This window comes from Vicia villosa, unplaced genomic scaffold (genome assembly GCF_029867415.1).
Source record: "Vicia villosa cultivar HV-30 ecotype Madison, WI unplaced genomic scaffold, Vvil1.0 ctg.000359F_1_1, whole genome shotgun sequence".
NCBI lineage: Eukaryota > Viridiplantae > Streptophyta > Magnoliopsida > Fabales > Fabaceae > Vicia > Vicia villosa.
This window is the reverse complement of record NW_026705162.1, coordinates 566,513-630,954: the sequence shown is the minus strand read 5'-3', so window position 1 is coordinate 630,954 and position 64,442 is coordinate 566,513. Positions and strand designations below refer to the sequence as shown.

General features: G+C 34.3%; 2 protein-coding genes and 1 long non-coding RNA gene across 4 annotated transcripts; 1 reads left to right on the top strand and 2 right to left on the bottom strand.

Annotated features, from left to right (window-relative positions):
* Positions 1-25,297: 25,297 nt before the first annotated feature.
* Positions 25,298-26,725, top strand: LOC131627349 (uncharacterized). The gene is made up of 3 exons (XR_009291434.1): positions 25,298-25,598; positions 26,064-26,169; positions 26,406-26,725. It is a non-coding gene; the product is annotated as an uncharacterized LOC131627349 (long non-coding RNA).
* An 809-nt stretch (positions 26,726-27,534) lies between these two features.
* Positions 27,535-31,997, bottom strand: LOC131627348 (palmitoyl-acyl carrier protein thioesterase, chloroplastic-like). 2 transcript variants are annotated; one of them, XR_009291433.1, is made up of 5 exons: positions 31,534-31,997; positions 28,825-29,525; positions 28,521-28,654; positions 27,848-28,073; positions 27,535-27,703 (listed from the first exon to the last, which is right to left on the bottom strand). XR_009291433.1 is itself a non-coding variant. In XM_058898193.1 (4 exons), the coding sequence occupies exons 2-4, from the start codon at positions 29,038-29,040 to the stop codon at positions 28,004-28,006; spliced, it is 420 nt and encodes a 139-aa protein (XP_058754176.1). In that variant the 5' UTR covers positions 29,041-29,525; positions 31,534-31,997; the 3' UTR covers positions 27,827-28,003. The 2 variants fall into 2 exon arrangements, 1 of the variants encoding a protein (XP_058754176.1); XM_058898193.1 differs by lacking the exon at positions 27,535-27,703 and having other exon boundaries at positions 27,827-28,073.
* LOC131627346 (uncharacterized) lies at positions 29,650-31,540 on the bottom strand. Its single transcript, XM_058898191.1, has 5 exons — positions 31,314-31,540; positions 30,776-31,063; positions 30,569-30,678; positions 30,071-30,401; positions 29,650-29,724 (listed from the first exon to the last, which is right to left on the bottom strand). Exons 1-5 carry the CDS (start codon positions 31,365-31,367, stop codon positions 29,650-29,652), a joined length of 858 nt encoding a protein of 285 aa, XP_058754174.1. The 5' UTR covers positions 31,368-31,540.
* Positions 31,998-64,442: the final 32,445 nt, after the last annotated feature.

The window sequence follows — 64,442 nt, the reverse complement described above, 5'->3', positions numbered from 1 at the left end:
GGAACCGGTCTAATAGAACTGGACGAATGGATCAATTGAAATACTACTCGGTTCGAGAATAGATAAATTTTTTATTTGATATCCAACAATAGAACCGAATCAAGTATCTAATAAAATTGGGAATTGATAATTTACCCTAACTCTATTTTCGGTCCGGTTCGGACCAAATACCCGATAAGTATCTGGAAATATTGGTTCGATTTCGGTCAAAAAATATCTATCACTATTTCGGTCAGGTTTCAATTTACCCAGTTACTATTTTGATCAAGTACTCAGAAGAGCAAATACCCAGACCAGGCTGGACCGCGAAAACAACCCTAGACACTACTACAAGACACAAAATTTAGAAATATTCTTTTCCCAATGCACAAGTAGTCAGATTCACCAACAGTTCCCGTTTGTTTTCTCTAGATCAAAAGAGAAGTTTTCAAGAAATTAACAATCAATTCACTTCAAGAAATACAAATGGGTTTGATCCATGCATAATCATTCATTCCATGTGAGGGAGACCTTACTATACGTTACTAGCTAGATGTTAAACTCAATAATAATTTTGTAGATGGAATCAATGGCTCAAATTGACAATAGCTCCGGCAAGAAGAATAAGATGGGACTTTATATTGGTTTGTAGCAGTAACAAGTTTATAATATTTCATCATTTTATAATATATACATATGTTGATAATGATTTGACACAGTCCATAATGTGGACAGGAGCAAGAAGTTGTTAAGGAGGTTCCATAATGTGGCCTCAATCAGTGAATTTAGAAGGGAAGACAAACGGACCAATTAAAAGTTTGATGATGTTTTGTGAGTCAAAATATGTCATTCATGTGGTTTGTGGTTGGTGTCCATTGAAATTTTATCTACATGACCGCAAATTGTGTGTTTGTTCTAAGTAGATGTTGGTTCTACAAGATTTGTCACTGTCATTGTATTTGCACACGTTAATTAAATTCCTATCATTCATTCCTTTGTAGCCTTTGTCATTAGAATAGTTGTATGTTCAACAAAATCACGGTTCAACCTGCACTATAGTTGGTTAAAATTGTCGACGACAAATACTTTACATGATAACAATAATATGTAAAAATATTCAGACTAATTAAGAGGAATTGGTTTTAGTGTGGTGGCAAGTTGATCAGTTATTAGAACAATACTTGAAACATATTAACGTAAAAAAACATAATGATTTTTTTTTTTGATATAAGAATGGGCCTAAGCCCAAAAGAAACAAACTACAAAAAGGAAACTCGAGAAGAAGAAACTCCCGAGATATCACTAGCTAACAAAGAAAATATAAAATCAGGACACGTTCTAAAGATGTGAGGTCCAGGATCATAAGGCGAGCTCCTTTTGGCCATAGCGTCAGCACATCTATTAGCCTCACGGAAGACATGGGTGAACTTCACGGTAACATCTCCCGCGATAAGAACTCTGATACTTCTAAGCAGTCCATGAACTGCTCCATTGTGTCTTCTCAGGCCATTGAGTTTCGCAACGATGTTCTTATTGTCTGATTGAAGCTCAATCCTACTGTACCCCTCTTCAATGGCATTTTTAATCCCTTCCAGCACTGCCCAAAGCTCGGCATCCTCACTACTACACATGCCAACATACTTAGAAAAACCTTTTACCCAACTACTGATTGTTTAGTTGGGAGGGAAAATTGATGTAAAATGTTTTTGGAAAATTTTATTTATAGCATTTTTTTTAACAGGTGTTAAACTCCTTGTAATGCACTATCATTGTGGTTCTCAAGGGTAAAAAAATGTCAACTTTTGTTGGGCGCCAAAATAATCCCATTCTATTTTATTATGAGATTTTCAAACCTTAATAAATTCTCTCACAAACAATTATCACCGACGTGACCGTACATGTTTTTTTTTAACTGAATTAAGAGCATCCTGCCATTGAGAACAAGCTAAGCATCCCAACTATGTTAGTAGTCAAAGAGACTTCCGTCCTATGACCATAGCTCATATATAATATAATAAAAAGAAGAAAAATATTTACATGAGGGGGACCAAACAAAACCCCCAAAAAATAAAGAAACGAAAAACCTGACTACGAAAATCGATACCAATGGAGACTCAACTTGTCTCTTATGAACTCATCCTTAATGAGAGAAGGAACTGTAACCCACCAAATTAAAGAAGTCAAGGTGTGACCAAAATCGGCAAACTTGTCCGCACAAACATTACCTTCTCTATGGATGTGAGACCAATTGACATTCACACCTAACATACTGTTACTCCACCTATTACAAAGATCCCAAGGAACGATGTCCGTGTTGGAACAAGATTTGTTCAGACTCTTAAAAGGTTTTGATGATAATAAAGTATTTAAAGAACAATAGAATTTTATTAATCTTCTTCATTAGCTTTAGTGTCTAATGAAGAAAAGTTCAAAGAATTTCTTCAGAAGGTCTAACCCTATGATCAAAAGTTTCTTGAAAGACTATGAAAGTTTCAGAAACAATGGGAGTAGTAGATTGTTTAGAAGTCGTATTCATCTTGAACCATATGTATATTGAAAAGATGAGGATTTATGATTTTGGATAAAAAGAATTTTAAGCTTTTATAGAACAATGTTAAAAGATCAATCAGTTTGCATGTCTCGGTTTCTGATCTTTAAAATTCTCAAGCCAATTACCAATTACACATGCCATACCAAATCATAATTAATCTTTGGAAACTGAATGTAATACGATATTATAGTAAGAAGTAAAGAATCTCTAAATCTTTTTTTTCTCTCCTCTTTTGTTAAAAAAGGATTTTAATTGTGTTAATTCCTGAACTTTAATTGTGTTAAAATTGACCATTTTCATTTTTTAATGAATTTATGCGTTTCAATATTTTTTTAAAAAGTTTTTGTAAGGGAGAAGTGCGTTTAAACGGTTTTTTTAGTTGGTATTTCTTTTGATACCTTCAGTTGGTATTTTTTCTTTTATCTTTTTGTTGATGACAAAGGGGGAGAAAATGACATGATATATTTCGGAAGAGTGCATGGAGTATTTAAGGAGAGATTGATGCATTTGGAATGCATCTGAACCTGAATTCCTAGAAGATTCTGAGTTATTTAAATTTGGAATGAATTTAATTGTCTTAAGCTTAATGATAAACTTAATTTACTAAGAAAGGATTTAAGGATAGCTTACAATTCTCACATATATGGACTGTTTAACTCAGGGGGAGCTTACAACCTCAGACCCTGATGTTAGACTGCCTTAATTAAGTTACAAAGATTAAATTAAATAGATAAGGAATTAATGAAAGCTTACAAACCTTACGTTGATGAACTATCAGAATTAAGGGGAGCTTACAAACCTCACTTTAATGGATTGTCTAACTTAGGGGGAGCTAAACCTCGAACTCCGATGTTAGACTGTGTTAATTAAATCATTAACCATTATTATTAAATACATGTGTTTGTCATCATCAAAGGGGGAGATTGTTGGAACAAGATTTCTTCAGATCCTTAAAAGGTTTTGATAATAACAAAATATTTAAATAAAAATAGGGTTTTACTAATGGTTGTTCAAGTGTGCAGGATCAAAAGACAATTAACCTTGATATAAATCAAGATAATTACTTAGAAGAATAATTAATGTGAGTACCTTGGCAATTTTAGTCAATATCATCCCATTCCCTTGGATTGGAAACACAAGCAACATCAATGTGGAATCAAGCAATCATGTGAATATCTCAAGCAATATCAAGTATCTCAAGCAACATCATATCAAACATTAGGATCATACAAGAGATATGGCATATGATATCATGATCAAAATCAAAGCATGTCAAGCACGAGTATCAAATTTAAATGTGAAATGACTAAGGTAGGAATAACATGTTATAAGTCAAGACCATTCAACAAGACAATACAAATCAAGTAATCATGGCAAAGATCAAGTATATACCTTAAGCATACAATATAAAATATCAATCATATGAACATGGTAATGTCATATGAACATGGTAATGTCAAAAGGAAACTCTAAAAAGAGCCGTCATACATGAACAAATCCTCAATCATATAAACATATCAAGTCAAACATAAGTAAACTAAGACAAGTTAACAAACTCACAAAAATATCATGGTGGAACTATGTGAGCCACTTGTGTAAATGTCAAGCAAGAAAGTATGAAAAATCATTTAAGCATTACGAATCTCATGACATCAATACAAGTCAATCAACATGGTTTTAGGGTTTGTGAAGAAATTAGGTTTTTTTGAACAATTATTAGCACAAAAAATGAACAAGAATTTAAAAATTTTTAACTTCATGTTCATGCATCCAAGATTCACACAAGTCACAACAAATAGGCATCAAAGTCATGGAGCAAAAGTATCAAGTATAAGTGATCAAAATCATTCAAGCTAGGTTAAGAAAGAAACATATTTTTATTGATGTTTTGAACTAAATAAACACATATAAAATGAGTAAAATAAATAATAAATTAAAATAAATATTTTTTTTTTGAAATTATCTCTTTGAAAATATGGATGGTGTTTGAATGGATAGAACCTCAAAAACTTGGAAGTTTTTAGAGATTAGAAGAAATGGAATTTTCAAGCTTTCATGGAATTTTTGAGATTTCGGGAGTGTTTGTTGCTTAATGTTTGTGTGTTAAATGATGAAGCTTGATCCTTTACTTATAGGGAACTTGTGAAATCTTCTGGATGAAGCAATGATCAAAAGCAAAAGCTTTGATTTGATCTTGACTGAAAATTTGATTAAAGGCATTATGGTTTCAATGTTGTAGCATGACTTTCTAGAATGGTTAGAAAGAATGAGGGAGCAATAAAGGGAGATTTAGCAGGTTTGGTATGGAGTTTTATAAGGTCATAACCCCTCTCCCAAGGCTCCATGCATGCTTTATGTTTAAAATGCTTCTTTTTCAAAATGGCAATGGCGACTTTTGATTAAAAAAATAGAATGAAACTTGAATAAAGCCTTAGAAATTCGGGTGATGCATCATGGACTTGTGTAAATAATCAATTATGTTGAGATTTATAAGCAACGTAAGATACAAAGCAAGATCACATAGTTGGCATAGCTGTTGGACATGAACAATAACATGAAATTGGGCTTTCAAACCACTATAACATGGCTACTTCATCTCTTTAAAACTTGGTGCTCAAGTAAGATAAGTTCATGCTCTTGGATTCTTTAAAAATATGAAATCATCCTCTATAACTTTCATGTTGAACACTTGAAGAGATTCAACTTGCATCTTGGAGAAAACTAGCCATCAAAATTGAAGAAAAAAGCTGTTTAACACTTAGAAAAGTTTCTAAGTATTTCACAACTTTGAGACACCAACTTGATCACTTCATAACTTCAATTTCTTATGAGTTTTTTATTCATTATTTCCAAAATATTGTAGTACGAAATGTCATATTTAAGTACATTCCTTGGGCATGAAAAATGGTTGCTTGAGGAAGGAGTTACAAGTTTGTAAAGTAAGCTAGATGAACATGGAAATTTTGTACTTGGAGAAATGTTCAAAATCCTAATTTCTCATATTTAATTCTTTTTCTTGATTAAACTTGATCAAACGAATCAAACAACCATATTTTCATGATTATTGACTTAAGAAGTCCATGGGTGACCAAAAATCTCAAAAGTCAAACTTTGGCCTTAAGTAGTTGACTTTTCATCAGATGAATTCCAAACCTTCCAATATCAATGGATCAAGCTTCTTTATCCATTTAGAACATATGAGTGGGCTATGAGGAAGCATATTAGAACTTTGAATCATGTTTCAAACTATTAGATCATGTCTTGGTCAATAAGTCAACATTCCACTGATTTGGGTCAAAACCCTAATTTTGTGCACCAGATGAATTAGAGGTTGGTGATCTTGAATTGATTCACACTTGAACTTGAATATTGGTGAGGGGAAATCACTTGATCATATTTAGAAGTTTGAATCATTTTGAAAGACACCACACTCTGGTTAAATCAATCACTTAAGCTCCTTGATCCAGCACCTACCTTGTGAAAGAAGTAAACAAACAACACATATCTTTTTGTATTTTGAGGTTAGTGATATGAAATGATGCATGAGGATATCTTGATGCTTTGATGAATGAGATGATGATGATGATGGCGATACACTCATCCTTTGAGAGATAAGTCTCTTCTTTTTAACGGGGAAAACTCAAATCACACGAAATACATGATTAAACTCTTTTGAATCCAGTGCAAATGAAGTGGGATCTTAGGGTCAAAAATTAGGGTATGACACATGTCATCAACCTAAATACAAAAATTAATATAACTGTATAATATTTTTAACAAAAATACCACTAGAGCCATCTAAAAAATGAGGTATTTCAATCCACAAGTCTTGGTCAAACCACTCGATTCTATTTTTCAATATATTTTTTATCATAGGTGTTACCTCAATACTATATTTTAATATTATTATTTTTAATTTTAACTAGTCTAGTCTTACTACACATCAAATACAACATCTTTATATTTGCGACACTCAGTTTATTCTCGTGCTTGTTCTTTACAGACCAACTTTTATCCCTTACAATATCGTTGGTCATACAATCGTCAAATAAAATTTCTCCTTCAATTTAAATGAATTTTCGTATCACATAAAACACCTGAGGCCTTCCAGTTGTAAAAAGGAAAATGATATATTGAGATTTTATGAGAAATTCGAAGGAGATACTATTTGAGAGAATTAAAATCTTTATTGTCTGAGATGATACTTTACAAAGTTTACATGGTCAACATGTAGCTTGTTTTTGTGTAACTGCTTTATGTCTGATATATTTTTGTGCAGTTTGCTCAGTGGTTATATTCCTCTTCATGTAAGTCCGATCCTAGGTTGTTTTGACCAAAATTCGCCAAAGGGGGAGATTGTTAGTACCATGGTTTTAGGATTGCCATAATTCTGCTATGTTGCTCCCGAAATATGTCCTGACAGATGTTGTGACATGTTATACCAAAACATTAGCACATACTATTTTTAAATATTTATAGATTTGATTTGATTCTGTGATAGTATATTTCACAGGTCAAGAAGATTTAATCTGAACAAATTTTGTATCTCCAGCTGTATATAAGTTTCCAAAATTGGATGTTAAGAAAATTTAGGAAACTTGGTGTTCCATGATTTAAGGAGATTTTATCTACACAATTGTGCATCAATCAGGTTATGGATCAAGAAATATCTGGATGTGGATTTCGAAGTTCATAGACTGCAGATGTGTATTTAAAGAGAAGATTCGACCTAATGTAATTTGAACTTTTCATAATTTGTAAATTAAGGGAAGCTTAGAGTTGCAGGTTTGAAAGTTTCTCGTGTAGTTGAGAGTCAGCCTTGTATCTTCTGATACTTGTGGTAGACATTTTGTTCTCACTCAGAAGCCTTTAGGTAATGATTTGAGTTTTTTTCTCACTCTTGAAGCTTTTAAGCAAAAGAGTTGAGCTTTTGTATTGGAAGTGTGATCTTCTGATTGAGTTGTTTCTTTATGTTGTCACTGGGATTGAGACTGGTACCTTATGCCATAACAACATCATTTTGGTTGTTTCCAACTCTTGGGATCTTATGCCCTGGTATCTGATGAAGGGTTTCTTATTACTATTGTGTTCCTTGAAAGGAAATCTAACCAGGTTTTGGGGAGATAGGCCAGAATGTCTAGAACACCTGTACTTACTTCAGCAAGTTTGTGATGCTCAAGAAATGGCTGGAATTGGAGTGTAGATCAATCAATGTCAAAGCATTCATGTATATGAGTCTGAATACCTTGGATCTGTGTGGAGCAAGATGTCCTACTTATCTCAAGAACAACTGTATAGGTTTTCTAATTCTTGGTTTAATCAGAAGGTGATCTGGTTATGTTCTTGCCAAGGATTTCACTAGTTGACTCGAAGATTGACTTCTAAAAATATTCCTGTATTGAAGATTTGTTTCTCGACATGATAACTGTTCATTCAAAGATTTGTGAATCTAGAATGAAAAAGGGTGTCAACCATGAAGACACGGGGTGACTAACTCTTATCTTATAGTTTAAGAGAAGGAAGGCTTGTCTACCATTTATATTCTGCAAGGTGAGGTAACTCTATTAACCTTCATACTTGATATTTTAAATCAAGATCGTAAGGATAATTCATCTCAGTTGAAGGAAGTTTCTCAGGTGGAAAAATAATTGGAAGTCTAATAAGAGGTGGAGTTTTTAAGCTATAACAAGCAATGAAGAAACTCAAGTGAAAAAAAGTTGTTTATATCAAAAGGCAAGTTGAGTCAATGATGTCAATCTAAATGTCTCAACATTGTGCTAAAATATCTGAAAAACTCATGCTCTATCAGGTACTTGCACTGAAGAGGTCTCTCTTGTGGAAAGTTGATTTTAATAGACTATTTTTGTTGACTTCCTCTAAAGTAAAAAACAACTATGGATAACCAAGCAGTGGTAAAAACTCAGGAGAGGTGTTATTTGCTTTATTTCTCACAACCTTCTTAGAACTTCAACTAAGATGTTTGGTCTTTTGACACTAACCGTATCAGACACTTGACTGTAGTAAAAGTGTTTCTGGTGGGATGTCTAGTCTCATTTTATCAATTGTAACTTATGTTGTTAATACTATAATGGAATATTATGGGCATTAGGCAACTAAAGAATACAAAATGGATTATCTAAAAGTTTTGGTAATGTTCTTTTTAACTTAAAGACTGATGAGTTTTGTGTTAAACATAAGTCAGTTGAGTGAGCAAGGTCTAAAGGTGTATCTCATCAAGGAAGAGTGGTTGATCTTTAATGAGATGTATGAAGTTCTTATGAGGATTTAAAAACAATTGCTATTTGTGGCCACCACAAGTATTTAATTATTTATTCTTTTACTTGGTGTTCAGGAAGATGAAGTCAAGATGTGACACCATAAAGTGCAACATCAGATAGTTGCAAAAGCTCTAGAACCTTTTGTATGGATCTGATTAGTCCAATGCAAGGTAGAAGACACATATATAATTTTCTTTTGTATCCTTAACAAAGTAAATCTATTATTTGAGAAGTCTTCAAAGGTTCTTATCTCTCCTTGAATGAGAATAAGATATGTTTCTGAGTTACCCTATTGAGAGAAGTACTTTTAGTGATGTTAACTTCAGGATCAAAATCATTGAGAAATGTACTAATTTTCAACCAGATGTTGGAACATCATCACAACAGTTTGTTACTTTAGTGTTTATGGAGATTCTAAAGGGCTAGAAGGCACTGAATATGAAAGCTATCAAGAAAGCTTTCTTAAGAGGGAGTTCATTATTTGGAATTTGTTTTGGTTTGTGATCATCAAGTGTTTCAGAGATGAAATATTAAATGATTGTGAGTCTTGAAGTCAAAAGCTATTGGCCAAGTCTGAAGAAGATTGTATTATTGGAGTATATTCTGGCCACTTGGATTAGAATTAATTGAATCCTGGTATATCTCTAAGATTAGGTACATTTTTGAAGAAAAATGAGTTTTACAATTGGGTTGGTTACTAAAAGAGTACAATGTCAAACTGGATATCATGACATTGTAGTGAAATTTGCTACTACTATCAAGGTACAAGGGTCTTGATCTGCTTACAAAACAAATTTTTTGGTTCTATCATCATCATATAAGGGGTCTTGCTACAGGAAAGTATTGGAATTCCTATGCTTGGTATGGCTGAGATGCTTTGGGAAGTATTATTATTCATAACTTGAGGTGCAAGTTATTTTTAGAAAATTAGGGGTAATTCTGAAATTGCTCTACCGAGGAAGTATGGTCATAACTGTTTGGACGATTGTGGCAACTATATTCCCTCACCTAGTGAGGTGTGCAATCTCTGAAGAATCATTTTCAATGGTATGAAGAATGTCATTTCAAATGTTGTAACATTTTCCAACAGTCAAAGCTTGGAAAAAGAGAAAGCTGAACAAGAACGTGTCTCTCTCTCCCATGGTGAGTGGTGCACTATTACTATAGTTGATCTTTTCTTTGACTGAATGTATTTACAAACAAGGTTTCGTTACAAACTAAGTAACTCCTATTGTATATAAAAGTCTTACTACCCCACCATCTTCACAAATTGCGTTTCAACATGAGTATGTCTTTCAAATTTGATGATGCAAAGCAAGTTTGTCTGCTAAGAACCAAGAGGGAAATGTGTTTTGGTTCAAAGAAGGGAGTGTCCAACACTGTTATGGATGTTGGAACATCTACAGGAACATCCATAACAAGGAAAACATTTATAACTAAGATGAAGTCCCTCAAGAAAAGCATGATCAAATACTTGATTCAGACTCAGATGCTGATAAAGATTGGTTCAATTTTATGGACTCAGAAGGTAGTATTGGATATCTAATACATGCTACTATCTGTTACAAAACAAATGTGTGTGTTTTTTGTGTTTGGTTAGTCATTTTTTTAAAAACTCTTTGTTTGTTCCTTTGGGTAAGTGTCCTTGGTCGTGTCGATTTCTTTATTGAGTCATTTTTTCCTTTTTATGTCCTCTAAATGTAGTTTGGTTTGCTTTTTGTGTGTATTCCTTTGTTCTTTTCTGTTTTCAGTTCATTTTTGTCAATTTTTGGCTAAAAAGAGGGAGAGAAGTGTTAGTGAGTGTGTTAGTAAGTTTGATACGCAACATTTTAGGGGAAGCATGACTGTTCATCATACGTGTCTTTATGAGTCTATCTTGTTTGCCTTCAAATTACTTCTGCTTCTGTGGTTATTTGCTGGATGTCCTCTTGAATGTTTTATCATCCTGTCAGTCAATTGTGTCTTGTGTGTCTTGTCGTCTGAGTTATGAGCATAACCGTGTCTTGTGCTCTGAGTTATGTATGCTGCTTCTGCTGCATGTTCTTTTAATGTGTTGAACTAGGATAGTTCAATACTGTGTTCAGACTAGCTCTCTCATGCTTCCAGTAAAGGTGTGTCTTCCTCTTGAGGGGGAGATTTGCCTCTATATGATGAGAATTGGTTATGTATTTCAGGGGGAGAGTCTTGCATCTTTTTCCTTATGTACAAAGTTTACATGATCAACATGTAGCTTATATTTGTGTAACTGATTTATCTCTGATATATTTTTGTGCAGTTTTCTCTGTGGTTATATTCCTCTGCCTGTAAGTTTGGTCCTTGGTTGTTTTAGCCAAAATTCACCAAAGGGGGAGATTGTTAGTACCATGGTTTAGGATTGGCACAATTCTGCTAAAACATGGTTTACTGCAAAGATGTTATGGAAAATGTTCTAACATGTTGCTCAGGAAAGATGTCCTGACAAATGTTGTAACATGTTATACTAGAACATTAACACATGCTGCTTTTAAATCTTGACAGATTTGATTTGATTCAATGATATTTATTTTGGATATATCTCAGTATATTTCACAAGTCAAGAAGATTTAATCTGAACAAGTTTTGTATCTCCAGCTGTATAGAAGTTGCCAAAATTGGATGTTAAGGCAATTTAGGAAACTTGATATTGTGTTCCAAAATTTAAGGAGATTTATCTACACAATTGTCCATCAATCAGCTTGTGGATCAAGAAATATCTAGATGCAGATTTTGAAGCCCATGGACTGCAAAGGTGTATTTAAAGAGAAGATCTGACCTAATGTAATTTGAACTTTTCGTAATTTGTAAATTAAGGGAAGCTTATAGTTGCATGTTTGAGAGTCTCTCGTGTAGTTGTGAGACACCCTTGTATCTTTTGATTCTTGTGGTAGACGTTTTGTTCTCACTCGAAAGCCTTTAGGTAATGAGTTAAGTTTTGTGCTCACTCTTGAAGCTTTTAAGCAAAAGAGTTGAGCTTTTGTATTGGAAGTGTGATCTTCTGGTAGAGTTGTTTCTTGATGTAGTCACTGGAATTGGGACTGTTAGATATCACTGAGGTGATTAAGGAGGCGGGATGGCGATTTCCCATATCTGGATGTTGATTTTTAGGTAGAAGTTGCAATGGGTAGTGATTAGGCGAGAATTTGTAAACCAAGACTGATTAGGCTTTGAACTAATACTACAAATAGTAGATTTCCTTCCTGGCTTGGTAGCCCCCAAAGTAGGTGATGTTTCACCGAACTAGGTTAGCAACTTCCTGTGTTATTTATCATTATGCAATTTTTATTTCAGTATCAAGTACAACTTGATGAATCTGTTCAGTCAGGAGACAAATGTTGTAACATATGTCCTGACATTGTTTTGATGTAAGGACATCGGTATTAACATTTTTTCCTGTACTAGAAATTTCAACTTCCTTAGTGTGTTCGTATAACTTTTATCTCTCAACCACTTTCTTTTTCCACAACACCTTTGAAATTCTCAAAACTAGTAAATATTTTTTACTTCTGATTCAATAAATAAACCGAAGTTTTCTCGAAAATTCATCAATTAAAAGACGAAAATAATTTTTTTCCCTAGTGAGCTTGGTTTGATTGGTCTAAATTCATCTGCATGTATATATAAACTCAAGAGGCTTCTTCAATCTTGATCTTGACTCCTTTGGAAATATCATCCTGGATTGTCTTTCGAGTAAGCCTCCTTTGCACAACTCATCTAGAGGGTTGAGTGATGGTGGACCTCTCACCATTTCAAAAAAAAATCTAAGTTAAGCCTCCAAAATTTAAGTGCCCAAATTGAAGATGTCAATTCCGCGATGCATCATTGTGAAGGTTGAGAAAACACTTAGAAGGGGGGGGGGGGGTTGAATAAGTGGTTCCTTTAAAAAAACTTGACGATGGAAAGATAGACTGAACACAGTTATTTTTATCCTTGTTCACCTTGTCAATAAGGCTACCTCCATTCCACCCTCAACAAGGTGATTTGCCTTTCTCAACGAGGACTTAATCCACTATAATCAGAACCTGATTACACGTGCACGACCAACTGTCGTGACTTACAATACAATGCACGATCCAAAACGCCGGTGATTAACAATCCTGCACAAACCAATTGTTTGTGACTAACCAACTTCTAATACTCAACTAGTCCTAGACTTCTTGAGACTTCTTGAAGGATAGAAAAACACTTAGAAAGGGGGGGTTTGAATAAGTGTAGTCTAAAAACTTGAATGATAAAAACAATATGCACAGTTATTTTTATCCTGGTTCGTTGTTAACTAAACTACTCCAGTCCACCCCCACAGAGTGATTTACCTCACCTGAGGATTTAATCCACTAATCGCAACAGATTACAATGGTTTTCCACTTAGTCCACGACTAAGTCTTCTAGAGTATCCTGATCACAACCTGATCACTCCAGGAACAAATGCTTAGACACAAGCTAAGACTTTCTTAGAGTATCCTGACCACCACGTGATCACTCTAATTACAACTGCTTAGACACATGCTAAGACTTCCTAGAGTATCCTGATCAACACTTTATCACTCTAGTTACTTACAAATTAATGTAATCAAATAAGAGTTTTACAATGCTTCTTAAAAGCTATAATCACAACAGTGATATTTCTCTTAACGTTTAAGCTTAATCTCACTAATATATTACAACAGCAATGTAGTGAGCTTTGATGAAGATGAAGTTTCTAAGCTTTGAATTTGAACAGCGTTTCAGCAAGTCTTTCAGAATAATTTCGTTCAGAATTGGTTCAGAGTTGTTAACCTTGCTTCTCATCAGAACTTCATATTTATAGGCGTTTGAGAAGATGACCGTTGGGCACATTTAATGCTTTGTGTGTTCCGTACAGCATTGCATTTAATGTTTCACGCTTTTGTCAACTACCTCGAGCCTTGTTCACGCTGTGTCTACTGACGTTGCCTTTAATAGCTTCCAACGTTCCTTTTGTCAGTCAGCGTAGCCTGCCACCTGTACTTTCTTCTGATCTGATGTTTGTGAATATAATATTTGAATATCATCAGAGTCAAACAGCTTGGTGCATAGCATCTTCTTGTCTTCTGACCTTGAAGTGCTTCTAAGCGTGATACCATCAGAACTTCAGTGCTTCTGCTTCTGATCTCAAGTTCTTCTGATGCTTCCATAGACCCATGTTCTGATTCTGCCTTGACCATCTTCTGATGTCTTGCCAGACCATGTTCTGATGTTGCATGTTGAACCTTCTGAGACAAAGCTTCTGAGCGCTGATTTGTGCATACTCTTTATATATTTCCTGAAAGGGAAATTGCAATGTATTAGAGTACCACATTATCACACACAAAATTCATATCCTCGTTATCATCAAAACTAGGAATATTGATGAGAACAAATCTTGTTCTAACAATCTCCCCCTTTTTGATGATGACAAAAACATATATAAATGATATGAATTTGCGATCAGAAAGAGCAGATGGCTAAAGACAAATTACACAGCTATAGCATAAGCATGTGAATATGTCTCCCCCTGAGATTAACAGTCTCCCCCTGAGATGAATAATCTCCCCCTGAAATAAATACTCGAAGAACTTTAATAATAAAAGACTTCCCTGATTATTTCGGTAGAGACGATCACATAAGCTTTTGTCTTCTGATAATTCATAGCTTCTGACTTCTGCTTCCATTGGACAGCTTCAGAACTTGAATTTCTTTAGATCCCTAGAACACTCACAGCTTCTGATTCCTGCTTCCATATAGGACAGCTTCAGAACTTGAATTTCTTTGATCTTCAGAACATTCACAGCTTCTGATTCCCGCTTCCATTTAGGACAGCTTCAGAACTTGAATTTCTTTGATCTTCAGAACATTCACAGCTTCTGATTCATGCTTCCATTTAGGACAGCTTCAGAACTTGAGTTTTCTGGATCTTTAGAACATTCACAGCTTCTGATTTCTGCTTCCCTCGGATAGCTTCAGAGCTTTGAATTTCTTCTTACATCACTTCATGCTAGATTGTATCAGAACATTGTTGAATGTACCAGAGCATCAACAGAGCATCTCTACATCCTGAAATGTTACAGAACAAAACTAAACGACAAAAGTCAGCATGAATGAGTTAGAACATAAAATGTGTATCAGAACACAAAATATGTATCAGAGCCATATAAGCCATATAGAATATATCAGATCCAATAGACAATGTATCAGAGCAAATAGACAATGATTTGGATCATATTCTATTATCAGAATTTATGATCATTCTTCCTTCTTGCTTCTGATTCTGAAGCTTCCTAGCACTCAGCTTGCTTCAAGAATCCAAGAGCTTGATTCATTTTGTTGTTTCTTATGTTGATCTTGAATCTTTGATTCCTGCAACAACACAACTTAAAAACATAGAACTTTGCAAGTTCTGTTAGTAAATGTGGAGCCTTTTTACTCGGTAACTGATAATATTAATCAGATCATTTATCATATATTTCTCCCCCTTTTTGTCAAAACATCAAAAAGCATAAAAGATTCAGATGTAAAGCAAGAGACAAAAGGAAAGAAACATAAATAACTTTTCATTGATTTCAACAAGAAGGATTACAAAGGAGGAATGCAGGAAAACAGATGCAACAAGGAAAGAAAACTACAAAGACTTGAAGCCTAAGACTCTATCCTACGCAAAGACTGCGCAAACAACTCAAGAACCCTCTGGTCTTCAGTTTGTTCAGCCATGAAGGCTTGAAAACTCTTCATGCCTGTCCAGACTAGAACCTCCACTGTAGGAGATATCCAAGAGACCAAAGAGGAAGTGAGGGACAGTTCATAGACAGGGAGCTAATGTTGCAAACGGGCTCCAGTGACTCAAGAAGGTCTTATTCCTTTGGATAAATGTTGATAACAGCATTGAAGAAGAGATCTGTCTTGAAAGAGACTTGGAGAGCCATCCCAAGATAAGCTTCACATCCTGTAACTGATTAACCCTTCTATCCGTTCTCATTGAGTTGAAAGGATTCATGATGAACGCTAGGTTGAAGATGAATGAACTAGGGTTTATGCCAAAGAAAAACTTTGTTGGGCAAGAGAGAAAAAGAAAGAGAAAGAGAGCCAAGACTTATTGAAAAAATGCAACGAAATGAAGGAATAAATAGAGGGAAAAAGAAGAGGGAAACGTTCGAGGAGTATAAAAAAGAAAAGAAGGACAATAAAAGAAATGATGAATGGCATTTAATGTTACGTGACGTGAGGAGAGATAATAATGACAAAAGACGAGATTTGCACAGTTACCTGAGTAGAAGTCCCCTCAACTGCACGCACGCTTGTCCAGAAATAGTGAACACGTGTTTACCATCTGGATAGCCAGTTACAGCTGTTTTGCTTTTAAAGAGATTCTGAATCAACTTAGACAATGAAACGTTAGTAATAAATGAATCACAATTTCTAATTGATTTCAATCAGAACTTCTTAAAAAATAATCCAATTTCATTTCAGAAGATACTCATACATAAGATCTTCTCATCTTCTCATTCTGGGCATAAATCCATACTGATATTCTTCAGAATGAACTTAAACCTATCTTCAGCAAGGGGTTTTGTAAAGATATCAGCCTATTGATGGTCTGTATCCAAAAAGTTTAAAGATATAACACCCTTCTGATCATAGTCCCTTATGAAATGATTTTTAATCTCAATATGTTTAGCTTTTGAATGTAAAATAGGATTCTTAGATAAACATATAGCAGAAGTATTATCACAGAAAATAGGAATGTTACTCTCATATATCTGATAATCTTCCAGCTGACTTCTCATCCAGAGCATTTGTGTGCTACAACCAGCAGCAGCAACATATTCTGCTTCTGTTGTTGAGAGGGCAATAGTAGCTTGCTTCTTGCTGTACCATGAGATCAGATGACTTCCAAGAAATTGACAACTTCCAGAAGTGCTCTTTCTTTCTATTCTATCTCCAGCATAGTCAGCATCACAGAATCCTACTAAGTTGTAATCTTTAGATCTTCTGTAAACTAAACCAACATTAGTAGTACCTTTCAGATACCTTAGAATTCTTTTAACTGCTGTTAAATGAGATTCTCTTGGATCTGATTGGAATCGAGCACACAAACAAACACTAAAGAGAATGTCAGGTCTAGAAGCAGTTAGATATAGAAGAGATCCAATCATACCTCTGTACAACTTCTGATCTACCTTCTTACTTACCTCATCCTTACACAGTACACAAGTTGGATGCATAGGAGTTTTGGCTTCTTTGCTTTCAGAAAGATTAAACTTCCTCAGAAGTTCTTTCACATACTTCGTTTGATGAACATAGGTTCCATCGGAAGTTTGGTTGATTTGAATCCCAAGGAAATACTTGAGTTCTCCCATCATGCTCATTTCGAATTCAGCCTGCATAGACTCAGCAAACTCCTTTCCAAGTGTAGCATTAGATGTTCCAAAGATAATATCATCAACATATATTTGACAAATTAAAATATCCTTTTTAAATGTTTTACAAAAGAGAGTAGTGTCCACTTTTCCTCTAGTGAAATCATTTTCCAGAAGGAAAGAACTCAAACGTTCATACCAAGCTCTGGGAGCTTGTTTCAATCCGTATAATGATTTCTTTAATTTGAAAACATGATTTGGAGACATGGAGTCTTCAAAACCAGGAGGTTGGTGAACATAAACTTCTTCATCTATATAACCATTTAAGAAGGCACTCTTGACATCCATCTGATAAAGAGTGATGTTGTGTTGAGTGGCAAAAGAAATTAATAAACGAATAGATTCTAACCTGGCCACTGGTGCAAAGGTTTCTGTATAATCAATCCCTTCTTGCTGACTATAACCCTGAGCAACCAGTCTGGCTTTGTTTCTTACCACTTCACCTTTCTCACTTAGCTTGTTTCTGAAAACCCACTTAGTACCGATGATGTTCAATCCTTTTGGTCTAGGAACCAAGTCCCATACATCATTCCTTGTAAACTGATTTAGTTCTTCTTGCATGGCAATTATCCAGTCTGGATCTTCTAGAGCTTGATCAACAGAAGTTGGCTCGATCAAAGAAACAAGACCTAATTGACATTCTGCATTGTTCTTAAGGAATGCCCTTGTTCTGATGGGATCATCTTTCTTTCCAAGGATCACATCTTCTGAATGAGCTGAGGCAAGTCTAGGTGATCTTCTGATAGTTGGTTCTTCAGAAATCCTAAGATTCTCTAAAGATGCAGCAACTTGATCTTCTGATCCATTGCTTCTGAGATTGTCAGCTTCTGCAGCTTTGCTTCTTGATTCTTCAACTTCTGATATATCAATATCAAAATCTGCAAAATTCTCAAACTCCTTTGGTTTTTCAAGACCAAGCTTATCATCAAACCTGATATTGATTGATTCTTCTACAATCAATGTTTCAGTATTGTATACTCTGTAGCCTTTAGAGCGTTCAGAATATCCAAGAAGGAAGCACTTTTGTGCTTTGGAATCAAACTTACCAAGATGATCTTTAGTATTCAGAATAAAACATACACATCCAAAAGGATGGAAATATGAAATGTTGGGCTTTCTGTTCTTCCACCATTCATAAGGAGTCTTATTTAGAATAGGTCTGATAGAGATTCTATTCTGAATGTAGCATGCAGTGTTAATTGCTTCTGCCCAGAAATGCTTAGCCATATTGGTTTCATTGATCATGGTTCTGGCCATTTCTTGTAGAATCCGATTCTTTCGCTCTACAACTCCATTTTGTTGTGGAGTTCTAGGATAAGAGAAATCATGGGCAATACCATTTTCTTTGAAGAACTCCTCAAAGAATCTGTTCTCAAATTCGCCACCATGATCACTTCTGACCTTTATGATCTTGCACTCCTTCTCAGATTGGATCTGAGTGCAGAATTCAAAGAACACTGAATGAGACTCATCCTTGTGTTTCAAGAACTTTACCCACGTCCAGCGGCTATAATCATCAACGATGACTAATCCATATTTCTTCCCTCTGACAGATGCTGTTTTGACTGGGCCAAACAGATCAATGTGCAAGAGTTCTAACGACCTTGAGGTAAAAACAACATTCTTAGACTTGAATGCAGGTCTGGAGAACTTGCCCTTCTGACATGCTTCACAAAGAGCATCTGATTTGTATTTCAGATTTGGGAGTCCCCTGACCAGATTTAGTTTGTTAATCTGAGAAATCTTTCTCAAACTAGCATGTCCTAATCTTCTGTGCCAGACCCATTGCTCTTCAGAAACAGACATAAGACAAGTCACCTTCTGATTCTTAAGATCCTGAAGATCTGTCTTATAAATGTTGTTCTTTCTCTTGCCTGTAAATAGGATTGAGCCATTCTTCTGACTTACAGCCTTGCAAGACTTTTGATTAAAGATTATGTCATAACCATTGTCACTTAATTGACTTATGGACAATAAGTTATGAGCTAATCCATCTACTAGAAGAACATTAGAAATAGAAGGAGAGTTACCAGACTTTATAGTTCCTGAGCCAATAATTTTGCCCTTCTGATCTCCTCCGAATTTCACTTCTCCAGCAGAGTTAAGCACCAGGTCTTGGATTATAGACCTTCTTCCTGTCATGTGTCGCGAGCATCCAGAGTCCAGGTACCATGACATGTTGTGCTTTTCCTTCTTTGCAGCCAAGGATATCTGCAACAGAAATTATCTTCTCCTTAGGTACCCACAATTTCTTGGGTCCTTTCTTGTTAGTTCTCCTCAAGTTCTGGTTGAACTTGGGTTTAGCAAAATATTTAACAGGAGGAACAGTATGATACTTCTTATTCTTAGTTCCATGATATTTCTTAGGTTGTGTCACATGCTTCTTGGTGTGTGTTATGTGAAAACTTTGAGCATGTGATGTGTGCTTAATATCATGGGAGTGGCCAAATTTAAATTGGTTATACAGAGGCTTGTATGATATTTTCATATCATCCACAAATTCAAGCTTGTATGGGATTTCACCCTCATAACCAATGCCAACTCTCTTGTTCCCAGACACAGCATATATCATAGAAGCTAGCTGACTTCTGCCAATACTTCTAGATAAGAACTTCCTGAAACTTAAATCATATTCTTTCAGAATATGATTCAGACTGGGAGTGGATTTTTCTGAATCAGAAGGAGATCCAACATTATTGGATAATTTTAAAACTTTTTCTTTTAATTCAGAATTTTCCAACTCAAGCTTCTTAGTTTCAAATTCAAATTGCTTTTTCAGCTTTTTGTATTTGATACTAAGATGAGCTTTTAATTCAAGAAGCTCTGTTAGACTGGAAACTAACTCTTCTCTAGATAGTTCAGAAAATACCTCTTCAGAATCTGATTCTGATGTAGATTCTGATCCATCATCTTCTGTCGCCATCAACGCAAAGTTTGCCTGCTCTCCTTCAGAGTCTCATCCTGATTCTGATTCAGAATCATCCCATGTTGCCATAAGACCTTTCTTCTTATGAAACTTCTTCTTGGGATTCTCCTTCTGAAGTTTCGGACACTCATTCTTGTAATGTCCAGGCTCATTGCACTCATAGCAGACAACCTTCTTCTTGTCAGATCTTCTGTCACCAGAAGATTCTCCACGTTCAAATCTCTTTGAACTTCTGAAGCCTCTGAACTTCCTTTGCTTGCTCTTCCAGAGTTGGTTCACCCTTCTGGAGATCATGGATAGTTCATCTTCTTCTTCAGATTCTGATTCTTCAGGATCTTCTTCTCTAGCCTGAAAAGCGTTAGTGCATTTTTTAATATTAGATTTTAATGCAATAGACTTACCTTTCTTCTGAGGCTCGTTTGCGTCCAGCTCAATTTCATGGCTTCTTAAGGCACTGATAAGCTCTTCCAGAGAAACTTCATTCAGATTCTTGGCAATCTTAAATGCAGTCACCATTGGACCCTATCTTCTAGGTAAGCTTCTGATGATCTTCTTTACATGATCAGCCTTGGTGTAGCCTTTGTCCAGAACTCTTAATCCAGCAGTCAGAGTTTGAAATCTTGAAAACATCTTCTCAATGTCTTCATCATCCTCCATCTTGAAGGCTTCATATTTCTGGATTAGAGCAAGAGCTTTAGTCTCCTTTACTTGAGCATTTCCTTCATGGGTCATTTTCAATGACTCATATATGTCATGGGTCGTTTCCCTGTTAGATATCTTCTCATACTCAGCATGAGAGATAGCATTCAGCAAAACAGTCCTGCATTTGTGATGATTTTTGAAATCTTTCTTTTGATCATCAGTCATTTCGCTTCTCGTGAGCCTTACACCAGTAGCTTTAACAGGATGTTTGTAACCATCCAACAAAAGATCCCATAGATCAGCATCTAGACCAAGAAAGTAACTTTCCAGTTTATCTTTCCAATATTCAAAGTTTTCACCATCGAATATTGGTGGTCTAGTATAACCATTGTTACCATTGTATTGCTCAGCAGAGCCAGATGTAGATGCAGTTGGATTTAATTGAGATTCACCAGCCATCTTTTACTGAAGCGTTTTTCTCTTCCTGAATCTTTTCTAAACACGGTTAAGTGCTTGCACCTTAGAACCGACGCTCTGATGCCAATTGAAGGATAGAAAAACACTTAGAAGGGGGGGGGGGGTTTGAATAAGTGTAGTCTAAAAACTTGAACGATAAAAACAATATGCACAGTTATTTTTATCCTGGTTCGTTGTTAACTAAACTACTCCAGTCCACCCCCACGGAGTGATTTACCTCACCTGAGGATTTAATCCACTAATCGCAACAGATTACAATGGTTTTCCACTTAGTCCGCGACTAAGTCTTCTAGAGTATCCTGATCACAACCTGATCACTCCAGGAACAAATGCTTAGACACAAGCTAAGACTTTCTTAGAGTATCCTGACCACCACGTGATCACTCTAATTACAACTGCTTAGACACATGCTAAGACTTCCTAGAGTATCCTGATCAACACTTGATCACTCTAGTTACTTACAAATTAATGTAATCAAATAAGAGTTTTACAATGCTTCTTAAAAGCTATAATCACAACAGTGATATTTCTCTTAACGTTTAAGCTTAATCTCACTAATATATTACAACAGCAATGTAGTGAGCTTTGATGAAGATGAAGTTTCTGAGCTTTGAATTTGAACAGCGTTTCAGCAAGTCTTTCAGAATAATTTCGTTCAGAATTGGTTCAGAGTTGTTAACCTTGCTTCTCATCAGAACTTCATATTTATAGGCGTTTGAGAAGATGACCGTTGGGCGCATTTAATGCTTTGCGTGTTCCGTACAGCATTGCATTTAATGTTTCACGCTTTTGTCAACTACCTCGAGCCTTGTTCACGCTGTGTCTACTGACGTTGCCTTTAATAGCTTCCAACGTTCCTTTTGTCAGTCAGCGTAGCCTGCCACCTGTACTTTCTTCTGATCTGATGTTTGTGAATATAATATTTGAATATCATCAGAGTCAAACAGCTTGGTGCATAGCATCTTCTTGTCTTCTGACCTTGAAGTGCTTCTGAGCGTGATACCATCAGAACTTCAGTGCTTCTGCTTCTGATCTCAAGTTCTTCTGATGCTTCCATAGACCCATGTTCTGATTCTGCCTTGACCATCTTCTGATGTCTTGCCAGACCATGTTCTGATGTTGCATGCTGAACCTTCTGAGACAAAGCTTCTGAGCGCTGATTTGTGCATACTCTTTATATATTTCCTGAAAGGGAAATTGCAATGTATTAGAGTACCACATTATCTCACACAAAATTCATATCCTTGTTATCATCAAAACTAGGAATATTGATCAGAACAAATCTTGTTCTAACACTTCTGACCCAACTGGTCTCTTAAGGACACAATTACCACGTAACTTCTGATGACAGTGTATAATGTTGCTTCTAAAAAGCTGTAATCACAACTGTGATATTTCACTAAGATTAAGTACAGAATAATGAACTCATAATATGGATATTTTTTTTTTGCTTCAGAGAGTTTTTCTTCACACTTGATGGTTTTTCAGAGTTGCAGCGTTCTTGTGTGTTCTTTCTTGTTTTCTTCTTTTTCACACGTTATGTTTTCTTCAAACGATCATGAGTATATATAGCTTCAGAATTTTTGAAAGTTATCTTCAAAGCTTGTATTCAACATTAAATGGTTTGCGTGTTGTCTTTGCTTTTGTTGTCTCCAAGGATTTGCATGTGGATAGCTTCTTCAATCAACCTTGGGAATTTCACTTTTGGAGTGTTGCAGCCGTTTTGCTAATGATTATGTCTTCAACGGTTTAATTTGAATCATTCTTCGTAATCTTCCGTTCAACCTTTGTTCTTCAACTTCTGTTGTGGATGTGTTCACGATGTTCTGGTTCAATATCAGAAGTTGCTTTCAATAGTATTAATTAAATCATTCCTTATGATCTTCTGTTCAGCCTAATTCTTCAACTTCTGTTGTAGGTATGATTGCAGCGTTCTGGTGCAGTATCAGAAGTTGCTTTAAAACTTGCGTTGCGTTTCTCTAGCTTCTCATAAGTGCCAAGTTCTGATTCCTGGTACTGGTACATCTTCTGAAATTAGAACCATATGATTAGAGTACCATGTTTGCTTTATACAAAATTTGTTTGCTTGTTATCATTAAAACACTAGAATATGATTAGAACCAAATTGTGTTCTAACAATCTCCCCCTTTTTGATGATGACAAAACATTTACGTTCTGAAAAAAATTTTGTATAAGGAAATTGATCTCCCCCTGAAAATAGATATTTAGAGAGAAATATGATGAATAACTTCCCTGAATAATTTTCTTCTTGACTTGATTCTTTAGAAGATTGATGGATGTGGCTATGTATACGCGCATCTTCACAGAAGTTTTAAATATATTCCTGCATTCCTTTTAACAACAGAAACTTCTGGAGCACAAGTTAAAGAGGTTTTATCTCCGAAAACACCAAAAAAAATTGGAATTTTGGTTAATTCGGATATGCATATCCGAAAAAACCTCAAAACCATCAAAAAAATGGTCAGAGGTTTTTTCGGATATGCATAAAGTATTCCAAAAAATTGAAAAATTTAGAATATTGATTAATTCAGATATCATAAAATTAATATAATTTATAAATTATGAATAATAATAATAATGATAATTATACTGTTGATATTTCTATTCTAATTCCAATTAGAAGTTAAAATATAAATTCATAAAAAATTTAATTATTTTTTGATAAATTTCATATTAATAATTACTAAAATTAAAACAAATACACAATAATTATGATTATATAAAAAATAAATACATTAATAATTATTCAACAAAAATTTAAAATAAAAGAGATTAAGTAAGAATAAAATTATTTACTACTTTATTCATATTTTAATATAAATTTTGAATTACATAGTTTTTCAAAATAATAAATAGAAATAAAAAATATAAAAATTATTTTAATAATTAATTATGATAAAAAATTATTTTTCACTTAGTTTAAAAAAAATACAAGAAGATTTTGTCTTAATTTTATTTAGTGAGTAAATTATATATTTAAATTTATATAATTTAAATTTTATTTATGAAATATAATAAGAATATTTTTCATTTTTATATAAGTTAGTAAAATAATTTTTAACTTTAAAATTGTTTTGAAAATTCTGTTTATAAAATAAATTTGTTTAACTATAAAATTATTTTTGAAAATTAGTTTATGAAATAATTTTTTTATGTATCATAAAAAATAATAAATAAATAGTAAATAAATATCTTTATTATTGTTATTATTATTAATTTTATATATAAAAATAAGGTGTTGATTTAAATATTTATTAGTCTAATATTATTATTAGATCTTGATTATAATAATATATATTTAATAATATATTTTAATTAACATAATTGATTATACTATTAATTGTATTGATTCACGTTGATTTTAATTTTATAATAATTATTGAGTTTTTTCGAATATGCATATCCGAAAATTCCAAAACCAAAAATTAAAATATTTCGGTATGCATATCTGAAAACACCCCTTTTCCAAAAAAAAATGTATTCGGAAGTGCCTCTCCGAGGAGACTTAGAGACTGTTTTTATGCATGTTTCTATGTTTTCAACTTTAAAAACAATTTATTAAGAAAAAGTCATGACTGTCTTTATGTTTCTAAAGGAAGATTTATTTAATAAGGCTATTTATTAGGAAAGGTTTTTTTCATTTCATATTACTTATGATTGGTTTGATGACGCCCTGTCCTCTTGTTTCTTTTTTTTTTATCATCAATGTCTTTGGGTATTACCAATAATTGTTTGGATGTTTTGGTATCAATATAGTTATGATATAGTTAGGATGTGAATAATGGCGCCGTCTAAGGTGCGCTACCTGCATAGGTCTCTCACATGAGAGACCATTTTTTTATTTTTTTTTTTGGTTTCAAATGAACAAGAGCTGTTAGATTAGCTGTCTACACTATCATTCACTGCACCATCACACACAATATCACCACCATTCCTTACACATTTATGGGCATTAACGTCACTATCTCTCCATCTCTCAGATCTTCCCTTGTTCTTCTTGATTTTCTGACACCATTGTTCTTCTTCATTTCTTTTTCTTTAGCCATTATTCTTCCTTTTCTTCTTCTTTTTAAACCATTTTCTTCTTCATTTTCTTTTGTCTTCCCTTCTAATTTCTTCTTCATTTCTTCCAGAAAACTTCTCTGTCGGTAGAAATGGCTCTGCTTCCGCTGTTACTGTGGCGGAAGAAGTTAAGGTTTCCAAAAGTTTTGTTGACCCTAGATGGGTTGCTGGGACATGGGACTTGATGCAGTTTAGGAAAAATGGTACCACCGATTGGGATGTTGTTATTGATACTGGTAATGTATTTTAGGCTAAAGTTTTGTTCTTTTATTGATTTTATCTGCAAATGCTTATTATGTGTTTGGTTTTGCTATGAAAAAAATTGATTTTTAATGAATTGATTTTGTAATATATTCAATTAAACTCAGATCCATTTTCTGCTTGATTGATGATTATGCTAGCTGAATTACAAGTGTTGGTAGGATTTCACATATGGAAGTAAACAAATTTCAATAACTGAGTTTTGTAGATACTAGATAATAGGATTTACGGTGTTTATTGTGTGTTCAGAAACATCATAAACTAATTTTAATTGACAATTTTCTATTCCGTATTCGAGATCTGGTTACAGATGCGTAGTTGGCATAAGGATTAGACTCATATGTTGTCATCTCATATTTTATTATTTATTTCTAAATAGTTTAAGCTTCAATTTATTGAAGAATCGTCTGACTTTCTGTTTTGGTCATTTCTACACCCAGAGTCGAGGAGGAGAAAATGGCTCGAGAATAACCCAGAATCATCCAGCAATAACAGTCTTGTAGTGTTTCACGCCTCTATCGTGCCTTGGTGGGCGTGGATAAAAAGGTTCCATCTCCCTGAAGTTGAACTACTTAATACTCAGTTCAGTTTTGTATTCTATAATAATATGTGGGAATTAAGGTGTTATCATTCACAGAAAATAGTAAAAATTTTGCTGCGCTGCTATTTGACAATATTTTGTTTTAAATTATGTATCATTAAACAGTACTGTTTTTTTTAACTCTGTCATAATGTAGCGATACAGCCTCAATTTTAGCTTTTTCTTCTTGGGTTTCATGTAGGTCGCACATCAATTATAGGATTCTTTATGACATATTTGGTCGATAGCTTGACAGGAGTGGGTCATGTTGATCAATTGAACAACTTCTTTTGCAAAACTCTTCTGTTTGTAGCAGTGGGAGGAGTACTTCTCATCCGAAAGAATGAGGATGTTGATACTTTTAAGAAGCTATTGGAGGAGACTATATTTTATGACAAGCAATGGCAAGCAACTTGGCAGAATGAGAACTCAAGCAATTCCAACAAATGATTAGTGGGATTGTTGTTATGTAATCTCTTAATATAGTGTGCTCTATTATCAATCTTGCTAGTGCAGAAAAAAAACATAAATATGATTTAGACATTGTATTTGAATTTCTTTTATGATCCTAATGCAGAATGAAAGAGTTTTTTGCATTCACAGTGCAAGATTTTTCGCAAGTTAATGTGAAATTGGGTTGTTAGTTTGAGTAACTTTCAATTGAGTGAGATACAACTAATTTGACAAAGATAACAAATGGTTTGAAGTTGAAATTATCGAATGAATCAATCCTAGAAAAGAGCATACAATCAGTTATACTTGTTTGAATCATCATCAATAATTTACCATTTGTTGAAGTAGTGATTGCAGTTGCAGAATTAGGATATGCCATGCATCTAATACAAAAGGAGTATTTTCCAATTTTCAACTAATCAAAATTTTGGTACCAATATGTCATTATCGTTTAACCGACTACAATATTTATCAGAAAATCGCAAAACTATGACAAAAATTCTCCTTTTGTAGCAGTAAGCAATGGTGTTTATGATATAACTAAACAAAAGGAACAACAACTATTGAATCACTTCTCAAGCTTCCCAATCCCTCAAAAGTGTTGCACAGGCTGACACGGTTCACTGCCCCAGTATAGGCTCCCATTCTTAGATTACATTCATGAATTTTGCACATTGCCTTAGCAGATAGAGACTATGGTGATTCCATGAGAACTAGCAGTTTAGCACTGTCCATATCCAATAGCATGCCAGTAATATTTGCTTCCAGGTTAGGTTGTTCAAGGTAGCTTAGTGAATATACTTTAAGAGTTCAAAAGCCCAATCTTAAATACCCAACAAAAGAGAATAGTGAATAACTATACCTTTATTTTCTTGACAAGCATGTATAGATGCTCACCCTCTCTTTCTGCTGCTATGGAGTAGCATTAGCAACCATGAGATAGAGCATTTCTGATACCTGTAAGCCTCTACCAGAGTTTGAACCACCAGATGAGAATCCATATTTTTTTTCCATCTCATGGGGGCATCTACTAGGTACACACTTCACCTGTATGGTTTTCTCCAATGAATACAAACTTGGGAAAACAGAACTATGTATAAAACAAATGTATATAAAGAGATTAAAGCACCAGTTCTGAAATTCGTATCCTAAGCATAAAACAAATCATACATTGTATGTTCAAAAAGAAACCTTTATCTACAACCAATTTTTCTCGTATCAGCCGAATGCAGGTCATCTCCGATAAAAGAAAAAGACGACGTGGAGAGAGTGAACCAGCAAGATTTCTATACATGACTATTGAGAAGCTTAAGAATCCATCTTTCTTCTAGTTCTTCCACGTCAAAATCATCGAAAATAGTTATTCACGGGAGTCGCAGGTACTGGTATCAGTTTTCCAACCACAACAATTGGCCAGCTGCGAGCATTAGGAGTAGAATGTTAGAACAAGATGCATTAAGCATTCAAGTGCATGTGATAATCAAATTACCTGATAAATCCTATAACAACACATATGAGCCACTACTTCCAATTAAGTTTGACTGTTTTAGTGAAATTTCCAAGAAATTCAATGATGACAATCTGAAAAAACTGCAAAAAAGTTTATGGTAGTTTCTATTATTTCGTAAATAAACTCAAAAAAACACAAAGGACTTGTAACAAGACTCGCCTGGATTACTATAATTAATCCCACTATCCCCAACTTTGAGGAACAAGATACATAAACCACAGAATAAATGCAGAAGGTTCAATATTGAACATGAGACATTTAGAGTTACCAATTTACCATTCCTTATAAAGATCAAAACAACTGACAGAAATCACATTACAAATGCAACAGATGAGGTGAGTCTGGGGGACTTACCACGTAGGATAACGATCAACAGCAACTTGCATCCGCGCAACTACCCATATCAAGTTCTTTTTGCACATTTCAGGTGTAGAACCAAAGCCATCACCAAGAAGCCCCACAATCTTAACATGATTAAGTGCAGTTTCCTATTGTCAAACAAAATTGAAATATATTATCCTATATTAAAAGTGACTGCAATTATCAGTACCGCGTGCGTGTGTGTGTGTGTAAGAATTTCAATTCTGCACATCAAGTAAATATAAGCCTGACCAACTTTTAATCTCCTAAGATTAAGAATAGAGATTCAGCCGCGTACCTGTAAATGATTCATTATCGTGTCTATAGACGCCGTTCGATCCGCACCAATTTCATACGACCTAATAGAAAAGTTTTCACTGAACACAAGACCATCCTGAACAATTTTGCCTATACCAAAGGGGTCAATAAGCATGTCAGACCGTCTTGGCTTCCAGTCAAGCATCATCCACTGTCTGAACATTAACAGCCCCGTCTTTACCGTTAATGACCTCATAGAATCTGAAATCGGTCATTAAGCATAAGGATCATGGCTTGAACAGGTTTAAGTGACTAACACAATAGAGGAAGTAATTTCCTTAGTAAACAGCTATAATTTTAGACCATGGATAAGGTAAGAATTACTTATCTTTTGGCGATATCGGCACGGTGATACTTGACTCATCATAATTGGTGTGAGTTCCTTTGCAATAACATATCTCCTTGCTTTCTTCTGATTGAAGACTGGATAGGCTTTCCATTTTATTCTCATGCCAAACCAACAGCGAATCTTGCCGGCTAGTATGAGACAGGAAGCTTTCATGGCTGTTTCCATTCACTTCCATTTTCGATTGTTTAGGAGAGAAAACTGTATGAGAAAATATGAATCAAAAAGTGATAGAAAAGGATCACATGAAAAGAACTACAAAGAATATAATCAGTTTGTTACTAGCTTCGTAACTTTCAGTTTCAGTATCAACGAACATGGAACTACTTGCAATCCTGTATGGATTGAATTTTAAATGCATCAAATTAAGATTAACAAAAATCTCTATCAAAGGAAAACTGTTAGCGGCCAATGCAGAAATTCTTTATAGGTAGAAAACAAGTCCATCATCTTGTACTTTCAATGGGAGGCCCCTTTCTTGAGTAAACTCATCGTATAGAATGTATCATCCTCTATCAAAGATTTTGCAGCATCCTAAGTGAAGAAAGAGAAACAAGAGAAAAGAATCAGGGAAAAACGAGAAACCGTTGGAAGTAGAAAATGAGAGAAGAGAGAAATTAATTTTTCCATAAAAATTCTAGATATTCCATGCAATACTAAAACAAGGACAGTTATAAATAAAAAATTGAACCGAACTGCACTGAAAAAGCCGAGCTGTGACTAATAGTTCATGAACTGAACCAGCCAAATATTCCATGCACAAGTTTATTGATAAATTTTAATAGAAAATGTTTGACGAAAAATAAGATATTTGGTAAATCTTGACAAGTGAATCCAATTTAAAATATTAAAGAAACCAAGACGAACAAGTTTATCTTACCAGAATTCTTCTTTCAAAGCCATATGTTCCCAGCATCCCCAATATGGTAAGTTTAAAATAGCCAAATTCTTGACTACCATTATCAGACAAGAGTTTGGACATGATAGCTGGAAGGTGAACATAACCTATCATTCCCTCAACAATCTCTTTAATGAATTGGGATAACAATTTTCTCAAGAGATCACCATTTTGGGACTGAGAAATCTTCCAATTGCTTTTATAGGTGTCTTTGTCCAGTTGTGAATCTGCTGATCCAGCAAGCACGCCAAAATAATTGTTTCTTTCATATGCTCTCTCTTCAACATATGAATCCATCAATGGGTCACAAAACCTGTATGAAAAACAAAGTATATTTGTAACATGAATATTATTATCAGCTATAAACCATACAAGTGTATTCGAAACATCATGATTATTATAAAACTCGTGTAATTAAGCTACAAATAAACAAATAAATAAGTGTGGAACAAAAACAATGCATGGTGATATTAAACTTACGAGTCAAGTAATTTAAACCAGTGTGCCTCTGACTCCTCAGGATTTAGACGAGGGGTGTTCCGCTGACATAGACCGATACAGGCATGCAATAAATCATACATGATATTCACCTATTGGATTTGTAGCCATTAAAAAGGTTAGGTTACAGAATACATGGAAAATATACTTGCACTGTACACCCATAAAAACAAACATGCATCTACAAACCTCTTTTGTTCTTAAAACAGTGTTGAATACTTCCATATGGGAAGAATCAAGCTTGGGATGGTTCAACACTACAGCTTCCATAGCAGCATCAAGCTCAACAAATTTATCATTCAGATCAGAAAGTGTAAGTGAAAGAGCACTACCAACATCACCAACCCTTTCCAATAAGAATGCGGCAGCATCTATAATGCCATATTCTTGGCACAGGCATAAACAATGTTCCACACGATAGCTATCAAACATTTCTAGAAACTTTAGAACTGAACCCCGTTCATACTGGCATAACAGCTGCAAAATCAAAACATTGGAACTGGCTTAAACTACAGAAATCAACTCAACTTAATTTTATTTTTCAAACACGAGAGGACAAGGAGCCAAAACGCATTAATAAAGCCCAATACTATAGAGACATAAATTGGCACATGACACATCCCAAGAACAGCAAGAAACACATTACACTACACCTTAACAATCAAATTAGTTCTAGATAGCATGAGAAATAAACTGCCCACACAAAGACAATAGTGCAAAAACTCACCTCTAGGTAAAGCTCAATAAGATCATCAGGCACATGACTAGGATTTTCACGCATATACTTGGGGAAATCGGATATATTTTCTAAGTAATCATGGATTCCTTGTGGGAGATCCTTATCCTGCTTTCCATTAGGGGGGTTTGTAACAAACAAAAATCTCTATCAAATCCAAACAAAACCTAACAAACAAAATCAAAGTCAAAGAAAAATCAACACCACGTACGATTAACACCAAGCTTGTAACTGAGTCCTCTCTTATTAGTAGACCTGATAACTTCAAGATTCTCAGAAAAGATCGTAAACCGAAAGTTCACCTAGTCAACCGTATCGTATCGCTTACCATATCGGTTCACGAGTGTTTTATTAATAACAATAGAAAAAAGAGGAAATGGAAGAACAACAAACAGAGAAAGCGATGTGAAAGCTCTTGCAGGTGTCAAATCCCCTCCAAGCAAGGTGAACACTCCATGGTGAATTGCATACCCAGGCGAATAAAGATGCAGGTGAATCGCAGAAAAAGTAGAGTAGAAGAATGGGGAAAAATCACAAATCGCAGATGGAGGTGAACAAATAAGAGGAATCTTTAAACTTGACAACTTTTTATGAACAAGGAAGAGGAATCGATGAACTTGTTGAAAGCGGGAGAATTTCACAGAGGGTGGATTGGGAGGGAAACGAAATGAATTGGGAGGGAAAAGAAATTTATGGAAACATGCTCACCGTATATTATCCAAAAATAAAAGTTTGAATAAAAATATAATAGTAATAGAATGGGATTTAGTATTAAAGATTAAGTATAAATATTACTAATAAAAAATGAGAATTTATTAATAAAGGTTGAGTTAAAAAATAATAAAAGGGGATTTATATCCTCGGTTTGATTTTAGCAAGGGAATTTTTTTTAAGTGAAAAATATAGTATCTTTTATATAGATATATTAGATTCTCTATACCAACCATTGGCTTGTAATTTCATACTATAAGCCTCTTTTTATAGTCACTAAAGGAGATCATTGGTATATGGCAAAAAAATTGTAGTGTGTGGACACATAGTTGAACATCATTTGTTGACTATCTTCCATGGTTCACAGATAATCGACTATCGTATGTGGACTGGTTAACACATAGTTGACCATCATCAGTTGAATCCCTGACATGGTTAGCACATAGTTCATCGTCATCAGTTCATCTGTAACACGCTTCACACATAGTTGACCATCATCAGATGAAGCCCTAACATGGTTAACACATAATTTACTATCAGCGGTTCTCTCCCTGACATGGTTAACACATAGTTTACAATCATCATTTCATCTGTAACATGCTACACACACAGTTTACCATCATCAGATGAATCCCTGACATGGTTAACACATAATTGACCATCATCAGTTCATCTGTAACACGCTTCCCACATAGTTGACCACCATCAGTTGACTCTCTGACATGGTTAGTTGACCTTCATCAATTCATCTGTAACATGCTTCACACATAGTTGACCATCATCAGTTGAATCCCTGACTTGGTTAACACATAGTTTACCATCATCAGTTAAATCCCTTACATGTTTAACACATAGTTTACCATCATTAATTGAATCCGTGACATGGTTAACACATAGTTTACCATCATCAGTTCATTTGTAACACGCTTCCCACATAGTTGACCATCATCAGTTGAATCCCTGACATGGTTAACACATAGTTGACCATCATCAGTTCATCTTTAACACGCTTCACACATAGTTTATCATCATCAGTTAATTCTCTGACATGGTTAACACATAGTTGACCATCATCAGTTCATCTGTAACACGCTTCACACATAGTTGACCAACATCATTTGAATCCCATACACGATTAACACATAGTTAACCATCATATGTTCATCTGTAACACGCTTGACACATAGTTGACCATCATTAGTTGAATCCTTGACATGGTTAACACATAGTCTAACGTCATCAGTTGACTCCCTGACATGGTCCACACATAGTCGACCATCATCAGTTGACTCCCTGACATGGTTAACACATATTTCACCATCATCAGTTCATCTGAAACATAGTTCGCACATAGTTGACCATCATCAGTTGACTCCCTGACATGGTTAACACATAGTTGACCATCATCAGTGGACTCATTGACATGGTTCACACATAGTTGAACATCATCATTTCATTTGTAACACGCTTCACACATAGTCGTACATCATTAGTTGACTCTCTGAGATAGTTCACACATAGTCGACCATCATTAATGCATCCCTGACATTGTTCACGCACATTCGTACATCATCGATTAACTCTTGACATGGTTCACACATAGTTAACCATCATGAGTTGACGATCTTCCATGGTTAACACATAGTTTGCCGTTTTCACATATAGTTGACCATCATTAGTTGTCTATCCTCCATAGTTCATACATAGTTGACCATCGTCAGTTGACTATCTTCTAAGTTTAACACATAGTCGACCATCTTTAATGAACCCTAACATAGTTCAAACATAGTCGACTATCATCAGTTGACTATCTTTCATGTTCTCACATAGTTGAAAATCTTCACTAAATCCATGAAATGGTTCACATATAGTTCGACATCATCAGTTGAATCCCTGACATGGTAGTAACATAGTTCGAGATCATCAGTTGAATCCCTGACATGTTTCACACATAGTTCGACATCATCAGTTGAATCCCTGACATGGATCACACATAGTTCGACATCATCAGTAGAATCTCTGACATGGTAGACACATAGTTCGAGATCATCAGTTGAATCCCTGACATGTTTCACACATAGTTGGACATCATCAGTTGAATCCCTGACATGGTAGTAACATAGTTCGAGATCATCAGTTGAATCCCTGACATGTTTCACACATAGTTCGACATCATCAGTTGAATCCCTGACATGGATCACACATAGTTCGACATCATCAGTAGAATCCCTGACATGGTAGACACATAGTTCGACATCATCAGTTGAATCCCTGACATGTTTCACACATAGTTGGACATCATCAGTTGAATCCCTGACATGGTTCACACATAGTTAGAGATCATCAGTTGAATCCCTAACATGGTTCACACATAGTTTACCATCATCAGTTGAATCCCTGACATGGTTCACACATAGTTTACCATCATCAGTTGAATCCCTGACATGGTAGACACATAGTTGGACATCATCAGTTGAATCCCTGTCATGTTTCACACATAGTTCGACATCCTGTCATGTTTCACACATAGTTCGACATCCTGACCTAGTTCGACAATTCATCTGTAACATAGTTTACCATTATCAGTTGACTCCCTGACATGGTTCACGCATATTTTACCATCATCAGTTCATCTGTAACATGGTTCACACATAGTTGACCATCATCAGTTGATTCCCTGAGATGGTCAACACATAATTCACCATCATCAGTCGACTCCTCGACATGGTTAACACATAATTTACCATTATCAATTCATCTCGACATGGTTCACTCATAGTTGGACATCATCAGTTGAATCCCTGACATGTTTTACACATAGTTCGACATCATCAGTTGAATCCTTAACATGGTAGACACATAATTCGACATCATCTGTTGAATCCCTGACATGGTTGACACATAGTTCGACATCATCAGTTGAATCCCTGACATGGTTGACACATAGTTCGACATCATCAGTTGAATCCCTAACATGTTCCACACATAGTTCGACATCATCAGTTGATTCCTTGACATGTTTCACACATAGTTGGACATCTTCAGTTGAATCCCTGACACCGTTCACACATACTTTACCATCATCAGTTGATTCCTTGACATGGTTCACACATAGTTGACATCATCAGTTGAATCCCTGACATGGTTCACACATAGTTCGACATCATAAGTTGAATCTTAGACATGTTTCACACATTGTTTGACATCATCAGTTGAATCCCTGACATGGTAGACACGTATTTCGACATCATCAGTTGAATCCCTGACATGGTTCACACATAGTTCGACATCATCAGTTGAATCCCTGACATGGTTCACACATAGTTTACCATCATCAATTGAATCCCGAACATGGTTCACACATAGTTCGACATCATCAGTTGAATCCCTGAAATGGTAAACACATAGTTCGACATCATCAGTTGAATCCTTGACATGGTTCACCCATAGTTTGACATCATCAGTTGAATCCTTGACATGGTAGACACATAGTTCGACATCATCGGTTGAATCTCTGACATGGTTCACACATAGTTCGACATCATTAGTTGAATCCCTGACATGGTTCACACATAGTTCGACATCATCAGTTAAATCCCTGACATGTTTCACACATAGTTTGACATCATCAGTTGAATCCCTAACATGGTTCACACATAGTTTACCTTCATCAGTTGAGACCCTGACATGTTTCACACATAGTTCTTCATCATCAGTTGAATCCCTGACATGGTAGACACATAGTTCAACATCATCAGTTGAATCCCTGACATGGTTCACACATAGTTCGACATCATCTGTTGAATCCCTGACATGGTAGACATATAGTTCAACATCATCTGTTGAATCGCCGACATGGGTCATACATAGTTCGACATCATAAGTTGAATCCTTGATATGGTTCACGCATAGTTCGACATCATCAATTGAATCCCTGAGATGGTTCACACATAGTTCGACATTATCAGTTGAATCTTTGACATGGTTCACACATAGTTCGACATCACCAGTTGAATCCCTGACATGTTTCACACATAGTTCGATATCATCAGTTGAATCCATGACATAGTTCACACATAGTTCGACATCATCAGTTGAATCCCTGACATGGTTCACACATAGTTTACCATCATCAGTTGAATCCCTAACATGGTTCACACATAGTTCGACATCATCAGTTTAATCCCTGACATGGTTCACACATAGCGTACCATCATCAGTTGAATCCCTGACATGTTTCACACATAGTTCGACATCATCAGTTTAATCCCTAACATGGAAGACACATAGTTCGACATCATCAGTTGAATCCCTGAAATGGTTCACACATAGTTCGACATCATCTGTTGAATCCCTGACATGGTTCACACATAGTTCGACATAGTTCGACATCATCAGTTGAATCCCTTACATGGTTCACACATAGTTCGACATTATCAGTTGAATCTTTGACATGGTTCACACATAGTTCAACATCACCAGTTGAATCACTAACATGTTTCACACATAGTTCGACATCACCAGTTGAATCCATGACATGGTTCACACATAGTTCGACATCATCAGTTTAATCCCTGACATGGTTCACACATAGTTTACCATCATCAGTTGAATCCCTGACATGGTTCACACATAGTTCGACATCATCAGTTTAATCCCTGACATGGTTCACACATAGTTTACCATCATCAGTTGAATCCCTAACATGGTTCACACATAGTTCGACATCATCAGTTGAATCCCTGACATGTTTCACACATAGTTCTTCATCATTAGTTGAATCCCTAACATGGTAGACACATAGTTCGACATGTTACAAAAGAATTGATGATTGTCAACTATATCCGATTCAACTCAAATATGTCGAACTATGTGTGAACCATGTCAAAGATTCAACTGATAATGTCAAACTATGTGTGAACCATGTCAGGGATTCAGCTGATGATGTCGAACTATGTGTGAACCATGTCAGGGATTCAAATGATGATGTCGAACTATGTGTGAACCATGTCAGGGATTCAACTGATGATGTCGAACTATGTGTGAACCATTTCAGGGAATCAACTGATGATGTCGAACTATGTGTCTACCATGTTAGCGATTCAACTGATGATGTCGAACTATGTGTGAGACATGTCAGGGATTCAACTGATGATGGTACACTATGTGTGAACCATGCCAGGGATTAAACTGATGATGTCGAACTATGTGTGAACCATGTCAGGGATTCAACTGATGATGGTAAACTATGTGTGAACCATGTCAGGGATTCAACTGATGATGTCGAACTATGTGTGAACCATGTCAGGGATTCAACTGATAATGTCGAACTATGTGTGAAACATGTCAGGGATTCAACTGATGATGTCGAACTATGTATGAACCATGTCAGGGATTCAACTGAGGATGGTAAACTATGTGTGAACCATGTCAGGGATTCAACTGATGATGTCCAACTATGTGTGAACCATGTCATGGATTCAACTGGTGATGTCGAACTATGTGTGAAACATGTCAGTGATTCAACTGGTGACGTCGAACTATGTGTAAACCATGTTAAAGATTCAACTGATAATGTCGAACTATGTGTGAACCATGTCAGGGATTCAACTGGTGATATCGAACTATGTGTGAAACATGTCAGAGATTCAACTGGTGATGTCGAACTATGTGTGAACCATGTCAAAGATTCAACTGATAATGTCGAACTATGTGTGAACCATGTCAGGGATTCAACTGATGATGTCGAACTATGTGTGAACCATATCAGGGATTCAACTGATGATGTCGAACTATGTGTGAACCATGTCGGCGATTCAACTGATGATGTTGAACTATGTGTCTACCATGTCAGGGATTCAACAGATGGTGTCGAACTATGTGTGAACCATGTCAGGGATTCAACTGATGATGTCGAACTATGTGTCTACCATGTCAGGGATTCAACTGACGATGAAGAACTATGTGTGAAACATGTCAGGGATTCAACTGATGAAGGTAAACTATGTGTGAACCATGTCAGGGATTCAACTGATGATGTCAAACTATGTGTGAAACATGTCAGGGATTTAACTGATGATGTCGAACTATGTGTGAACCATGTCAGGGATTCAACTAATGATGTCGAACTATGTGTGAACCATGTCAGAGTTTCAACCGATGATGTCGAACTATGTGTCTACCATGTCAGGGATTTAACTGATGATGTCAAACTATGGGTGAACAATGTCAGGGATTCAACTGATGATGATAAACTATGTGTGAACCATGTCAGAGAATCAACCGATGATGTCGAACTATGTGTCTACCATGTCAGGGATTCAACTGATGATGTCAAACTATGGGTGAACAATGTCAGGGATTCAACTGATGATGGTAAACTATGTGTGAACCATGTCAGGGATTCAACTGATGACGGTAAAATATGTGTGATCCATGTTAGGGATTCAACTGACGATGGTAAACTATGTGTGAACAATGTCAGAGATTCAACTGATGATGGTAAACTATGTGTGAACCATGTCAGGGATTCAATTGATGATGGTAAACTATGTGTGAACCATGTCAGGGATTCAACTGATGATGGTAAACTATGTGTGAACTATGTATAATAAATATTAAAAATCACATTATTATTTTTTTAAAAATTAATAATATTAAGTGAATCGAATGTAATTTTATTTATTTATAAATTTTATTTTTTTAAAATTGAGATTAAAAAATATTTAATAAAAAATAACATTTGTTAATAAGAAATGTATAAAATTATGTAGTTTTAAAATATATTAAAATAAAAATTTTGTGATTTTTATTAATATTTTTTTGAAATACGTGATTTCTAATATTTCTTAATAAAAATATAATTTTTTAATAGAAAAATATGTATTCTTAATTTTAAACAAATTTCAATATTTTTTAAATATAATATTACATTTTACTCACAATATTATTATTATAATATGTATTCTTAATTTTAAACAAATTTCAATATTTTTTAAATATAATATTACATTTTACTCACAATATTATAACCATCGGTTTAGTCCGGTTCGGGGGTCAGTTATGTCATCAAGTGATTCCAGCCCACTTCTGATCGTAGTTGTAGGGATCAATTTGTAGTCCTCCCTCCCGAGTTTCTGACAATCATCAATAAACCAACTAACGATTGATATATTTTTAAATTTTTTTAAAACATAGTTTTTAAATAAAAAACTATTAATTATAATTTTAATGGAAAATTTAATTATGGAGTTATTTCCTAATTAATTTTAGTTTAATTAATATAATTTAAATGATCTTCAATGCTTTAGTAACGTAACATAATATAATTTTAATCTTAATTTTAATTTTAATCTAAATATCTATTTATTTAGTAACACTAAAAATGGAGATATTGGTGTAAGGTTGATAACGTTAAAAATGAAAATAAATTAAATTCTTTAATTTTCAATTTAATGCAAGGTTTTAATTTGGTGCAATTGCAAGGTTTTTCAATGAAGAAATTGAAAAGTCCCTTCGTTACAGTAAATGATAAATGATAGTGTCTTCATCACTTTTACTGTTGATGTCAGGGCTTACAGTCATTGGTATTAGCAAAATAGATGCACCAATATTAAGGAGTGTTATTGTGTGTGTTGGGTACACCATACCATCATCAGCCCCAATTCAATCTAATGGCACCCCAATTTAATCCAATGGCAGAAAAACATTTAAAAAAAAAAAAAAAAAATGAAGTCTCTCACGGTGAGAGACCTAAACCCTAGCCTGAGCCGTGAATAATATACAATGATGTTCTTACATTTTTCAATTCACCTAAAAAAAATGTTAGTCCCTGACACAAACCAAAAAATGTTTTTAGTCCTGACTTGCTTTGAAGTTCTTTCATTTCATGTTACCTTTGCTCTCAACCTTTTTCTACTTCCATATAATTTTCCCTTACTTTACCTTAACTTTATTGTTTCTGCCCTAACCAGATCACATATATAGAACCATCTTTTCCTTTTTAAATATCAAAAGTGACTTTTATTGCTGGCACTTTAAAACTAGGGTCCACTCATACATTGATATTTCTTGATTGAATGGCTAGTCAAAAGTAAACACCAACTCTCTAGAATTACTACCAGATTCAGTTGATGTGTTTAGTGTTATGGTAAAGCCACAAGAACAATAATTGAAACATTCTATGAAAATTACTTGACAATCCTTGACATGGAAAGTTCTTGAGAAAATGATTAGCACTATTTGTATTGTGGGACACATGTTAGAAGTACACACAATAACCACCATTATTTGTACTGTGGACACAAATTTCAAACTTGCTTGGGGGATTAATGCATGCTCGTGAAACTTTATCTTGTGTTAGATTAGATATATCTTTGGGAAAAAGGTTGCTTTCTAAGCTTCCATTGCCATGTGAAAAGTTGAATTAGAGGTTAGCATGTGGATGAGGTTGATGTCTTTGTCTAAGCTTTTACCCACGTTGGAGTTTCACTTTTCAACTTGGAAAAATATCTCTTTGGCCATGAAACCAAGGACGATGTGGTAGGTCCACCATAGGTTGGGCCAAATTCCTCTTATATGTCTTGTTTCATTCAGGGAGATGGTATTATGTGCTCCAACCTCAACTTCACCAAATTGCTTTTATAAGATATTTATTAGGAATAAGAAATTTATAAACTTGAGCTTGAAGAAAATGAATATAATCAATGATTCTCTCTTACATTGATGTTTATATACAAGAAAGTGAGTCCTCATCATAATTAACGAGTGTTCACCATAACCAATTAACTGCACTAGTTCCTTCATTGCAAGTAATTAATTCTCTAACAAACTAAAAACATAATTCTAACTAAGTGTAATCAACTTTTTAATTTTCTTTATTTGTTAATATACTCTCACAAGTTGAACATTGGTAAATGTTCATCAAGTTCAATTTAGACATAAGAGAATTGAAAGACTTAGGCAACAAAGACTTCAGGGAGAAGTCTGATATCTGGTTATGTGAAGATACAGTGATCCCCTTCATAATTTTTGCTTGGAATTTCTCTCTAACAATGTGATAATCTATTTCAAGGTGCTTGGTTCTTTCATGAATGATTGGATTGATAGCTATGTGTAACACATTTTGACTATCACAGTATATAACTGGTGGTTTGAAGCAGTTGACTTGCACACCACACAACAAATATAGGATTCATTGAAGTTCATAAGTTGCACCAGCTAAAACTCTATACCCAGCTTTAGAAGAAGATCTTGACGCAATGCTTTGCTTTTTAGATCTTCATGAAATGAGTGAAGAACCAATGAAGAAGCAAAATCTTGGCACATATCTTCTGGTGTCAATACATCCTACCTAATCAACATCTGGAAAGTCTTGTGAATTCATAATTGATTTTCTAATGAGGACAACGCTTTAAGTGTCAAAACTCTGCAAGTTGCATTGTAATGCACAATGAAAGTATTGGATAAATACTGACTTAGTTGTTGAGTGGTGAGTGTGATATCTGGTCTAGTGGTATTGAGGCATATAATTCTAATAATAATTCTTTTATAGGATGATATTTCTTCAAAAGGGGAGATAATATCATGTAAAAGTTTAATTGATGGGTTAGATAGTGTAGTACCAGGTTTTGAGCCAAGTAAGCCTAAGTCTGTTAAGAGATCAATGTAGTATTTTATTTGGCACACAGATATTTCTTATTTAGAGTGTCTACCTCCAAGCCTAAGAAATATTTAATAGTTCCAAGGTCTTTAATTTTGAATTCTCGATGCAGAACATCTTTCATATGTTGAAATTCAGATAGAGAATTGTCTGTTAAAATCACATCAGCAACATATACAAGCAAAATTGTGAATGACGAGTCTTTGCTTTTAACAAACAAAAAGTGATCTAAAGTTGCTTGTTTGTAAACATGGTAAATGATAAGGGAAGCTAGATTCTCATACCATTGCCTACTTCCCTATTTAATGCCATAAAGAGATTTAATCAGTTTGCACACTTGATTTTGCTATGAAGGTTGGACACCAGGTGGAACAATCATATATGCATATTCATGTAGTTAAAACTGCAAGAACACACTATTTACATCAAGCTGATGTAAATGCCATTTTTGGATTGATGCTAGAGCTAGAATAAGTCCGACTATGGTGAGTTTGACAACAGGTGAATAAGTATCCGAGTAGTCCATCCTTCTATTTGGTTATATCTTTTGGCAACTAACCTTGCCTTGATTCTTTCTATGCTTCCATCTGACTTGTGTTTGATTTATAGACCCATATGAATCCTATTGGTTTAATATTGGGTGGAAGATCAACTAGTTCACAAGTGTCATTTTTATGCAAAACATCAATGTTAGAACATAGTTTGGTTCTAATCATATTTTAATGTTTTGATGATAACAAGCAAATATATTTTGTATAAGCAAACATGGTACTCTAATTATATATTTTTGATTTCAGAAGATGTACCAGTACCAGCATAATCAGAACTTGGAATTTATGCAAAGCTGGATAAATGCAAGAGATACTCAAGTCTTCAGGCAACTTCTGATACTGCACCAAACCGTTGCGAATACATCTGTAACAAAAGCTGAAATACAAAGCTGATCAGAAGATCACGAAGACTAATTCAAAATAATGCCTTTAAATACATAATCATTAGTAAAATGGCTGCAACACTCCAAAAGTGCAATTCTCAAGGTTGATTGAAGAAGCTATCCACATGCAAATCCTTGGAAGAAAACCATTTAATGCTGCGAAAAGGAGCTGAAGTTAACAGGAAAAATCTCGAGACTATATATACTCATGATCTCTTGAATCAAATTACAAAAATCACACGCGAGAACATTATTACTCTGAAAAATCATCTAGTGTGAAGAAAAACTCTTTGAAGCAAAACTTTCACATTCATACTCTGAGTTCATAACTTTGTAATTAAACTTAGTGAAATATCACAGTGGTGATTACAGCTTTCTAGAAGCAATACTATACACTGTCATCAGAAGTTACACAGTAACTAAGTCCTTGAGAGACCGGTTGGGTCAGAAGTCTCAAGAAGTGTAGGACTAGTTGAGTCTTAGAAGTTAGTTAGTCACAAACAATTGGTTTGTGCATGATTGTTAGTCACCAGCAGTTTGGCTCGTGCATTGTATTGTGAGTCACGGAAGTTGGTCGTGCAAGTGTAATCAGGTTCTGATTATAGTGGATTAAGTCCTCGTTGAGAGAGGTAAATCACCTTGTTAAGGGTGGACTGGAGGTAGCCTTATTGAGAAGGTGAACCAGGATAGAAATAACTGTGTTCTGTCTATATTTCCTTCATATTAAAAAGAATCACTTATTCAATCCCCCTTCTAAGTGTTTTCTCAACCTTCAATCAAGCTTAATCATCTTAGCTTTAATTCAATATTCAGACTTGCTTGCCTCATTATACGACTTAGGTTCAGTGTGAATGGTTGGTGAAAGACTAAAACAACAATGAGAAAGAGATAAATTGGAAAAAGAAATAAAATTGATAAAATATGAAAATTAGTTGAAGAATATATATTTGATGTGCCATAGAATGAAGTACACACATAATCTTTGAGATTTGATGTTGGTACATGTCTCTTGATGATACACGAGGAATATAAGGTGGGGTAGATTATTGATCATTATGAATAAAAGGATAAATGGAATCTATTGATGAATTTTAAGATATTGGAAATGAAATTGGTGAATCAAGTATATGATTAATTTTAGGGAATAATTGATGAATCAAACAAAAAGCAATAGGGTAAGCTTGTGTCAAAAATTTAATGCAACTCATTGAAATATTCATAATTATGTGTAGCAGGTGGGTTTTGAATTTGATATGGAAGTATATCTTCATGGAATGTAACATTCTTAGATATAATAATTTCTTGTGAATGAAGATCTAACAAGATTTAACCTTTGAAACCAACAACATATCTTAAAAACAAGAACTTTCTTGCTCTGCAAGCAAGTTTAGTTTACGGTTTGGTAAAGTTGAAATCTAGTAAAGTGAACCAAAAACTTTTATCTGACTCATATCAGATATAGAATTACGAAGTACTTAATATGGTGACTTGTGATTAAGACAAGTGACCTAGCCTAAAATTCCATATGGCTTAAACAAGTATCATTTGAAAATTATTGATAAAAATAATAAACATACTATGCTTAAAAATGGAAAATCTATTGAAACTAAACTGAGACTTTGTGCATCATCAATTTGAGGACTATCATCAATCACAAGTTTGTATAATTCTTCAATCTTACTAGACAAACCAATCATGTTCTATAATTTCAAATCCTACAAGAAACATAATTATTAAAAAATGGGAAAAAAATGCTTGAGACAATAATATACTTTAGAAACTAATATGAGGTTTGTTCAATTATGAAACCAGAATTGGTTGGAGAATTGGTGGTTGTGAAGGACAACGGTGGATCCGAGCTTCCAACATGAAGGATGAGGGGATTGTGGAACCTTGTTTTACAAATTAATTCTAGCTGACATGGTTTTAATAAAGACAAACAACTTTTGATAATGACAACTAATGACAAGTCAAGCATAAGTTTACAATTATGAATATTGGGGTTTGATGAGCTTGACTCTCTGATGATGGCAACCAAATGGAAACAAACTCAAGCCTCATCTCAAGTAAACTCAAGCATGTGTCTACAAAGAAAACATGTGGAAAATATTGAAGTATACAGAAGTATGTGAATGCTCGCCTCGACACGCCTAAGTGAACATATTGTAAAGCATAAGGACATTCTCATAAAATTACATGGCTAAATCTCACACTCACACAAACCTGTTTTCAAACTTATTTTCTTAAGTAAACTTTTTCAAAAATGTCTTGAAGCCATGCGAGATGAGTTAGGAGCTATTAGAAAAGCTCTAGGAAAATTTTCGTCTCTACCAATCAATTGAAACACTTCCAATCGACTGGAACAATTCAAAAATGTGACCTAAGCAATTAGGACAACATCTTTATGATTTATAATAGATAGATATATTCCCTTTCTTTTTTGAGCTTGATAATCGATTAGTTTAGGGTTACCTATCGATTGGTACATATTGCCAATCAATTGAAAAGTCATAAAAAGCCTTATATATAGATATCCAAAAGGATAAGAGTCGAACATCCTAATGATCTCCGAATTAATTGATCTCTAATATGTGAGCACAAGTTCTTTTGTTCTCTATAAAAATCCTTATGGTTGCCTCATTTCAACAATTCAAATTTTTACTCGATAATAATGAGAACGAGTAAAAAGTCTTAGTTTAGTCATATCGTATATCATTCTTGCAAGTAAGCATTTTGCGTCACTATAAATAATCAAATGAATGACCGAAAAGAAAGGTCCGGTCGTCCGAACTATAAGATATAACTAGGAGAGGGAACAAAAAGATAAATTTGATTATATCTTACCAAATTTCACTTTAGTAAATGCATAATTGCTTTATCTTGAATAACTAGTCAGAGACCTGTGCTGTCGCTCGGGTGTATTATTTATGGTCTAGTATTTTTTGAACGATACGAAAAAATATGAAGTAAAATTTTTTGTCCGAATTGCATATATAAAATGGAAATTAACCATTTAAAAAAAAAGTTTTACTAATAAGATATTAGTAGTATGAAAATTAGGTTCTAAGTTAAAATAGTTATCCATAAAAAATGTTTAAGATATGTCAAAAACACAATCACAAAATAGAGCCAAGTATTGAGGACAGTTAAACCTCAACAAGCTTAACAACTATTTCATAGTCAATTTCACCATGCTTTGCAATTCCAACAGCGTGGATTTTGAGGATGAGTAATTTAATTATGATATTGTGTAAATAACTAAAAAAATATGTAGTAATTTAGAATTTTCAAATAATAATCATGAAATAAAAAAAAATAACAATAAAATATTTGTTAATGTGATAACACATGAATGAGTCTTAATATCATAACACTTAGATAGTATCAAATACAAAGTAAACTTTTAGATATAAATGCAAAATTTAAAATGGTTTACTTTTTTTAAAATGAACAGTAATCATATAAATTTAATTATATTAAATAATCATACACAAAGAAGAAAAAAAATATAATTATGAGATGGAAAAGAATTAATATTTAAAAATAAAGATTTTGTCTTTTGAATTAAAATAGCGAGTAATTAAACTAAAATAAATATTGTCTTGTTAGTGACCCGTGAGATAAATACATTTTTAATGTTATTAAAATTAAAAAAAATACATTATACTATCAAGCAATTGATATGGTATAAAATTATTAAAATACAAATAAATTTAAAATAAATTACTTAATTATTAAATAATTATACAAAGAAAAAATTTGATCCATGAGATGGAAAGAGAATAAAAAGAATTTTAACATTTGAAAAAATAAATAAAATATGTATTTTGTTGATAGTGACCCGTAAAATACAGTTTAATTATTTATTAAATTATTATAATTAATTTTTTTAATATATTTTTTCAATTAAATAATAAAACTAATTTATATAATTTTCGTGATATTATTCATATTAAAATAAAATTTTATTAATTTCAATTAAAAAAAGTTAGTAAATATAATATTTATAAAAATTATTAACTTTATAAGTAATATAAAATTTAGAATAATCCAATCTCTTTATATAAATAAAAATATTAATTGTTGCATTATTTTTTATAAAATTAATAATATACTCTTAACGGTAAATGAGTGTAGCGGGGAAAATCTGATATCGAAGCCATGAAATTGACTCGAATCAATATTCCGTTTGAAATCGCCACCGCGCTTTATTTTTTCAAAGGAAAAGGGAAAAGAACGTAAAACCCAAAGTTTTGTTTTTTAAAACAAGAAAGAGATCTCAGGTACGAGTGTTGATTATATGAGGGGAAGGTTTAAAGCACCCCTCATATCTGTGGTACTCCACAGGAACCTTTTTGAAAATCTGTGTGTGTGTGTGCTAAAAAAGGGTTTGTTTTATTTTTAAAATAAGCTCGGCAAAGCGTTTAGCTTTGGGCCTACATACCTCCTCGGTGCAATGGAGAAGTCAGAGCTAATGTAGTTCCGCTTTTTTGGGAAAACATTTTTAAAACGAATAAACACTTTATCGTCGTCGGAGAGAAATACTCAGCCATTGATCTTGAGCATGAGAACAAACGAGTTCTTTGCATCGCAAATGAAAGAAGGGCTCCAACTCGGATAAAATCGAAGAGTATGCCACTAGCTCTCTCACGCGGAAAAGATCTCATTATATCAATCAATTTCAAAATCGTGGGGTATAACCACTCGTTTCGACAATTAACGGTGTCTAAACTTTTGAAGAAAAGCCACTAAGGGCGAAAGATATTTTTTGAGAAAAGGTTTTGAAAAGGTTGCAAACATAAGAAGGTTTTTGAAAAAGGGAGAAGATTTTGAAAATTTAAGAAGGGGAGGAGATGAAGAGGCTATCCTATTGCGTAAAATAAAAGCTAAGGAAAAGAACGGTCTAACCGAAATAAGAAGCCAACACTTGACATTGTGAGTCAAGGTAGATTTCCCTTCCTTTGGAATATCAATACTAACACATTAACACTTGGGGATCCAGATAAACTTATTATCTTAGCACCACTTTGCATTAAGCACATTAAGATTCTGACGAAAATCGGGCAGAGTAACGGTTGTTTTCGGGTAAAATCCTTATCTCAATGCCTTGGAATTAACCATCAAGGGCTTTCAAGGAAATACCTGCACATACAAACAGACAACAATCCAATGCCAGACAGACAGAATAACAGCAGAGTAATAACAGAATAAGAGTCCAGAGGCACTAGGTCCATAAGTCCGAATCTCCAAAATGCTAGGGATAGTAACCAATAGTCCAAAGAGAGCCTTATGTGTTTTTTAGATTTTGGTTGTTTATTAGTGTTTTAGCATAAAAGTAAAGTATGGTCCAAGTGGACAAAAGGAAAATAGCGGAAGCATAAACATATGTCCAAGTGGACAAAGAGAAAATAGCGGAATTATAAACGTCCAAATGGACAAAGATAAAATGGCGGAATGTAAATATGATGAAATGATAAAATAAAGCGATAAAGCGAGAAATATAAAGAGCGGTATAATAAATGGCGGAAATTAAAATTAGTTGTTAGATGTTAAAGATAACCATCTTGAAACTTGTCAAGTATGTTATCAAAGTTAGTAATGAAGATCGATGGTGAGTGAATGATGTACTCGGATTTAAGGTCAATGGAAACTTATCAGAAGCTTGATAAAATCATAGCGACTACACGATAAATTTCCATAAGTCATAAATCAACCGCATACAATTCTCTTCCATATTTGATCTTTTATCGAGTCGGGACAAATGTAGGAGAACTCTCCATGTATCAAGATCATCAATCAAAAGAAATAAGAAGGAGAAGAAGAAACGATCTAGCCTTTATCAAGAATCCATAGAATTCTCAAGATATTAAGACTTTCATCGATCAAGAGAAAATAAGATGAAGAAAAGATAAGAATGAAAACAAATTGATCTAGTCTTTATCAAGAATCCATAGAATTCTCAAGATATTAAGACTTTCATCGATCAAAAGAAAAATAAGATGAAAATAAGAATGAAAACAAATTGATCTAGTCTTCATCAAGAATCCATAGAATTCTCAAGATATTAAGACTTTCATCGATCAAAAGAAAGTAAGATGAAAAGATAAGAATGAAAACAAATTGATCTAGTCTTTATCAAGAATCCATAGAATTCTCAAGATATTAAGACTTTCATCGATCAAAAGAAAAATAAGATGAAAATAAGAATGAAAACACAAAAGATAATCAACTCACACTATCATTAATATCATTCATCCATTTTGGTGGATTAGGCCATTTCAAACCTATCAACACCCTAGATCCAATGATATTAATGAAGTGTAGGAAGAAGGAAGCCAAAACAAGCACAAAAAAGGCAAAAAACCACATTCTGCCTGTTGGAAATCGATTTCATGTAGGGGAAAATCGATTTCCATAGTGCAGTTTTCAAAAAAAAAACAAGTTACGTTCAGCAGGAAATCGATTTCAGCCTTAAGGAAATCGATTTCCTCAGTGTAAATTTCAGGAAAAACAGCATTTAAAGGTATGAAACTTGATTTGAACAAATATACAAACACCTTATGATCACACATCAACTTGAGCACGAAATTTCCATCACAAAACCAGCAAATATCATCAATATAGCATCAAAGATGCATTGAACACAAGCAATAAAGATCTACATCATGGATCTAGCAAATTACCACTTCTTGAACAAAGATTTTGAAGTAGCTTCAAGAGCAAGCACAAGGTGTGTAGATCCTTCAAATTTGGAGATGATCAAACAAAGAAAAGAGTGAAATTTAGGAGGCTTAGTTCAAAATTAGCAAGATTCAATGTGAATCTCACTAATCTTATGAAAATGAACTTTGGGTGAGGGTTTTGGAAAGGGTGAGAAATGAATTTGCAAGCAATTTTTTGGCTTTCCAAGCTTGAGAAATGAGAAAGTAGTGGGCTCTATTTATAGGATGAGAGCAAGAGTAGTGGTAGTTTGGTCTTTTTGCATTTGGTAATTAGCTTGTGTTTAATTGGTGATTAAAGTGGCAATTAAATGGTAAAAAGTGGTAAAATGGGGTTTAAGTGGGTTTAATGAAGATAATTATTTTGATGAGGTGGAAAATTGGTACAATGTTCAAATAAAAAGGTGCCAAAATGATGTCAAGCTTCCTTCCTTATTTTTTTTGAATTTCGCCTTAAGGAAATCGATTTCCCCAGGAGTGAAATCGATTTCACTCTGTTCCAGAAGAGAATTTGGCGCAAAATACACTAGGGGAATCGATTTACCCAGGAGGGAAATCGATTTCATGCTGTCCAGAATGTGATTTTGTTGAAGATTGCTGCAGGGAAATCGATTTACCCAGTAGGGAAATCGATTTCATCAGTAAAAAATTTGAAAAATGCCTTGTTTATTGCATGTCTTGGCTTGGTACCTACAAAACAAAAGCCTACAAAGAAACAAAGCAATGTTTTTGGTATTTGGGTTAGTATAATATGCATACAAGATAAACAATCATTGGTGCTTGATGGTCCCTCTTATTGATGAGGTGAGTGCAACACCATAAACAAAACTTCCAAGTGAAGCTCTTGATTAGTGATTGGGATATGAATGATATAGGATCTTAGGGTCAAAAATTGGGGTATGACAATGAGTAAATAGTATAAATTTAAAATGAATGGTTTAATTATAAATGGAAAATAATTATATAAATTCAATTATATTAAATAATCATAAAAAAAGAATCTGTAAGGTGAAGATAATTTTTTTTTAACATTTAAAAATAAAAATTGCCTCTCAATTAATAGGAATTGTTGATTAAAATAAAAAAGATATTGTGTTTATAATGACTCGTGAAATAAAAAATTTATTTGACGCGATCTAAAATATATTTATATAAAAATGTAAAATGAATAATAATCATACATATTTAAATGTATTAAATAATTAAAAAAAGAATCGTGTTGATAGTGACCCGTCATAAAAATAAGAATATTATCTCTCAAATTAAAATAATGATTGATTAAAATAAAATAAATAATGTGTTGATAGTGATCCGTCCGATAACAAAATTTTTAATTTTTTTAAAATTAAAAAATAAATTATTTTTTTAGAGATAATATCTAAATAGAAAAATAATTAAAATGAAAGTAAGAAAGTGTGGTAAAAATGTGAGAGAAATTTGAAATTTTAATTAAGATAGAGAAAGTGTGTAATGATCGACTAAAATAAATTAAATATTGTGTTGATAGTGACCCGTGACGTGAGGTAAATAAATATTTAATTTTATTAAAATTAAAAAATAGGTTATTAATATTTTTGTGATAATAAATAAATGGAGAAAAATTAAAATGAAAATAAGAAAGTGTGAGAAAATGAAAAATGAAAGACATTTGAAATTTGAAAAAAGAGAGAGAAGATGTGTATTGGGAAGAAAAAGAATTGAGGTTGGAAAGTGTCCAATGATGATTGAAAGTGAGAGTTTACTTAGCTAGTTACTAAAATGTTCAAATGGTAGTGTACATTATTTTAGAAGAAAGGACATAATTGACCGTTTAGTCAATCTATTAGTATTAGCTTTATAGTATAAGAGTTGTAATATTTAGTTTATCATTGTGACAAGACTTTATCACTAGGATTTGTTATTATTGTTACTCTCGTTATAAACATCACTGACATAATTTTTAATCATTTTACTAATCATCTCAATAACTGAATTAGTATTTAACAAAAGTATTTGTTGGATTGATCTTTTTATATTACATGACATATTTGTGCACTTACCACTTTATCACCCGACCTCGAATAACTATTTACTAGATGATTATGTTAGAGATAGAATTATCTATGTGTGATAACAAAATTTAACAATTGTTCTTGCTATTTGTTAATACTTAATACTCATTTCACCTTAGAGATTATGATTCGTGTTAGATAAACAACACCTTGAGAAAGGAAAATGGTCATGGTGTATGTTACTAAGTTATCGTGATCATATATATTATTAATTTGTTGTTGCTAGCTAGAATTTATATGGCAAAATACCTTTTAAAGGTTTACGTTAGTTCTTTCCGTCCAATTTTTACTAACGGTGTTAACTTTTGCTTGTGTGACATCTAACGTGACATTTGGTCATACGTGTGGCAGGTGACTTGGCACATATTGATCTTTAAGGTCTTTAAAATTCTGAAAAAACATTTCAATTTTTTTTATTAAATCTGTATTTGAACTCAAGCCACCTTACTTGCAAGCTATCTCAACTTACCACCACACTACTTTACAATTGATATTAACTATTTCATTCACATTTATTATCAAGTTTATTATTTCTGAAAAAACATTAAAAACAACATTCATCTTCATCTGAAACCAGTAAGCATTCATTTTCCAGAAACCATCTTTCAACATCATCTATCAACATCATCAGCATAAAACCCTATCACCGGGTTTCATCATATCATTAGGTCTAATCTGTAATCATATTTTTAGAACAACGATTTGATTAATTGGAGATTGGGTTACCTCCATTGTGCGAAGATAATCAGAGATATCAATACATAAGGTTCAATAATCTGTTGATTCTCACGTTTGGCATTGCTTTTGTTACAAACTGGGTTATCCATATTAAAAATGGGAAGTAAAGAAAGGATTGATGTTGATTCTGATTTGATGAGGTTAGGGTTTTCCGTACATTGGGGGTTCTGTATAGACTGGTAATCAGGAAAGTTGAGATCTGGAAATTATTCCAAAACAACCCTCTGCCTTTTGGGAACAAGAGCAATGGGCGATTCATTGGTGATTGTTCTTTTCTTTGAGCCACCAATCTCCATCTCTCTGGAAATAGTTCACTGTTGCTCTGAAACACAATAGTCCACCATTCTCCATTCTGAATCCAAAGCTCCATGGGTCTGCTAACTAAAACGGAGCCAAAACCGAAAACCCATTCCCCGACCCCTATTTCTGAACCAACCCATTCTGATCCTCAGCTTCCAAAATTAGATCTGGAAAATCAGCTTGCAACAACAAACACAAACTCAAAAAACCCAGTAACATCTCCAAACTCTAAGGCGAAAATTAAAAGATGAAACATGAAGCATATGTGGCGGCGGCGGCGGTGATAACTTAGATGTGGAAATTTTGGTGGTGGTATTGAACGAGAAGAAAAATAACTGGGCTCATAAAGGTTGAAGAAGTTTCTTTTTCAACAACATTGTTTGGCTTATTCCAATTTAAGATTTATCTAATCTCTAGGAAGCTTAGAAAAACAGTTTTGGGTTTGATGTTCTTGGTTAAAATAAGAAGTTGAACAAATCTTATTCATGATAATATTTTAACACGTTTTATTTTTTTCCTAAAATTAAACAAATCTTTATTTATTCTGTTAACATTAAAATTGAGCCATTGGATGTTTATTTGACAAGTGTCTTACATCTAAGATCACTATATAGGATAAATTAATGGTCCTTTATTCATGTTATATCCACATCAGCATAAAACAATGCCACCTAGATTTTATTTTTGACTTTGACTAACGTAACCAAACGGAAGGACTAACGTGGACCTTTTTGAATAATTAAAGGACTACTTTGACACTTTTTAAAGATAAGGGACCATAATAGACCTTGGGGTATAGTTAAGGGACTAAAAAGGGTATTTTGCCAATTTATATTTATTGAATAACAACAAAAATGTTGGAAAAATAATAAACGTGGAGAAAAAAGAGAAACACAATCACAAGACAAGAAAATACAATGGAAATTCTAGAATCGGAGAAAAAAATGATAACCAGAGAATAACACTATGTGAAAATTATTATAACACATAATATACCCTCAACTAGCACAGACCCTCCAATACATCCACACCCTCCAAAACAAATATTTAACTACATCTCACAACACTTTAGTACAAGAGCATAAGAGAACAAAGAAAGTCAAATACAAACTTAAAGTGTTTTTGATTGGTTCATCTATTGACGAAGAACTTAAATTCTATATATAGCCTTGAATTCTCTCCTCTCTCACTAAACTAAGTGATGTGGGGCTTAAAAAAACTTTAATCTTATATATAGCATTGGACTTCCTCTTCCTTCACAAAACTAAGTTATGTGAAACCTCTTCAACATATATATTTTCAACCAAACTCAATTATCTCCATCTTGATTGAAAGTAATATGTAAGCTTTCATTATCTTCACTGACAATCAAACTCCCCATAAAAAGTATCAACATGTATATTTTCAACCAATCTCATCTTACTTTTACTTTTGTTAATACTCATTTCACCATAGAGATTGTGATTCAGTGTTAGATAAAGCCTTGAGAAAGCAAAGTGGTCATGGTCTATGTTACTAAGTTATCGTGATCATATATATTATTTATTGTTGTTGCTAGAACTTATATTTATTGAATAAAACAACAAAAAAGGGATTTGTCTATTTACTTTAAATTACAAACTACTTCTAGTGCAAACCCCTTCATTTTCTACACCTAAGTATAATTAGGGGTGTTCAAAACTAAATCGACCTAATAAAAAACTGCAAAATCCAACCGAACCAAACCGAAAAATCGCAAACAATTGGATTTGGTTCGAATGTATTTGAGTCATTTTCTAGCAGAACCGCGTGGTTTGGTTCGGTTTGCGGTTTATATTTTGCAAACTGAACCAAACCAAACCGCATTATGTTTTAAAATCTTACTAACTAATATATATTTCTTTAATTTTTTAGAGAAATCAACTAGTATTATGTGTATATTTTTGTCATATTCTTTGTATGATATTTATTTTAATTTATATATCATCAAAAAATAAAGTATTATTCATTTATAAATACTATTTTGACAAAATATATTTTATCGTATTCTTTATATAATATTTATTTATGAATGCAATTTTATGTATGTCATTCTTTAGACCTAAGATAAAGTTGTAAGAGTATTTTTATGTATCAAATTATAATCATATTTTGACAATTATAATTTTTTTATAGTAATGTATGAACAATAAACACAAAATTATATTTTCCTCTATATGTGCATGTATGGCTCAATATTTTTCTTGTAAAAAACCGAACGACCCGAACCAATCCAAACCACATTAGTTTGGTTTGGTTTGATTTTTTTTTAAAGCCAACTGAATCAAACCAAATCACACGTTTTTTCTCTCGCAGTTCGGATGATTTTTAGCGTCAAAACCGCCCAAACCGCACCTCGAACACCCCTAAGTACAACTATGATTTCCATGTCGATTAATTAATTGCAACCCTTGTGGATAAAAAATTATTTATTACTTGAAGACAATTTCAAAATATTTTTTGAATCTTTCATCTTGGACATTTAGTCTTAAACCCTACAATTAGCAAATCAAGAATGATAGTTACGTCTAAATTAAAGGAATGGTAGTCATCATTTCTCAAGGAAAAACAAAGGTGATGGTTGTAATATATCAATAGTTAAGCATATTTATAGTGAGGTGTAGGTATGGATGGATGAATGAAAAAAATTAACGAGGATGAAGCTAACGTGATATTGCAAATTTGTGTGAAAGATACAGAATCAGAATGATATTCATTCAAAATTAGCACAAGTTCACATCTCTCACTTCAACTTCATCCTCCTTTCATTTTGGATGATGTAATACGGTGAACTGACTTTATTTGAAATGTCGTGGTAAGCAAGAGTCGCCACCGACTTTTATTTTATCCAATTATAGAAAGGCTAAAAGAACAGGAAAAGACCTTTTAAAAAGATTTTGAGTTCGGGGGGTAAGTTATACAAAGGGAAGGTGTAAGGCACCCTTTGCATCCATGGCTATCCATGGGCTCTTAATTGCTTAGCTCACTTTGTTTTCAAAATGCTTGATTTGTTTGAAAAGTAGGGTGTGAATAGAAATTTGAATAAGAACTTTAGCTTGTAAATAAGCGTAGTCTTTTTGAAAAGTTTCTTTGAAAAGAAGTGGGAAAAGATTTTGAATTTGAATTTGAAAAAAGAGCAAGCAATTAATAGCAACTAACCTAAGTTTAGAAATTTGTTCTTTTAGCTTTTCAGGGCGAAAGGGTCTATCCATACCATAAGAGGGCAGGAAGTCTTTCAATTGGATGTTTGAAGGGTCATCGAGATATCGTTCGCCATAAGACTGTCCCTTGCCATAAAGAGGGCAGGTAGTCTAAGGAAAGGATATAATAGTCATTAATCTTTTTAGGCATCATGCGAGGATACCTTAACAATGGGACAATCATCTTATTTTTCCGAGGCAGCTTCGAGGGAATAGATGATTTTTAATCTATATAGGCAACCTTGCTTTAGGTATCCTCGGAATTGAGGGACTTGACTATTTAGTACACTTAGAGGCAACAAGGCAACAGTAATAAGGCAACAAGGCAACGAGAGGAATTACCCTAAAGGTGTGTGGGTGCAACAATCATGTGGTTAACTTCGATGATATTTATCTTGTAAATTAGTGATCTATGTTCAAATTCATGGTTTGCACTCCCTAATTTACTAACCACGCAGTTTAAAATAAGCAAAAATTAAAGGCAGAAATTAAAAGTCCTACGCTATTACAATAAACACCTGTGGGGAAGGGGAAATAAAAGCAAAAAATAAGAAATATGAATAAATAATTTAATTATCTTTATCTTGAGCCTTGATCTTCCTCGAACCTTCGATTGACTCTGAACATCTGAGAATTAAACAGAAAATAATAGGGGTGAGTGTAGAAGGAATTCCTTGGCATTGAAAATAAACCCTAATTTAACCTATAAGGCAAAAATTAAAAGATAAAATAACATTTAAATGAGAAAAGGATTAGAACTTAGCTTTTTGATTGGCATGGCGCGTAGTCGAAAGAACTCTGAGGGTAACCCTGAAAAATGAAGAAGAGAAAGGTAGAAAACGTTTTGTGGCTTATACGAGGCATTGATAATAAATAAAAGAGAGGTTCTGAAAAAGATTTTGAAAACACTCAGGGTAAATAAAGGTTTTATGAGGAAAAAAATTGACATGCTGAGTTAATGGACAACACCTACCAGTAACAGTGATTAGTGATCATGATGAAAAGAACTAACTAAAATAAAATCAGGGTTTAAAGTAACTGGTTTAAACATAAAAAGTAAATAATTTAATATCTTTAAATAACCTTTTTTTTTTTAAAAAAAAATCGAAAGTTCGATTAAATGAATGCAAAGGTCATGACAATATTATTTACAAAAAGATTTAAATAATTTCTCTTTTTTTTAAAAAGATTAAGGTGGAAAAGAAATAAATAAATATATAAATAAACAAATTTATGTAATAAAAATAAATAAATAAATAAAATAGAAAGCTTAGCTTGGATTAGACGTGGTAAGCCTGGAGGTCTTTGAGATACACCTTCAAACCTGGGCGTTGGATCTGATCACGTGTCCATCCAGTTGTACAATACTGAGGGTGCATCATGAGGAGGCAGGGGTTGACCACATGGAAACCTGCAAGCAGCTGGGATATTAATTGATAAAAAAACTTTGCCAAAGCCAAGTTTCCAACCATGCATCCAAGGGTGAAAAAACTTCTCTTCATGCCATCTGCGCTATGATTATTAGTTATCAAGCAAACAAATAAAATAAATAAAAAAACCAAAACATGATCCATGAACCAGAATGGCGCGCGTGGGACCCATAGTGGCGCACCCAACCAATCAGAACCAACGTGATGATCTTGACCAACTGACCCAAGAATAGAGAGATGCCACGCATGGTCAGCAATTCTCTAGAACTGTTCATCATCTTCCATCAAAGATTTGCTACGATTTTGCTTCAAAGTGGCTGCGGATCTCGCTACCAAATATCGCAGCAAATTCTGAAACTTCAAAATCTGCAAAATTAGCGTTAAACAAAAAAATAAACTGCCCAGATCACCTTAAAATCTTCCCCTGATCTCAAATATGCCCATGGTTCGGCCTAAAAATGCTTATAACAATGGTTTCAAAGCAATCCAACCTTGATGCCCTAGCCATGGCATCTTGCTATCCCTGCGTGAAAGCTCATAACCAAAGGTTCAAAGCTTTCCTAAACAATGCCCAGAACTCAAACAACACATTAGTTGGCACAGAAATAAGGTAGAACGTGATTTATGGAAACATCAAAACATGCATGAAGAAGATGAATACGATATGAAGATCACAAGGGGTATACGACTTGGCTCAGTGTATATTCTTACCAAAAATTACCTCAGGAGTTGATTGTAACGATTATTTGGCCTTGGAGGTGCTTGGAATGATTTGCACGAGTTCTACACCTTTCTTGATATTTTGGAGTCTTGAAAACCCTAACCCTTGCCTCTTATTTTCGTCCCCTTATGTGCAGAATGATTAGGTATATATAATGCTTGGAATTTAGGTTAAAGAGAGCCCAAGAAAAACGAAGATTGGATGAGAGAATATTTGATTGAAAAATCATGCAAATCATGCTATTTTAGTTCCAATCATATCTCCTTCTCTCTCCACGAAATTCTCTTGTTTTTATGTCAATATATTCCTCAATATTTGATAGAAATTTAATCTCAATCAAATCTTTGATTATTTTTATTATTTCATTGTATTTAATTTGAATTTAAGTGATTAAATTCAAAATAAAAATAAATAAAAATAATAAAAATGAATATAAGGACCTATGGGTCATGGAAGGCCTATAGATCAAGTTTGGAATCAAATATTTAGGCCCATTTAGCCAAAAACTTAAAATTCAACACTTTGGCTTTCATGCAATTTCTCAAAATCGCTTAACTTTAACAAGTCATAACTCCCTCAATACTTGTCATTTGAGAGTGTTCTAGGACTTTTTGGAAAGCTCAAGATGTCCTCTACAAGCCACTTTGGAACACTTTTTGCATTTGAGGATTTTATCTTGATGATATGGCTTCTGACAAAAAACAGCTTTTTGCGAGCTTCTAGAAGGACCTGTAATGTATTGGCTCATATCTCTTATGCGGAAGCATTTCTTGACCTTGGGCCCAACATCAAAGTTGTAGAGAATGAAATTTCCTTGAGAATAGGCTTTGTTTGAGGAATTTCTGATAAAGCATGAGAGAGATATGATCAGTCAAAGTTGGGTTGACTTTCTTCTAGAAACCCTAATTTAGAAACTTGGACTTTTGATGATTTTAGAGCTTTTCTTGATGAATCTTGATCAACTCTTGATCAGATGATGAATCTTACTTCAAATGAAGGATGTTGACCAAAAATTAGGAATTTTGGCTGTGGTTAGACCATAGTTGACTTTTAGGTAAAACTAGTCGACTGTTGACCATTTGAACTTTTGACTGAGCAATCTTATGAATCAGAGCTTGCAACTTGGAATGAGGATCTTTTGAGGCATATGAGAGACCAAGGGTTCCATTTGAGGTCTTAGAACCTAATTTTACTTTGAAAAGATCAAAACTCTAGTTTGAGGGTTGTTGTTTAGGAGAGTGTACAGTCAGTCAAATCTTGAGCTTCTGATATTCAAATGAGCTTGAGTATAAAAATGTAGTGGGCAAATTTTGGGGTATAACAGCTACCCCTGTTCAATCTTCTTATACCTGAGGAAGTAGATTGGCATGTGTGCCTGTCGGAATCTGAGGGTAGAAGAGGATTGAACACTAGAATACCCAGGAATTTGCCCTAGCTGAAGCAGGGACTTTTGCCGGAGACGGGCTTAAAGATGCCGTCCAAGTGTTGGAAAAGATGTATAAGACGGGCTTAAAGATGCCATCTGATCTGGATAAATATGAAAGTCAGGATAAGTCGAACGTTAGACTATATCCGAGCTCGAAGTATTGAAAGGCGCTTGTCGGAGATGGGCTTGAAGATGCCATCAGATGTTTGAAGAGTTGTTTGTCTAAAGCAGATGCTTTTCAGACTGGATCATATGCATTGATTATATCTGAAGGGGAGATTCATCAAAATGAAGTAACGTCTTTACAGAAGACTACCTGGAGAGGTTCTTGAAAAGGGTAGATCATTGACCTAAAGAAGACTATGATTACTGATTTAAAGGAGATTAGGCTTTAAACAAAGCTCGGGAAGAAATGTCTTAGAGAAGACTAACTAAAAAGCTCCCTAGAAAGGCAAGAGATGTCTTAGAAAGGAGTGGATAAATATTTTAAGGAAGATTACCTAAAGAAGTTGAGATATGTCTTAAACAAGATTAATCTAGAAAGGTATGATATGTCTTAAACAAGACTGACCTAGAAAGGCTCCTAGAAAGGATATGATACGTCTTAAACAAGACTACCTAGAAAGGCTCCTAGAAAGGATAAGAAACGTCTTAGAAAAGACTACCTAGAAAGGTTAAGAAAGGTCTTAGAGAAGACTACCTAGAAAGGATCCTAGAAAGGATAAGAAACGTCTTAGAAAAGACTACCTAGAAAGGTTAAGAAAGGTCTTAGAGAAGACTACCTAGAAAGGCTCCTATAAAGGACATGAACCATCTTAGAAAAGATTACCTAGAAAGGTTCCTAGAAAGGATATGAATCATCTTAGAAAAGATTACCTAGAAAGGTTCCTGGAAAGGATATGAATCATCTTAGAAAAGATTACCTAGAAAGGTTCCTAGAAAGGATATGAAGTTCTTTGATTGTTTCTGAATTATCTGTGAAGAATAACCCGGAGTTAAGTGTCAGAGTTGTATTTGTCTTGAGTGTTGAGATTGAATCGTTGATACGATTGTATTTGCACCGCGCTTGGATGATAATATTCTTTTGATTATGAAATGACCTGAAAAGTAAAGATTAGTTTTATGCAATGTCATGATGCATGTATTGAGATTCTCGAAATAAACGAGAGTACTGTATGTTATGCATGCATTTATGAATGATGCAGGGATGGACTATATAGTCGAAGCATATTGATAACTCTTGTATAGCAACTGCTGATTGAGAAAATAAATCCCTGTATGCCGTTGGAGATAATGACAAGAGAATTCCTGTCTTTCGTTCGATGATATCCAGCTGAGGATTTTTGATCTTCGCTTGGGGATGAGAGTGACTTGAGTGATCTGATCCTGATGTATCCTGGGGACAAGAGAAATGAGTATACTATCCGACCAGATTTCTGAGCAGCAACTTTAATGGAAATAGCGAGTTTGAATAAACCATGCTAGAGAAGAAGATTGTGTCGGAAAACCGGCAATGTCGGAGGTATAAAATCCGTTGGGGAACAAAGTCTCTGTTGGGAATAGATTGCTTGAAGATAACTTCTTAAAGTTTGCTATGTGGGGATATATTATGAAAACTGCTCTGTGGGGAAGATTCCCAGAGATTTCAACTTTTCATTGCCCCATGTCTTTGAGTACTTGCTGTTGGAAAACACTTTCAACCATATATGGTCTTTCGATTGCGGGCATATACCTGCCCCTGGAATCAGTAGCCTGATATGCTTGATACTTGAGTTTAGAATTAGAACTTCAAAGGAGAGACAGATACTGACATCGTCTGATGCTAGTAGCCAAATAGCATTTGTTGAGATTTGTGACTGATGTGACATGCCCCCAGTGATGGACTAACTTCTCTGGTTTTTCAGTGCCTTTGAGAGATTCTATGAATCGTGACCAGCTTTCCCCCAGTAGATGGGATAACAATATGTCATGCCCCTTGTGTGAACAAGCTTTTAGCTGATCGAGTCATGCATACAAGACGTCTCTGCAAATTTATTTGTCGGGAGGACTTTTAGTCATTAATTATGCCCCATGCAGATTCTTCCTGATGTCAAACATTTGAAATTACGTAGACAAAATTGTTTTATAATGACACTCATAAAATGCAATGCATATGTCTGTCTTGGAGTTTAAAAACATTTTTAGTAAAACAAAAGATGTAAGAAAGTGATATTTGTAAAAACATGATATCAACTCAGGATTTTTGGTAAACTTTAAGGAGTCAGGATACCCTTTTTTTGTGACAGTATGCTTTCGAACTAACCATGCTTCAGTTAGGACTTTCAAGGGTTGTAACGTGGCTTGGTTCACGGTTTAAGAAACAAAGGATAAAGGCTCAAAGTTTATTTGTACCCATCCTAATCTTCGTGATGTTCTTCGATCTTATGCTCAGTTAACTTTGCATTTAAGTTCTAGCAGGTCTTGAAGTCGTAATATTGACATTTGATGATGGTTAAAGCACCAAAAGTTCATTTGAAAAGGCATTCATCCTTTTTTTGTAATATTTTCTTTTTCTTTTGTCGAGGATTTGTAGCGACCTCTTTTTTTGACTTTATCATCCCTAACTTTTGCCTGAACTGTTTTATTTTGAGATTACAGTCAGTGGGATGTTTTAGTTCTTGATAAGTCTCCTTCATAGGTTTTGACTTAACATTTTTTCTCTTCTTTTTTCTTTTATGGATATTGACTGCCTAATTTGAGAATTACGGGAATCCATCACTTGTGTAAAGCACCTGGCATAATTGAGTTAACTGAGTAACTACCTTGCCCCAGGTTATGATTAAGGGTTTTAATCTGTATGAGAAAGAAAACTTCTACTTTTTAGGCTCAATGGGGTTGACGAGGGATTAACATACTTATATCTCCATTGTTTATGAATTGAAACAATGCCTGTACATCGTCAGCATAGTCTGTTCGAAAGCATACTGTATGAGGTTGCGGTATCGTTTTCGTCATCCTCCCTCAAAAGGCTTACATCTTTAGCGAGAGTTAAATATCATAATGAAAACCAAGTAAAACAAAGTTTAATATAGCAATAGAAGGAGAAATAAGTCAAGACAAACGCATGCAATGCATTAATGATTATGATAAAATAAATAGAGTCTGACATTAGACGAATGTTTAAACAAACAAGAAAGAAATTGCGAATGCGGGTAAATTAATGATCTAAGTAGCCATCCTTTAGACTTTGTGTGGCTCCTCTGGTTGGTCAAATTCGACGATCCCTTCTTCAATCAAGTCTTGAATTTTATGTTTCAATGGCCCACAATCTTTTGTATCGCGACCAGGACTATTTGAATGGTAATCACATCTTGCATAATGCTTGTACCCAGGGACGGGATTAGCAGGAGCTGAGTATGGAGGCAGTAGAGTTATCAGACTCCGATCGAGCAAGTGTTGCAAAGCTTGAGCCAATGGCATGTGTAGTGGGGTAAATGACCTTTTGGGTTTGGATTTCCAAGTACGTTAGCCACCTTGTTGCTTACGTTGATCTTTTTGTTGTTGTTGTGTTAGAGCCTGTCTAGAGACCAGGACTGCCCCAACAGTGTTGGATTCATTCTTCCCATTGTATGGCTTTTTTACAGTACCAGAAGAAGTAGCCACCTGAATTTTTCCGTTCCGGATACCATTTTCAACATGTTCTCTGGTCAGTATGAGGTCGGTGAAACCAGACGAGGAGCTACCAAGCAAATGGCTGTAGAAAGGACCAGTCAGTGTATTCACGAACATGTCAACTAACTCTCGGTCAGCCATGGGAGGTTGGACTCTGCCAACCAAGTCTCTCCATTTCTGAGCGTATTCTTTGAAGCTTTCATTAGGTCCCATGGACATGCTTTATAATTGTGTACGGGTTGACGCGAGATCACCATTGTATTGGTATTGCTTGTAGAAAGCACCGACCAAGTCTTACCATTCGAGTTGGGTTCCAGATAAGCTCTCTTGGAAAAAGTGGATCCATAGCATCTTGTCAGCGGTATGAGGCTGAATCTTCCTCACATAGGATTTCAGGTGCAGTTTCGGACAAGAGACCCCGTCATATTTAGCAAAGGTGGGAGTCTTGAACTTCGGAGGGATAACAACTCCAGAGATGAGTCCTAGTTCCTCAAAATCTAACCCAGGTACCTTCTGAATTTCCATGGCTTTCATACGTTCTTCCAGCAACTTGTATTTATCATCAGGATGTTCATCCTCACGGTAGTATTTCTCTTCTTTCTCAGAGGGTTGGACAGAGTCATGATTACCTTTTGCATCTGTCTTGATGCTAGCATCGTCATCCTGATCATTGTCATTGTCTTCAGGACTCTGGACTTCTTTACCCTTCTTGAGTGGACCCCGAAATCTTCTTCCCTTATTGAGGACACCCACAGATCTTCTGGACTTTTTCTCCTTCTTGGTCAGGAGTGCTTTCAGCTCATCCTGCCCCTTGGACAAGTTCAGGATCAGATCTTGAAATTGGGCATTCCGGGCTTGAAGGTCTTTGACTGACTGCTCGAGATTCATGATGCTGAAATAAACTGCGAGGAGGTGAGAAACCTGTGGTAGAAACCTGTTATGCGAATGTTATGAATGCAAGTGCAACGTTTTCAAGAATCTTTAGGGAATTTAGTTTGCGACATTAGAAAATGATTGATCACAGCTTTGACTTTCATCTTGGAATGTCCTCCTTTGGGAATCAAGCTCACCATATCGAGTGGGTCATAGCCTCTGATTCAGGGTACTTTTGAATTTGAAAGTATTTGGCGAGGGGAAAATAAATCCTCTTGCCCCTTGATAGGTATTGTGCCTTTGGACTGGAAGATATATGGCCAGAGGAAAATAAATCCCCTTGCCCCTTGACAGGAATCCTGTCCTTGATAAGAGCACCTGAAATTGTGCGCCCTAAATTCCTAAGATCCTTGAAAGGGTTAGTTAATCATACTATGTTATGATGTCATGATGTCATGCGAATGCGATATAATAGGTAAAGCATAAGGTAATAAGGACGAATGTCCTATGAGCAAATCATGAAAGGAAATAGAAGGGTTAGTAGCACACACAAGAAAGTCACACAAATGTCCTTAGGTTTAAAGGCTTGCATGGAGTTTGACTAGGTAACTACCCTTCCCCAAAGGTACTTCTAAGGATAAGGATGATATCAGCAACGGGTTCTACCAGTTATTCAGAATTGTCAGT

Coding starts and splice junctions, on each gene's coding strand:
- LOC131627348 (XM_058898193.1), bottom strand. CDS start 29,040: ATGAGGTCATTAACGGTAAAGACGGGGCTGTTAATGTTCAGACAGTGG. Junction 28,655..28,824: donor CGATAATGAATCATTTACAG/GTACGCGGCTGA, acceptor GTTTGACAATAG/GAAACTGCACTTAATCATGT. Junction 28,074..28,520: donor GTTGATCGTTATCCTACGTG/GTAAGTCCCCCA, acceptor TAATGCTCGCAG/CTGGCCAATTGTTGTGGTTG.
- LOC131627346 (XM_058898191.1), bottom strand. CDS start 31,367: ATGCGTGAAAATCCTAGTCATGTGCCTGATGATCTTATTGAGCTTTAC. Junction 30,402..30,568: donor TGGTTTAAATTACTTGACTC/GTAAGTTTAATA, acceptor TTTTTCATACAG/GTTTTGTGACCCATTGATGG. Junction 29,725..30,070: donor GCTTTGAAAGAAGAATTCTG/GTAAGATAAACT, acceptor TTCTTCACTTAG/GATGCTGCAAAATCTTTGAT.